The 72,089-nt window shown below is 32.5% G+C and overlaps 5 protein-coding genes across 27 annotated transcripts; 3 read left to right on the top strand and 2 right to left on the bottom strand.

Annotated features, from left to right (window-relative positions):
• Positions 1-15,013: 15,013 nt before the first annotated feature.
• On the bottom strand, positions 15,014-18,733 carry LOC107901046 (probable polygalacturonase). The gene is made up of 5 exons (XM_041095802.1): positions 17,878-18,733; positions 17,473-17,593; positions 16,788-17,036; positions 16,047-16,200; positions 15,014-15,779 (listed from the first exon to the last, which is right to left on the bottom strand). The coding sequence occupies exons 1-5, from the start codon at positions 18,274-18,276 to the stop codon at positions 15,254-15,256; spliced, it is 1,449 nt and encodes a 482-aa protein (XP_040951736.1). The 5' UTR covers positions 18,277-18,733; the 3' UTR covers positions 15,014-15,253.
• Positions 18,734-24,211: 5,478 nt separating this feature from the next.
• On the top strand, positions 24,212-27,060 carry LOC107899945 (EEF1A lysine methyltransferase 1). Of its 21 annotated transcripts, none has more exons than XR_005914810.1 (9): positions 24,213-24,371; positions 24,482-24,548; positions 24,628-24,689; positions 24,832-24,876; positions 25,170-25,257; positions 25,340-25,392; positions 25,987-26,050; positions 26,253-26,334; positions 26,508-27,060. XR_005914810.1 is itself a non-coding variant. In XM_041095798.1 (8 exons), exons 4-8 carry the CDS (start codon positions 24,896-24,898, stop codon positions 26,634-26,636), a joined length of 381 nt encoding a protein of 126 aa, XP_040951732.1. In that variant the 5' UTR covers positions 24,213-24,371; positions 24,482-24,548; positions 24,628-24,689; positions 24,832-24,895; the 3' UTR covers positions 26,637-27,060. The 21 variants fall into 21 exon arrangements, 4 of the variants coding, with proteins under 4 accessions (XP_040951732.1, XP_040951735.1, XP_040951734.1 ...); XR_005914812.1 differs by having other exon boundaries at positions 24,832-24,931; positions 26,519-27,060; XR_005914805.1 differs by having other exon boundaries at positions 24,214-24,371; positions 24,832-24,931.
• Positions 27,061-57,625: 30,565 nt separating this feature from the next.
• Positions 57,626-60,534, top strand: LOC107901047 (ubiquinone biosynthesis protein COQ9-B, mitochondrial). Its single transcript, XM_016826883.2, has 6 exons — positions 57,626-58,152; positions 58,255-58,362; positions 59,415-59,576; positions 59,678-59,849; positions 59,935-60,008; positions 60,085-60,534. Exons 1-6 carry the CDS (start codon positions 57,850-57,852, stop codon positions 60,163-60,165), a joined length of 900 nt encoding a protein of 299 aa, XP_016682372.2. The 5' UTR covers positions 57,626-57,849; the 3' UTR covers positions 60,166-60,534.
• Positions 60,535-62,388: 1,854 nt separating this feature from the next.
• Positions 62,389-64,134, top strand: LOC107901048 (uncharacterized). Of its 2 annotated transcripts, none has more exons than XM_016826885.2 (3): positions 62,389-62,888; positions 63,133-63,254; positions 63,328-64,134. In XM_016826885.2, the coding sequence occupies exons 1-3, from the start codon at positions 62,834-62,836 to the stop codon at positions 63,646-63,648; spliced, it is 498 nt and encodes a 165-aa protein (XP_016682374.1). In that variant the 5' UTR covers positions 62,389-62,833; the 3' UTR covers positions 63,649-64,134. The 2 variants fall into 2 exon arrangements, with proteins under 2 accessions (XP_016682374.1, XP_016682373.1); XM_016826884.2 differs by having other exon boundaries at positions 62,530-62,957.
• Positions 63,946-66,254, bottom strand: LOC107901049 (sm-like protein LSM1B). Of its 2 annotated transcripts, XM_016826886.2 has the most exons (5): positions 66,010-66,254; positions 65,287-65,355; positions 65,047-65,162; positions 64,874-64,936; positions 63,946-64,500 (listed from the first exon to the last, which is right to left on the bottom strand). In XM_016826886.2, the coding sequence occupies exons 1-5, from the start codon at positions 66,068-66,070 to the stop codon at positions 64,423-64,425; spliced, it is 387 nt and encodes a 128-aa protein (XP_016682375.1). In that variant the 5' UTR covers positions 66,071-66,254; the 3' UTR covers positions 63,946-64,422. The 2 variants fall into 2 exon arrangements, with proteins under 2 accessions (XP_016682375.1, XP_016682377.1); XM_016826888.2 differs by lacking the exon at positions 65,287-65,355 and having other exon boundaries at positions 66,010-66,253.
• Between the last annotated feature and the right edge of the window lie 5,835 nt (positions 66,255-72,089).

Genomic DNA, 72,089 nt, shown 5'->3' with positions numbered 1-72,089 from the left:
GCCGACCCATCCTTGCTTTTCGAAAAATGCTCTTTGTAAGGAACAATTACAGGCTATTTCGAAAACAAAGTTTTTGCATTTTTGGAAGTTATGCATACTTTTAATTTTAAATTTTTATAATTTTCAAAAATAGATTATGATTTTTTTTTAGTTTTTTAATCATTTTCAGAGTTTAAAGATTTTTTTGGACTTTTTTTAATTTTTAATGATTTTTTAGTTTTGTTTATATTTTTAAAAAAATTTAATTGAAATTTTTACTTTTCCTTAACACGCAGCAAAATGTCATTGGTTGATTAGAATTTTTTAATGAAACTTTGGGTCAGGGTAATGGGGATTACAAAATGAAAATATAGAGGCCAAACTAATACAAAAAATAAAGTACAAGGGCCAAAACGATAAAAAAATAGTACATGTACCAAAGTGATAATTTAGCTATAATACATGGGCTAAATGATGTATTAAGCCTTAAATTTTTAACATTTTAGTAAGTATTTTCATTAAAAATAGCAATTCAACTCTTTTATAAACTTGAGGGCCAATTTTAGCTAAAAAAAAGGGGTCAAATTGACAAAATAAGTAAATGTTAAGAGTTAATTTTGTTATTATGTCTTTTTTAAACAATATATATTCTCTCCATTAAAATTTAATCATATTTGATTCTTTTTAATTGTAGAATAGCTAAATTAATTTATTAAGTTATAAAGCGACTAATTCAATTCGAGCCCTATAATAAAACATTTTGAAAAAATGTTAAATGTGATTGGTTATATATAGAAAAATTGTGAAATTATTAAAATATCCTTACTTTAAAGGGTAATTAATATTTTTATAAGGGTATTTTCATATTTTCATGCTTTTATATAATCTTAAAAAACAACAATTGAAAGACATTATTTGGGAATCAAACACAATACCAGCAAATTCATATAAAAAATCGTTGTCACTCCACTAATAATCATTTGCCGATATATTTTTATAAATATATTTTTCTTAATATAAAATATTTTTGTTTATCTACATCGTGGGTGTCATAAAATATAGTGTTTTCAAACTACCTCACGTTAATGCAAATCAATAAATTGGAAAATGTAAGAGAAAAATTAATAGTAAAACTGTAACACCCTTAACCTATATCCATTGTTGGAACAGGGTTACGGTGTATTACCGAAGTTTACAGATAAAATACAATTAATTCATATTATTTACTATTCATATCCGAAATCAATTATATTGTCTCTTAAATGGGCCCTCGAGGCCCAAAATATGTATTTAAAATAAGTCGGGACTAAATCGGGAACTTAGAGAATTTTTCGCAAAATTTCAAAATTTTTCCTAGGTGCAGGGGACACACACCCGTGTGGCTAGGTCATGTGGCTCACATGGCCAAATGACACGCATATGTCTCATGCCGTGTGGGTATTCAAAATAGGGGAACACGGCTGTGTCCCAGCCCATGTTCAATTTAGGGTGCTTATTGACTTGGGTCAGACGGCCAAGCCACACGCCCGTGTGCTAGGCCGTGTGATCAATTTAATTTGCATTAATTAGGTGCAGGGGTCACACGGCCAAGAGCCGTGTGTCACACACGCCCAAGTGCTAAGCCGTGTGTCACACACGGCTGAGACACACGCTCGTGTCTCTGCCCGTGTGGACGAAAATAGGTAATTTCCTAGGCTACTTTTCTCACCCAATTTGCCTTCCACCTACAACAACATTTAAGCATATTCACAAGCCAATTCATAACCCTTAAATCAAGCCAAAAACTAAGTCTTATGCATGATATATCATCACATTTATTCAAGTAATCAACTTACCAAATTGACCAAGTACTCATTTAAGCATGTTTATACCTAATATACTAATCCAACCAATCCAAGCACACACATACCAAACATAATATAATCTCATATAACTATACACACCAAAACATGTCATCACTAACCATTCTAATGGCTAATTACAACCAAATATTTATATGCCATCATTTGGCCAATTTAACCTATACATGCCATTATACCCAAAAGAAATTTGTTATTTATACCAAAATGAGCTGAAGGATAGTGTGATGTTGCTCTGACCCACTTCCAACCTTTACGAGCTTCCAAGTAATATAAAATAGAGGAAATAAAATAGAGTAAGCATCTAATGCTTAGTAAGTTTGTATAACGGGAAATTAACTTACCATTCATATTCATTAAAATAAACATATAAAATGCATCCAAGCAATTTGGTTAATAGCCTAAAATGTACAACTTCATCAAATATGTTAGTTATGTATTTCATATGAATAACAAGCACAAGGATGAGCTCATCAAATATCATGTTTCCATGTAAATACGGGTAATAATACATTCAGAATTCATCTTAACTTATATCAGAGTTTCACCCGTTGAATCCTTTGAAATCTCGATGGATACATGGGTAGTACACACAAAGTGTACAATACTGTAATTCCGTCAACTCATATTTAGGAGCACTTATAAAAGCACATAAACGGAAAGCTCATGTGAGCCATGTAACAGGAAGCTTATCCAAGCTATAACAGGAAGCTCATACGAGCCTATAACGAGTAGCTCCGAAGAGTCATTAATCGGGAAGCTATAGATAGCCATGTATTGAGAAGCTCCAGATACCCACGTATCGGGAAGCTTACAAAGAGCCATATATCAGGACGCTCATAAGAGCTAAGGTGTGTCCATAACACATGCAGGATCACAACCTATCGGGATGCTCCAAAGAGCTATAATGGGAAGCACGCAAGAACTATATAACGAGAAGCTTATGAGAGATAATAATGGGACGCTCTTTTGAGCTATGGTGTGTCCGCAACTTATGCAAGACCACAACCAATACTGGAACCCTGTATCCAATCGAATTTCATTTATTCAAACGAGATTTAATATTTTTCGGGCATTGTCGGATATATGATTAATTTCATATATATAAAAATTACACAATTCACATATACAACATTTAATTCAAACATATAAATGTACACAATTTAGTTACACAAACTTACCTCGATAATTGTTCGTGTACGCAAAGTCTACTAATCCGACACTTTTTCTTTTCCACGATCTGACTTCGTATTTGATATATCTGGATTTATACGAATGAATTTAACTCAATTTAATAAAATTCACATTCACATTCACATTCAATTCAATTCAATTTACATATTAGGCAAAATTACCATTTTGCCCCTATACTTTTAATTAATTATGATTTCGTCCCTAGGCTCAAAAAATGAAATTCATGCAATATAATCATTACTCCAAGCCTAACCGATTTTTACATATAACATTTACAACCCATGTATTTCATAAAATTTAGAATTTTTCCATAAATTTTACATGTTTTCAATTTAGTCCCTAAATCACAATTTCATCAAAATTTCCTTTACAAAAGTTGTTTATCTATTAACAACCATTCATTTTCTACCATAAATATCATAATCCATCTATATTCATCCATGGAAAAACCTTAGTACTTTGATAAATTTACAAATTAATCTCCGAGATAGCTAGATTAAGCTATTACGATCTTAAAAATATAAAAATTACTAAAAACGGGACAATAATACTTATCCAATTAAGCCAATTAAGCTTGCTCGAGATCTTTTCTCTTAGCTAGGTTTTCCATGTATTTTGTTTTAGGAAATATGATGAAAATGAAGATATTTTTCTTATTTTATTAATTATCATCTTTTCATCTTTTTATTTCCAATTTAGTCCTTTTTTATTTAATTTTTCATGGATGAATCATTATAATTATCTACTAACTCCATTTAATGGTCTAATTTCCATATAAGGACCTCAAGTTTTGAATTCCATAACTATTTGCTACCTATAGTGACTAGAACTCAACATTTACATTTTATGCAATTTGGTCATTTCCTTCTAATTAAACATGTAACCGGTAAAATTTTCTTAACGAAATTTTCATACATCATTACTATCATAATGCAGACCATGCAATAGTATTAAAATAATTTTTCTTTCAGACTCAAATTTGTGGTCTCGAAACTACTGTTCCAATTTCACTAAAAACAGGTTGTTATAACTCTCCCCCCTTAAAGAATTTTCGTCCTTGAAAATCTTATCAGTAAAGAGGTTTGGATATTGTTTCCTCTGGTTCCCAGGTAGCTTCTTCTAATCCGTGTCATTGCCAAAGAACTTTTACTAAAGCTACCTTTTTATTACTAAGTTCTTTTGTCTCACGTGCCAAAATTTTAATTGGTTCATCACTGTAAGTCATGTCAGGCAGAATCTCAACATCTATCGGGGTGATAATAAGTGAAGGATCTGACCGATACCATTGTAACATAGACACATGAAAGACGTTGTGAATTCTGTCAAGTTCTGGTGGTAATGCCAACCGGTACGCAACAGGTTCGATTCTCTGAATAATCTCATATGGCCCGATGAACCGTGGGCTCACTTTTTCTTTACGGTCAAACCGAAGAACTTTCTTTCAAGGCCATACTTTCAAGAATAACTTGTCGCAACTTGAAATTCTATCTCTTTTTGTTTAAGATTAGCATAAGATTTTTGACGATCAGAGGCTACTTTCAAGCTATCCCGAATCACTTTTACCTTTTCTTCAGTCTTACGGATCAAATCAACTCCGTGTATCTTTTTCTCACTGAGCTTAGTCCAATACAATGGAGTTATACATTTATGATCATATAGAGCCTCATACGGTGTCATCTTAATACTTGACTGATAGCTATTATTATATGCGAATTCAACTATAGGCAGATGCTTTTCCCAGTTACTTTCGAATTCTAGCACACGGCATCGAAGCATATCTTCTAGAATTTGTATCACACGTTCAGATTGGCCATCAGTCTAAGGATGAAATGTAGTACTGAAATGCAATTGAGTACCCAGGGCTTCTTGTAATTTATTCCAAAATAGGGATGTGAACTGAGGACTCTATTAGAGATAATAGAGACCGACACCCCATGTAGTCTGACAATTTCAAAAACATATAATTCTGCTAATTTGTCTAGGGAGAAGTCCATACATACCAGAATAAAGTGTGCAGACTTTGTCAAACGGTCAACGATTACCCAAATTACATCTTTCTTTTTCGGAGATAGGGGTAATCCTGACACAAAATCCATGGTAATTCTTTCCCATTTCCATTCCATATCGTGACTAGTTGTAACAGTCCTGAAGGTACTTGATGTTCAACTTTAACTTGTTGAAATATTAAACATTTAAATACAAATTAAGTAATGCCACGTTTCATTCCCGGCCACTAGTACATCTTTTTCAAATCATTATACATTTTATTACTCTTCGGATGAACAGACATAGTACCACTATGAGCTTTATGTAAAATCTTCTGTATTAGCTCTGAATTCTTTGGAACACATACTCTGCCTTTGAGCTTTATGTAAAATCTTTTGTATTAGCTCTGAATTTTTTGGAACACATACTCTGCTTTTGAATAACAAACAGTCATCAAATCCAATCTGAAATTCTAAATCAGAAGTTGATTCACATTGTTCCCGTTTAACTTGTAATTCACTATCACTTTTCTAAACTTTAAAAATCTGCTGTAGAAATGTCGGCTTAGCTTTTTAACTCAATTATGATTGAACCATCATCAACAATGACAATCGGGAATTCATTGCTCGCAAGGCAAATAGAGACTTTCTGCTCAAAGCATCTGCAACCACATTGGCTTTTCCCGAATGATAATCAATAACTAGATCATAATATTTCAATAATTAATGCCACATGCGCTGTCTCAAGTTTAAGTCTAAAATTCAACAATTAAAAGTAACATAAATTTATAGTTAAAACACAATCCAAGCTTTAGTATGTAATGCTCTAGTAATAAGTCTAAAATTCAAACATATTTTTCTTAATTACAAGCAAATACATCAGTTTAGAGGCCCGAAATATAACTCTTTTCAAGAGTTATCAGTGAACCATCAGAAGACATTACCACTCGCCAAAACATCTTCAGATTGTTCTTTCCTTGAACCTATCAAGGTATACTTTACTTGGAAATCCTGTGGATACCATCTTGGGTTCGATAACTTTTTGGCATTTTAATCGAGATTTCGCAACAGTTGCGAATCCCTTCCTTGATTCCCCTTAATCCACCTTGGGATTCATACCATTTTATCCACTTACTTCAATGAAGTTTTTTTTTACTTAACCTATGCTTGATTCCCTTTTTTTGGATAAGGTTTCCTTTTATCCCTCTATTCTACAAACTTAAGAAATTAGTTAATCGAATGAGTCAGAACTCCCACCTTCTTAGTGGACTCGCATTCGCAATGAGACCTCTTGAATGTTTACTCTCTTAGGTCCAGACTTCTTACGATGCCCCAATTATTTCCAGTCTTTCCAATAGATTTTTTTCATCCAAGTATTCTTGGTAGTCTACCAATGGTAGACCAAAAAGGTCTTACCTCATCATCTTCTTTCTCAGTAGGTCACTGGTGGACTTACTGCTCTAACCATTAGCTTAGGTACTTTTCTATTGTTGTAACTATCATTTTTGAGGTTATATTTACTCATTTAACCACCAACGGGCTACAACTGTCAAATACCCCTTTCCATCGCAAATTGGTGGATTCCATTACTAACAATCTTATTCGTATCATCGGGTACTTCTACTAGCTATTCTCATCTTCATAGTTTGGTGGATTCTCTTACTAGTATGTCTACTTGCATTTTCAAATGCACTATAATTATTCAAATGTGTTGCTCCCCACATTGGCCCTACAACAACCCTTCTTTCTTTGTCTTGTCTGTTTCTCAGTTTATCTTTTTTACTAGCTTTATCTGACGCCATATGCCAGCTATGGTCTTGCACAGTGTACCCCATATTTAATATCCTGGCAGACTACCTCATGGTTACTATCTCGACGAACTATATTAATTTTTATAACCGAGCCATGGTTTACATAGTAAACCTCTTTTGAGGTGCCGCTCCGTAGGACCTTATCACTGTCGCGGTGTCGCTCCGTAGTGCCTGCAGACCACCATCGTGATGTTACTCTAAGGAACCTATAAACCGTTATCACGGTGTTGCCCTAAAGGACTAGTCGATAGCCATCGTCATGGTTTCATTCCATCTCATATCTAACCTTAATGCTCGAACATCGCAGTGTCCTCTTCGCAAGGCCCAAAGTTTTGCATATCATGGTTTGCACCCAAAAATACCGGATTGTGGAATTTAATGGAAATTCCTTTTTGCTATTCATCCGCCAATTCCTCCAATGCGTCAACTATGCCTAACTCTATCTATTCTGTCAAGGTAAATTCCTCTGTACTTATCATATATAATGAACATGGATTTCTCACAAAAATAGACGATATTTGCAAACACACAGTATGCCAAGTATTCAAACACTGTGGGTTAATCATCAGAAAATCAACAAACATTCATACATTCTCATATTGATACAAGGTTATACATCCATAGCATACTCATTCATCACTTTCATACTCAATCATGACCTAGGACTCAACTCAGGACAATATAAAGGTAATTCAACCAAAAACATAGCATCGTTGGTCACCTAAATGAAGAGTACAAAAACTCACCTGAATTCTTTTATCCTCATTAGCTTAGCAGGTCCAAACTATAGAGTCTCCTCCGTCCTAGCAGGTAAGTATGACAACCATTTATCAATTAAACTAAAAGTTGTAAGTCTTTAGAAATTCAAAATCTTTAATTATACCAAAGCCTTTGAGAATTCTTACTCTACTTATTCCTTTAACCCACAAGTACAGAGAGATAAAGAAGCTTACCAGTTTTCTAATTTATCTACTTCTAGACTTCGATTCACACGAAGATTGCAACATGCAAAGCTCTCTTCAACTACGTCCTGTTCTTCTTCAAAGCGGTCGAAGAAGATGGTGCTACAAAGAAAAAAATTGATAAAAAAAATTGAGAAGAATTCTGGGTCCATGCACACTTATATATATATTCCATTGGCACGATTTTCACTGACCAATACAACCACTCATCCTTAATCATTCTGTCCCTCACTATAGTACCAACCGATTCCATCCCAACCAAACCATAATTGGAACTCAACTATTTATTCAACAATTTATAATTTTTCCTAAAATTCCTAACAGAGTCTACCAACTTACCATGTATTCTATTAGGTCCCAAAATTTCTTTTAATTTTGGGTTGTTAAACATATCTGAGTGTGACAATCATTCCTATTATAGCAATGACCAAAAGCGGGCAACGATGAAATTAAAGGCAGACACCACAAAGGAAAAACAAGGAGCAAAGAATAGAGAAAAATAAAAAGGGACAAAAAAGGAGGTCAATTGTGAACTGAGGTTCCCACCGAAGAATTGTCGGTAACCTTTTTGCCAACCTAAGAGGGAGAGGGGTGGAACACATAGAAGAGAAAAAGGTAGGGAGGGGGAAGAATGAGAGAAATAAAAAGAAATGGGAAGAGGGTGGAGAGGAAAGGGGATTGATAACTGATCATAACCATAATGCCGCTGTCGGAGGTTGAAATTAGGCGAAAAAGTCTTCTAGATTACAAAATGCGAAAGAAGAATAGATGACTAGGTGAGAAAAAAAAGATTTCTAAGTTTTTTTTAACAATATTATTATAGGTTCTGATTGATCTGCCACAATTCATTTTAGGATGTTGGATTAAATTCTATACTTAACAAGCTGGTCTTGTAACAAATCAATATAGTTTTTATTAAGTTTCCCTTCTTAGGACCTAGTGAATGAAAGGAACATTCTTATGTGTTTTATGACCTTTTAGGCCAATTTGGGCCTAAGGGAATACTAAGATGTTGATTAAGTGTGCAAGACATAATTTGAGAGCAAACAAATAGAGGACTACTCCCGATGTTACAACATAGAGCTGGAATGTCGCAACACAGCAAACATAATACCCAAGGAGCAGTTTGCTGAGGATGTTGTGACACATGCGAGACGATGTTGCGACACTGCCTTGAAGACATCAAGAATAAAGCAAATTACCTTTGATGTCATGACAGAGGCTTGAAGGTGTCGCGACAAAGCTGCGACGAGGCCAATTTAATGAGCAAGGGTGTTTTCGTCTACACAACCCAAATTAACATGCTTAGTCGTCCCTACTTGACCTAATTAGGTCATAATACTTGTAATCTATAAATAGTAGCTCAGAACAACACATTACGAAGAGGATTCTTAGGTTTTTGTTCTAGTTTTTAACTATTACTTAGTTTACGTTATGTTCTTGTAATCGAAAGATCCTATTCCGAAGAGAGAATTTCGCAAGTAGAGATTATTCCAAAGCCATGCTTTTATCGATAAACCGATGAGTATCTCTTTCCTTTATTTTATTCTTTATATTTTTTTCTTTAACGTTGTTAATTGAATGTTTGTGTAAAGATTATAATCAATTTATACTTCATACATATTTCACATGTTTCAACTATATTAACCTAATTAATCGATTGAAAGGTAAAATTTAATTTGGACCGGTTGGATTTGGTTGAGTGCAATTAAACCCTAAGATTGACAACCCTAGGAAGTCATTTATGTAGGAATTAACCAGAAATCGATATTGCCTACCAAGCATCACTTAGCAGATTACTGGCTAGGGAAAGAAGAACTTAACCCTAGGCTTGACGACCCTAGGAAACCATATAGGTAGGAATTAACCCGAAATTGGTATTGCCTATCCGTGAAAACCTTACCCTGCCTTGGTCTGAACTGTGTCATCGAGAGATGAATAGTTCTTGCCGAGTAGTTAGGTTAGTAGAAGGCTGAGAAGCCCTTCTAGGATAATTAGTAGCCAACTATTTAGAACCCTACATCAATAATTAATCAGGTAAAACAATTGCATATAGGCTAAAGGAACTCGCATAGTTGAAACAAAGGATGAGAGAAGCCGATACATGGACTTAGGAGTAGATTTAAGTTTAGTTCAAGTCATTTAGTTTATTATTACTATTATTATTATCTTTTTCACAGTTTAACACTACTAATTCGTGACTCGAATAGCTTAGTAATTATTTTCGATAATTTACTTAATAGCAGTTTTCCCCAAACTATAATATTTTGGGTAGGTTCCTCGGAGTACTCTCACTACTTAGTTGTAATAACAAACTATATTACAATTTGACCCGTATGCTTGTGGGCACCGCTTAATTTCTTATCTTTTGTAGCAGTATCTTTACTTCCAACATTAGTTCATCGGGAGGCGGTCACTAATCATATTTTCTCTTTTTGACATAATGCCTATAACTACCCATAACCTCTCCCCAACCTATAAATAGGAGAATAATGTACTTCAGCGCACTCGAACCCACATCCTCCTACATTGGCAATAATGCCCATTATATTCAAATTTTACTTTTTTTTGGTAAATAAAACAATATTAAACGATTACAAAAGCAATCAAGAAATAAAAAACCCATAATATCCCTCTGAGCTAGCTCCCGCATAGAATGTGGAGAGTTTTATAAACACATGGATACCTGTGAAACATGTAGCAACATGCTAGGCAATGAAATCCGCAACTGCGTTATGAGCTCTAGGAATATGATGGCAAAATCTCTTATCCCATAATAAACGTAGCTATTCTAATATTGACATTGCTTCAATCCTGAACACTTCGTCATTCCCTAATACCATCGAATAGCCACATAACCAATTTCCATCAGCATATTTAATGACTCCCCCAATTGCAGCTAAGTAAGAGTTAATCGAAACTGCACCATTTGTATTTCCATCATGTTCATATAGTTCAACCGACGATACCCACAACACAGCCTTTTCAGTTGATGCAGGTGCGTATCCTAGCCCTTTTATGTATCCTAGCTCAGAAGCGTCTACTTGAAATTATTTTTTCAAGAGTTACTGTAGCAAAAGTACGTCTACATGGGAGCTTCTTTCAGTACTATTGCTGACAAAGCATCCTACTTAAAGCGTTTTTGACACTTTTTGCTCAGAAACGTCTACTCGAAATTATTTTTTCAGGAGCTATTGTAGCAAAAGCGCATCCACGTGGGAACTTCTTTAAATTAACAAATAATTTAATTAAGTAACCCTAAACCCCAAACCCTAATTTATTTGAGTTTTTACTGAAAAACCCTAAACACTAAACTCTAATCTAATTTTTTAAAAATTTATAATTAATTTACTCAATTAACCTTGAACTCTAATTTATTTGATTTTTTCTTAAAAACCCTTAACTTTAAACCCTAATATGATTTTTAAAATTTTTTAATTAAATTACTTAAGTAACCCTAAATCCTAATTTAATTGATTTTTTCTTAAAAACAATAAACACGAAACCTAATCTAATTTTAAAAAATTTATAATTAATTTAATTGACAAACCCTAAACCCTATTTATTTAATTTTTTTCTTTAAAACCCTAAACCTAAAAACACCAAAACTCTAACCTGAACCCTAAACCCTAATCGCTGGACACACGGGCAAAACGCTTCCTCAAGGATGCATTTTCCTGCTTCGTCACCTGACAACGCGCTGACGTGGACGCGCTTTCGAGGAAATAGGGCCATTCCGGTAAATAATTATTTTCTGGGCCCATTTCGGTAAATTTTTTAAAAATAGGCTTTTATATGTAATTTGCCCAAAATATACATTTAATTTAATTAATATATTTTATTTAATAAATAAATGCATTTAATTAAAATTACTTAATCAACTTTTAATTTTATTTTAAAACCCAAAATATCCTTATGAATTCCATTCACTTTTGTTCTTTCAACATTAAAAAAAGAAGCTGATAGTCCTTTCTGTCTTCTTCAACCGATTTTTAAGGTTGGTTTTAGCAAGACAGCAGAGGGACTGTCGGCTGGGGCTGAAGCTGATGGCCTGATGGGTGTGGAGGGTGGGTCACGGGTAGGTTTAGATTTTTTGTTTTCATTGTTTAATTATTTTTCGTTTATCCTTTTTCTACTTGGGCTGAATTCTTTAAAAAGAAGTTAAGCTTTTGTATTGTTGGGCCTTTTTTTCAGCTCAACCCAACCTCAAGGAGCCCAAAATTTCCAAAAACCAGTCCGATTGGTTTTTTGATTCCTGGTTCAAACAGGCTTTTACTATTGATTGGATCGATTATCCTGGTTTTTAATTCAATCGGCTGATCCAATTTAATTCTCAAAACATCTTGCATATTTATAATTTTAAATTTTTTTGATAATTTTCAAAAATAAATCATGATTTTTTAGTTTTTTAAATAATTTCCTGAATTTAATTTCTTGGTTTTTTTAGTTTTTTTTATATATTTAAAATAATTGAAGTGAAAATTTAATTTTCCTTGACACGTGGTAGCATGTAATTAGTTAGTTTAAAATATTTTAATGAAAATTTAAATTGGGTAACTAAGATTATAAAATAAAAGTGCAGATGCCAAACTAAAAAAGAAAAAGTACAAAGACTAAACCGATAAAAAATAGTATGGACATCAAAATGATAATTAAATTATAATACGAGGGTGAAAGAGGTTGGTTGGTCCAAAAACGTAGAGAATGATTTCACGTTGTATTAAAAACGTTTTCGAAGTTTTGAAATTGTTGAAATTCATTTTGTGGTAATGTTATGTTAATATAGTATCTGTGACGATGGTTTTTTCAATAATATATTTGGCCTTTATATTTTATTAAATTTTTAATGTGGTATTTTTATTTTCAAAAGGTCTATTATAATATCAATGTAATTTTGGACGTATTAATACAAATAACTCATTAAAATGATGATACATGTATGATCCATGTGCTCTAAGCAGTATTGGTAATCAAGAAAATTCTGTATATCACTATTAACTAGATGGCGACTACTATGGTTAAAAAAAACACAATTACCCAGGATTACTTAGTACATTGAACTCCCTTGTAAAGCACCAATTTCATCCCACAGCAGCTTCCTTTTAGCACTATTATTGCTTTTATAAATAACTATCAAAAACAAATGTTGACTGTCATTGGTAGCAGAACAAGTTAGAAGCTGATCAATAAAACCAAATGCATCAATTTGTGAATTACCCCTCCATAGTAAACAAATCCTTCCATTTATAGTATGACAATGATTATGCAAAAACTTCCTTTCTACTTTCACCTCTAGTTTTCAAAAGATAAAGAAGGCTACTTTTAGCTAATTCACCCTCTAAATTATCTTACTTTGCTTTAACGGGTTGTTTAGCCCTTTTGTATTCTAGTCATAAATTTTTGGAAGTAGGACTACCTCTAAGTGCCTTGTACACCTTTCTCTCTTGTTTTCTTTACTACTTGACCTTTCCTTGTTGGTTTGAGTTGGGGCATCAACTTAGCCACTTCCCTTGCTGCATTTCTTTTCTTTCTAGGAGTATCATCTCTATCTATAACCTTATCCACACTTCTTGCTCTTGGGGCACTGTCAGAATTCTAAAGTTACCTACATCTGAAACTTCAATGGGATTATTAACTTCAACCACATTAATTTTCTTTTCCTTAAGCTCTCCTGTTGTAGTGGCTTTTGGGGGGCATTGTTTTACATAGTGGCTAAAAGAAGTGCATTGCATTCACTTTGCAGATATCCAAGTTGCTTGCATTGACACTTTTATCAAATCTCCTTCATTCATTCCAAGCCACCTTAAACCTTACATCACTCACAACATAGATCTTGGCATATTCCAATTGCCATCTAAGAGTAGTATCTTATTATTATACAATTGTTTACCTTGAACACTAGCTAAGTACCTTACGCCTTTTTTGTGTGTAGAGCTCCAATGGAACATGTCCTACCTTAAACCGGACAAGGTTTACTATAGATGATCCAACTTTGGAGGCAAGAGCCTAAGCTCCCATCTATACAAAATAAGAGCCTCATGTTGGATATGCCAAGGTCTAGTCATTGGTTCTCTTGAGTGGGAAACAATATTAACTAGATATTAGACCCTAGGAACTTGATCTCTAGGTTACCCTCTTTTGCCCCCATAACATATGGGCTAGTTTTTGAAACAAGCTATATTTTGGAGATCTTCCTAGGAATTGCCTTAAATCAGTATTTTCCCATTACGCCACGCCACGCCACCTCCTCATCAATCACCTCCTTATGAGGTTGCACAATAAAAGTTCCCATTTCTTTTTACAGGGGAAATTTGTATACCGGTTGAAATAAAGATTTCCAAGTTAAAGAATGATTGCCTATAGCAATAAATTTTATATCAATTGACTTCCCTAACGAAAGCCGCGCCCTAGCAACCTTTTTCAATCCCTCAATGTCTCTGATTTGTAAAGGAGGAAAGTCGAAGCCATGGAAAACAAGGCTCAAGCATCATTCTCCCCAAGAAAAGAAACATGTTCATACTGAATGTCTAAAGACTACAAATGTAGAAGCAAAGGAAACCAATAAAAATGATTGAAAAATTTGGAAAGAAACGACTGTTTCTCTAGGCTCGTGTTAAACCCGCTAACATGCACCAAACAAACCAAAACCTTAGCTCCTAATTAATTAGTTATTCAATGGAAGATATTACCCTTTCCCTCAACAAAATTTTTTTGGTCTACAAAACTTAAAACCCAAAACCTTAAAGCATCTAAGTCCTTATTACTTAACCCAACCTAACATTTGTTCATGGATTCGGGTCAAACTTTTAACATTCATATCCCAAGCCATGGCATCTAAGAAGGTAAGAACAACATAATTGAAAACTACTAGCCTGGTGCATCCAACGTTATCTGAACCGAACCAAATCAATTGGTTGGATTGAACAATTGATTTAGAAAGTAACTTTGAATCGATTAGATCAAGAATGAACTGATTGAATCGATTAAAAAATTAATTGAACCGAAAAGTGAATTGAGATTTTTGAAGATTTTCTAATCGAATCAATTGAATTGATCAGACTAACGAACTAATGATCTGATTGGTTCAATCACCAATCCGATTTAAAAAACATTGGGTGTACCATTAAACCGGTGACCCACCAAATTATCACTAAACTGCTTCCTTTTTTCTTTTTCTTTTTCCTTTCATTAATATTATTGTGCAAAAACCTACGATAAAATCATACTATGAAAATGTATTTCAATGTATAAACTATAAATTTTCTGTACACAACTCTCTGAATCAAACAAGTTATAGAAATAAATGGAGCAAAAGAAAGGGCATGAAATGAAGGGGAATAAAAAGCCCCACTGCTCCAATATGGTATTGCAAAACTTGCCTCATTTCAAGCATATACAGTTTTAAGCCTTCGGATTTTGTTCCCAGAAAGAATGGTTGACAGAGACTGCAATCCACCATCTTCTCATACTCCATAATCTATCTCTGTTACATTCTGGGCCGTTGAGAGCTTTACAGGCCTTTCTTCTTCATCATATATATCAAGGTTTTCACAAGGCGCGGGGAAGATGGTCCCTATTACACGCCCTTGAACAAACGCGCACTGGAATATATGCTTTTTCTTATATGTTATCCCCACGTTCATATCCCTGAACGTCACGTTTCTGACAGGAATCTCCTCGCTACCATGTATACGAACAGGTACACGGACTCCTTGACCATGTATCCCGGTGAAGCTTATGTTTTCGAGTATTGGGAAAGCATTTTTGTCAAAATCCATGTCGGGGTGCTCATTGTAGTCTGTCTTGATAACAATTCCAACTTGGGCATCATCAAATGTCAGATTTCGGTACGTTATATGCCTGACATATCCACCTCTTCCAACAGCAGTCTTGATTCGAACTGCACGCCTAGAACTCCAGACAGTGACATTCTCCACGGTGACATTAGATACCCCGCCAGACATCTCGCTGCCTATTGATACGCCAGCACTACGCATATGTTCAGCCAAGTGTGACAATGTGTACTTACCAAATGAAAATTACAAGTAGGGATAGATAAAAGAATAGGAAAAGCAATATCCTAAATTTTGGATGACCCAAACTGCAGAGCTGTTTGGGACCTTTGTTTTTGCATATGAAGTTCGAAAAATACATGCATGCTATTTGGGACCTTTTGTTTTTTTTTTCTTTGACATGGAAGCTATCGGGCAGTAGAATATTCATGAAGATGGAGGAAATTAATTCAAGAAACTTTACCTGACCATAGAACGGACAATGAGGTTTCGGATGAGAATGTTTCTCGAAGGTCGTCCATAAACGATGCCATATTGATCCCAACCGCTCTTTATTGCAATTGCATCATCGCCAACACATATGTAGCAATCCTCTATCACTACATCCTCACATGAATCTGTTTATGCCACAAATGACTTGTAATAAGTTACATTCAGCGTGAATTAATCTCCCTTTTTTCCCACTGCAAATCAACAAGCAGAAACGTGGTTTATCTAGGTGTATATTTGAGCTGGCTACAGCGTGGTGTGGTGAGCAAATGATATTTGCTCCATTTACAAAGATGCATTTGCCATGTGAAGATTCTTGTATGTGTTAGAGAGGAATGGGGAAAAGAAGAAAAGACAAAATAATGAAAGCAAATTTGTTGCAATTTGCCCACACATTTCATTGAATTCAGCTCAGAATACCATATCCATACATCTTACATCTAAGTTCTCACCTTCCTGCTTCTATACGTTCCAACAAATGCACAGTCGTACTTTAACTAATGTATATAATAGCCTCTGCAAACCTTCTTCAATTATAGTCTTGAATTCATTCTACAGATTTGTCAACCAAGCTTGCTCAATAAGCGAGTTATATATGTACAGTGAGCATTTCTATACAACTACTAGTAGCATGAATGAGAATCGAGTCTAGAGCCTTAGCTACCAAAAATTTTTATAGACAAAAGTTCAAAATTTATAATCAGGGATTACTTACCAGGATCAATTCCATCAGTATTTGGAGCTCCAAATACAGGTGCTAAGATGGTTACATTCCTAACGGTTACATTCTTGCAATCATATGGATGAAAAGTCCAAAACGGAGAATCACGTAAGGTTATATTAGAGATTACAATGTCATTTGACCACATTATCTGCACAAGTGGACCCCTTGTGTGGTTGAGTAGCTTCTGACGATACTTTGTCCACCATGATTGACCCTGACCATTTATGGAACCATTGTGCCCTGTTGATTTGTAAAGATAAACGGTAAAATCAGACTCAGACCAGCATTGAAAGATCCATATAGAACAAAGACCACAATGTTGATTTGTAATGAAAAAATGATAAATCAGACTCAAATCTAGCAGCCAATCGAATTTCCCTATTAATTATCGTTGTTGGAAGTGCTTATTCATCCAAAACCTTGAAAAGGCCGTTTCTTTCCACTTTTCTCCATACGAAAAAAAAGAAGTAGCAAGTACTTTGAATAAGCAGTATGCACAGGGTATAAAGGGTGCAGAAAACAGATTCAGACCAGTCTAAAATTGTATTTTTGAGACATCGACAATTAGGTGCTATGACATAGAATAGGTAAACTGGCTGGCTCTATCAGGTGAGCAACCTTTTCATTCAAACAATTTAATGAGAAACCTATTAGGGGCAGGGGTGAAGTAGCTTACCAGTTATAACAACATCTTTGAGGTTTTGGCCGTGGATCAAACTTCCATACCGAGGTCCACGATGCTCTCTTCCGTACCCGTATGATGGCAATGGAGGCATTAATGGCCATCGCTTCTCGTCCTGTATGATAGCGGGAAAACAGCAAACAACAAGATTGAATCCACCAAAATCCAAAGTTATAAACACAACAGCCGGATAACACAGAGAAATCAGGAACACCGTCATATTTGCATGGAAAGGATCAAAGTTGTCACTAAATATGGTCATGATGTGATTTTTTTTTTCACACTAAATATTGGTCCCCTTTCATCACAAATCACAACCCATAAACGACTAAACATGTTAAATAACGAGGGAGAATATCATTTTTCATTGCCAAAATTCATGAAAATGGAAAAACCAACCTGGATTCCAAGAATCTCAGCATCCTCAGCAAGGAACAAAGTCATATGACTAGTAAGATTAAACGGCGCCGTAAGCCACTTTCCAGGCGGGACATTGAGCTGACCACCACCTCTCTTCCCAAGCTTCGAGATGGCCGAGATAGCCCTCTCAAAAGCCGCCGTGTCATCCGTTACCCCATCGCCAACCCCGCCAAAATCCGTAATATTAAACTCGAAAGGCCGGGACCCGGACATAGACCGACCCGGCCCAGCTTTTCCGAACACAGAGAACCCAGCCCCAACTATATCCCGTTGCCATAGAAAGACAGAACCGAAAGCCGAGATCCAGAGAACAATAAACAGAGTTTTATGCGAAGAAAGGAATGCCGGAAATCCCCCAACCGGCAATGACTCAGCCATATTGGGTTTAGCGAATTTGGTTAAAAGAAACGATTTCTGGCCCTTTTAGTAAAAGGGGTGTAGTGCTTTGTTGGTGAGATGTTGGTGATGAATAGCCGCCAGATTTGGTCGATTGGAAATGGAGTAGATTTCAATTCAAGGGGAGATCGCAATGGTCAATGGAGAACCAAGTCCATAGTTTCTAGCTTTGGGCAGGTCGACGCTCTTGAGTTGAATGAAACTAGATTTTTTTACTGCGGGTATCAAGTTGCCTGCGTGGTTTATTTGAAGGATGTAATTGGATTTCGGATTGTGTGAGGTTTCAGTCACGGCAGCGAGAAGCAATGTCACATCAACATCATCGTCCGGTAGTAGGTGATTAGTTGAAGAGTTGCAATCTGACCATTTTGAAAACAGTAGTTGAGACGTTGACATCAAACACGAAAACTCTTTCGTATAACGAAATTTTCGGGTTGTTGACCTGTGTCAACTAAAACCTGGATCTTTATTTATGTCCCCATCTCACTCCACACTTTACACCCATCTTCCGCTTGGGCCGCGATTTAATGGGCCACTTTCTCGTTTCTTTTCCTTTCATTTTACTCGCCTGAAAATAAATTTTTTTTTTATTTATTGTAGTGAGACAGCAAGTTCGAATTTACCATTGGTTAGGAGGATTCTACAATTGTTAAAGTGAGTTAGGTAGTGTAGAATAAAGCATGGAGAAAAATAGAATTCCGTATTCGTTAACCAAAATGGTTTTTTTAATAAGAAGGAAGATATCTGACCGAGGAACTCATATATATTCAACATGGATAGAAATGGTGTTTATTTGCGTAATTGTTTGCTTATTTTGTCATAATGAAAACCCTAATGGTCCTGCCACATCATATCTGCATATTTTATTTTAATCATTCAATTAATCTGTGTAAAAAATATTAAGAATTAAAGTTAAAAAGTGATAAAAACTAAAATAATGCATTAAAAATTTCTCAAATTGTTTTTGCTTATCCTCTTGCCAAAAGTTCCAAAATTTTCTCTCTTTTTTTTGTAATATTAAAATTTTTAATTTCAAAACATTAAAATCAATTTTATAGATTGTTGGAAAAATTATCTTTTGATTGTGTCAACCAATTTGTTACTTTAAAATTGAAATTAATTAAATTAATTAATTTAATCCCCTTTTAAAATATAATATTTTATTTTATGTTTCTAAGTTATCCTTAACGAACTCAACTCAAACAAAACCCATAATTTTGTTGATTATATGATGTTGAATCTTTCATGCTAATTTAAAAGCAAAAAAAAATAAAAAATCTTGCAATTAATTAAATTAGTTAATTTGATCTTCCATGCCAAACAAAACCTTGAATTTTTTCCATCACTTCTTTACCCATACCAAGAACAAGCAATCGATTTAATTAATTGAAAATAAATTCTTTGCTTTTAGCATAGCATGTGGGATTCAAGATCATATAATCAAAAGAAATGTAAGATTTTTTTATATATTATTAAATATGAGTTACTTGAGTTGATTTCATTAAGGATAATCTGAAAACAAAAAATAAAATTTAAAATTTTAGAAGAATATTAAATTAATTAAATTAATTAATTTCAATATTATAATAACAAAATCGATTCATATTATCAAGGGATAAAATTTTTAACAATTTATTTAATTGATTTTGATATTTTGAAATTTCAAAATTAAAAAAAAAAGAAATTTAGAATTTTCAATAATGAGATAAACAAGTACAATTTGATAATTTTAAATGCATTATTTTATTTTTTATCGCTTTTTCACTTTACCGAAATCAAGACTTAAAGAAAGGAAACTTTTTTTTTTGGGTGATCAAAATGAAAGTGTAAACATGATGTGTAGGGCAAGGGGAAGAGGGCAGGTAAGGGCTTGACCCCACGGTCCCAAATAGAAAATTGTTGTTTTAGTCCCCCAAAATTTATAAAATCTTAAGTTAATATATGATAAAATTATAATTTGGCCCCCAAAAGGCTAGAATTTCGATTTAGTCCTCTTGAAAACCATAAAGATATAAGCCAATACAAGCGTAAAATTGCATTTTAGTTCTCATAAAAATATATAACTTAATCTCGCCCCCCTTAAAAAAATTTATGGCTTCGTCCATAATGATGTGGACATAATTTACCATGTACAGTTTATCAACGTTAAGGATTTAACGATTGAGTAACTAAAATGAAAACCTTTTTCTAATAGAGATGGTGAAATTGAAAGAATTTTTTTTAAGGTGGCCAAAATGAAAGTTCCCTAAAAGTTAGATGACCAACTAGGTTGTGGCACCCCACACCTAACTCGAACGATGGATCTAAATGTGAGATGTCATATTCGTTGTTGTAGCAACTCAGACTATCATTAATCATTTTCCTTGAAATTAAACAAATGAGCATGGCATAATTCATAAATGTCATGTTGTGTACTTCTATGAGGCCAAATGGGCCCACATATAGTAACTCAGGAGTCATATAAGGTTATACACGGAGTTTGAATAAGAATCCTAACTCGAATTGTTTAAATAAAGGGTTGTGTCTCAAGGTAGTGAAGCCATGTGCCGATACATGCCTCCCTTATTGTTAATCTTTTACTTCAAACTATAATGTCTCGAGATAATGACCCTTATTGTAACGATCCAAAATTCAATGGTGTCGAAAAATATAGTTCCAGAACCCGATTTCCATAAATTAAGCCCGTAAATATAAAATAAAAATATATTGAGATTCGATTAAGTAATTTAGCCGAAAAAGTAGTTAATTAAGGCCCATGGATTAAATTGTAAAAATTCAATTGCTTTAAAATTTTAATTGACAAAAGACTTGAGGACTTGAATGTAAATTAGTCAAAGGTTCAAAATGGTAATTAAATCATTTGCTATTAGGAGATAGTGGACATTGATGATGTTGGCCATTTATGTTAATTAATAATGAGATTTACATAATTATGCTTAGTTTAATTAATAAAATTTGATTAATTAAACCTTAATTAGTGTATATAAACATTTACTATACCAAAATAGGCTTTTAGCGGCATTTTTAGCGGCGTTTGGATAAAAAACGCCACTAAAAATCAAGCATTAGCGGCGCTTTTACAAAAACGCCGCTAAAGATCGAGCATTAGCGGCGCATTTTGAAAAACACCACTAAAAATAAGCATTAGCCGCGTTTTCCAAAAAGTGCCGCAAAAAACCTAAGCCCAATGACACCGTTTTTAGAGTTTTTAGGGCATTTAGTGGCGTTTTTGAAAAAGCGCTGCTAATGCTCGGGCCTTTAGCGGCGTTTTTGGAAAAGCGCCGCTAATGCTCGGGCCTTTAGCGGCGTTTTTGAAAAAGCACCGCTAATGCTCGTACCTTTTGCGGCATTTTTGGAAAAGCGCCGCTAATGCTCGTACCTTTAGCAGCGTTTTTGAAAAAGCGCCGCTAATAATAAAATCTAATTATCTCATTCTTTGATATATTCTCAAGTAATGTTTCAATTATATTTTTTTATTATAAGTTGAAAAATTTATTCGTTGTATTTATTATATATTGGTTAAATTTACATTTAAATGATAACAAATAATATTGTTTAATACAAAATGTTTTTATTAAAGAGAAGTCCAAACTCCTAACTATTTTTTATTATTTTTCAATCACAGTTTATTTAAACTACTAATTTACTAGAAAAATATATTAAATTATGAGTAAAATAAAATATCATAAAACTTAAATTGTTGTGTTGTAAATAATAAAAAATAGAATAAATTTTTATAAGAATAATAAATTTTGATAGTTCGACTAAATAAATAATCAAAGAAAGTAATATAAAACACCAAATATCGTGATAAATAATATTATATATTGATAATTTTATTACCAAAAATAATTTTATATTTAGTTAATCAAACATGAACACAACAATGACCTAATAGTACTTACTCAAGAGTAAGAACTGAAAATGAATGAAAAGGGACAAATGAGGTTATTACTTGGTCTAATACCCACTAAAAATTAATACTAGGTTTTTTAGGCTGAGAAAGGGTTATAGGAAAATATTATAAATATTGAAATTCGAATAAAATTTATTAAATATTGAATTTTAGAAAATAATTAAGTGAAGTTGGGATTCAATTTAGCTAGTAGAGTTGGTGGGGTTAGTTGGACGATTTGCTCCCGAAAAGAAAAAGCTGTTTGTTTTTTCTTGATAACAAAAAGTGTTAGCTGGGTCTCGAGTCTAGAGCCGAATGCTGCTTCAGGCGGTATAGTGGTAGTGGTGGACAAGTAGGTCTAATTTATCTGAATAGCCCAATTGCAAAAGAAAGCAAATATCTTATATTTGCAATCATTAATCGAATTACGTTGGGTACTTCGTTAGGGTGGGTCAGTGGCGAGTGCTGAGGTCCAGAGTTGGGAAAACAAAATGAGCAGAGCAGGGTAGGGTTTGCATTTGGATTTGGGTCGGGTTAGTGGATAATGATGAATAAATATCATCATAATGTTTATTATTTTAGGATTACAGTTTTGAGTTTAGGGTTTAGGTTTAGGGCTTGGGGATTGGGGTTTAAGGTTTAGAGTTTACATTTTAGTGTTAATATGAGGTTAGTGTTTATGGCTTATAAGATAATGATCAAATTTACTGTTTTAGGGCTTGATGTTTATGGTTTACGGTTTAGCGTTAATGATTTGACTGTTACAATGCATGGTTTAGAGTTTAAGATTTAGGTGTTACCATTTTAAGGTTTATGGATTAGGTGTTACCAATGCCCAATTTTAAAAACTTTTCCCACTTCAAGCTCGTTTTATCCGAATCACCCATTTCATTGTTTAAAAACAATAAAAAATATAAATCTAAGCATAACCATATTTTGGACTAGATGGGTTGTATGGGTAGTGAACATTTCTAATTATCATTTAAAGAGTAAATAACATATATTTTTCTAAATTTTGAAAGGTTTTATATTTTTCGTGATTTAAAATTTTAAAATGAATTTTAAAATATTTTAAACTTTTATTTTTATAATATTTATATACTTTTAAAGAAAAGACCAAATTAATAAAATTACAAACATTAAAGACTACAAAATTATTTTATCATTTTCTAATTGCTCCATTGATAATTTTAACCGTAAAATTAGATGTTTAAATTAAAAAAATAAAAAATTTAATATCTCAAAATTAAAATGTAGAGATTTCCTTTTAAATTTCAAAAGCGTATATATAGGGTACTGCATTCATTACACCGTAAGTTCTACGATTTTGGGCCGACTTTGTTATACGGGCATATCCATATAAAAATTTTGGGCCGACTTTGTTATACGACCTTATCCATATAAAAATTTTATCCATATAAAACTAAAATCATTCCACTTCGAACATCTAGCAAAATAGTTATATTTTAGTTTGGAAGAAATATCTCTAATAAACTGGAGATTATATCGGAAATGAATAATATAAAATCATGATTAACATCTCAATCTTTAATAGAAATTTGATATGTGAGAGATTAATTGCTTACATTGGATAATTCTAACTTAATAATTAATTACAGCCATTTAATCATTTTTTTCTTATTAAAATATACGATATTTATTTTGAGAGTACTTGATTTTTTTAAAAAAAATTCAATTTATAAAAAATAATAATAAATATTTTATAAAACCACTTAACTAATAAATTTTAACAGATTTAAAATGAAATAATTTTTGCGGCGTTTTTATGAAAAATGCCGCAAAAGGTAAGCAATAGTGGCGTTTTTATAAAAAACGCCACAAAAAATAATTTTACTTTAAAATAATTTTTAGCAGAAAAAATATAAGATTTTCAACATAACAAAACGGCGTCATTTTGTACAAAATAAAATAATTTTTTTGCGGCGTTTTTTAAAAACACCGTAAAAGGAAAAACGCCGCAAAAGGTAAGCAATAGCAGCGCAAAAACACAGCAAAAAGATATTCAAAATCCCGCCCACTCCAAAAAAAAATTTTGGTTACCCGCTCGTTTCTCCCTCTTCTCCTCATCTCCATCGCGCGCCCTAAATACCCCAAATTTTGTACTTAATTCTTTTTCCCTTTTAATCTCAAAATTCCATGAGTTCTTTTGCCCTAACATCTCGTAATACCATTCAAATCCCTAAACCTTTTCTTTTTCTCTCCATGAATTTATATATATATGCATATAACAAATGATTCATTGATTTGGGGTTTTGTTTCTTTCTGAATTAGGACAAATGGGTTTTCCGATCTATACCAAAAGACCACAAGGATTATTCTATGGAATTCCCATTATGAGGTTTACAATTTAGTTTTTAAGCTTTGTGGGGTTCTGTTTGTTGCTGTTCTTTATTCCATTTTTGTTTGTGTTTTTGCAGAGAATGGAAGAAAATTACAGGAGGTTGAAGGAGATAAACAAGAAGTTGAGAAGGGAGGTTAGGTATAATGAAAATTATATCCCTTTCCCATGGTGTATATATATATAAACCAAAGCTAGGGTTTATTTGTCAATGAAAAGAAGGGTTCATGCTTTTTTTTTTGTTGTTGATTAAGGGAACGAGGTTTTATTTATTTATTTGCAGGCAGAGAATGGGTGGAGACTTGAATGAACTTAACATTAATGAACTGTAAGCTCTTGAAGCTAAAATGGATTCTTCTTTGCTAGCTATACGTGAGAGAAAGGTTTGAAATTATTGGAACTCTTTCTTTGTACCAAAAGGGTGTGTATATATATATGTTGTGTGTATGTGTGCATTATTATATATATTGGGTTTTTGTTTCTTGATTGTTAAATATGAAATTAGGCATAGGGTTCAAACTTTGGCGAGGGTACTTTTAGTTGTTTGAAACTTCTTTGGTTTTACTCGACTTGCATTCTTTTTACAGTCATCAATATATTTTTTACATTTCTTCCATGCAGCATGGAGTCACAAGAAGTAATTGATGCAGAACTCTCAGCTCGTGTTCTGCAGTTGATAAATGTCACTGATAGTGGATTCCACAGTCAGGTACACTGAGCATGGTAGCTCGATTTTGATGATATTTATTTTTAATACCTCTAGGAGGATGATGGAAGTGATAGTCTTGCAGTTCAACTAGTAGATGAAAAACACTGGGAAGATCTCTTCATCGTTATTGCTGTGGTGAGTATTTTCTCCAATCCTCATGTTTTACATTTTTCCAACTATAGGTTTATAGTTGCTACCCTGCAGGGAGATAATTTTTCCCCCACAAGAACATGAAATATACTTACGATTAGATTTTGCAAGACTCTGTCTCAATTAATCTGCATCCTTTCTCATGGTTTGGTATTATTGATTGCTAAGTGTTTTAGATCTTGAAAGAATGCAAGCAGCATATGAAAATCAGTAGTCTGACCTGCATTATTTTGATCATTTGAGAATGCTTAATCTCAGATCACTTTCTTCTCATGCTTTGCATCTACAATTTAGTTTCCACTTAGTTTCCACATATTACTTCCAAGCATCTTATTGTTTATCTTGAATATGAGGATGAACTTGCTTGTTTATCTTGATTATAGAGTATATAACCCACTTGCCTATGCTTATTTATCTTGTGCCCATTAATATGAGATTTTCTTTCTGATGAAAACGAAATCAAAGACTTTTAATTTGTAAATACTAGAGATTCTCTACCACTTTACCTTGATATAAAATTCCTCCTGTGCTACGTTTTTAAGTCTGGGAAATCTGTAATCCTACTGATTTGCTTTACAGAGCTATTTTAAATATATTATCGTCGGAGAATGTGAAGATTTTGACATATTTCAATCACAAGATGGTAGGTAAACCACTATTTTGGTCTCATATAGAACATTTAGGGTTAGAGCATCAGTTTCTATTTTTCTCATAATCTCGATTGAGCAGATATTTTATATGGGCACCTATTTCTTAACTTTGCCATGGCTGTACTGGTGTTCACTTGAGTTCATGTTTGGAGGAAATTTTTGACAGTATATTACATATGTTGTGCATTGTTGCAGAGCAAGGAGTGTTTAGAGAAAGTTACTCAAACAATATCTTTTCTTGCTCAACCACGAGAATCTCACTTGCTTTTGCTTACGGGTAAAGCTTTTACTTCCTTTCCAACTGAGCATAACTTGCAATAAATGCTGTGAGTTAGTCATCTTTACTGCCGCATATGGATAACTCCAATATAGTGCAGAATATAAGTATGGATGTCAATGGTTGTTTTAGTGGCTTTTTTTAAAAGTAAAAGCTAAGAGAATGACTTTCAGGAGAGGTGCAGAGGGATAGAGCTGCAGAGCTTTTGGGTTTGCGTGCATGCAATTTTTGGCCACGACACTCAAGAAAACTTGGAAATGAGTTTCGGGTGTTCACAAACTATGACCCTAGGGAGAGATTAGGAGGATGGGAGCAAGAATAATAGGTGCCTTTTTCTTTCCATCGTTTGCAAGGAATATTTTCTCATGGATGAGCTTCATGCAACCTAATTTTTATCCATTATCAAGGCATTTCCAACACTTACCCTTGGAAAAATAAACCAGCTTTTCTACTAATTTTCCCAGAGAAAACATGCAGATGAGAAAACTTCCAAGCAAGTTCATCCTCATATTATGCATTTTGGTCTACTTTTTTAAACTAGTGCAATTTTCCTCACTTGTGTAGATTTCGTAATACATAAAACTATTTAAGGTTGTTTAAAGTTGTACTGACTCATGCCTACTCATTGCCATTTTGAAATGTAATTAGGAAGTTGTTCCAAAACGCACAATATAGATGGAAGAAGCCACACAAGTTTCTCATATGTATTATTTATTTTAGTTTTGATTCTAAATTTTTATTTTTACTTTAATATTTACAACAACTTGAGTTCTAACTTTTGAATTTTAATTGTGTTATTAATTTATTATTTTAAATTTTAAAACTAAATTCATTAATTTTTATATTTAGTTTTAAAGTTAAAATTTTCATATAAAATTTAATTTAAATAATATTTTTTATTTATCCTTAAAAGTATATTTAAATTTCAAATTTAGAAAATAAAACATAATATAATATTTATCATAAAAATAAATATAATTTGATTAAAATAATTTTTTTAAAGGTTATGTTTTTAGCGGCGTTTGTGACAAAAAGTGCCGTTAAAGGTCATGTTTTTAGCGGCGTTTGTGGGAAAAGCGCCGCTAAAGGTCATGGTCTTTAGCGGCCTTTATTTCTAAAAACGCCCCTAAAGTTAGAGCGACGATGTCATTAGCAGCGTTTTTCGTAGTGCTTCTCAAAGCGCCGCAAATACTTTTAAGCGCCGTTAAAGGTTTAAAAAAGCGTCGCTAAAAACCTGTTTTGGTGTAGTGATTGGTTAGTGGGAGGAGAGATGAAACATCTTCATCTTCTTTATTAGCCACCATCCTTCATCAAAGTAAAAAGAAGAAAAACTATTTTGGGTGTTTCAACATTCAGCCACCTAATTTGGTGAGAAATTTAAGTTTTTTTTTCTTGTAATTTTTTTAGATTTATGATAATGAGAGCTTGATTTAGGTAGCCCATGTATCCATTTGGTAAACTATTAAAGTTTTGGAAAGTTTCCATTGTTGATTAATTGATGAATTAGACTGGAAAATGATAAATTAAAGCTTAGATTATGAAAAAGACTAGATTGTAAAGTTAATTTAGCTTGTTTGTTAACATTGTTACATTTAGGGACCAAATTGAATAAATATAAAAAATGTCATGAAATTATGTTCGAAATAAAAAATATATGGTCCCTAATGAGAATATGGGAAACATGATTTGATTCGAAGCTTTATATCAAAAGTTATACTTATCTCGATTTTAAAGACTAAATTGGATAAAATGTAAAATATGTTTGACTTGATGTTTGAACATGAATCGGTGGAAACTGATATTTTTTATTTTACTGTGTTATCGTATGTAGCTAACGTCAACGATGAGACATCAAAAGAGAAAGGAAAAGCGGGAGTTGACGATGAATAACACGAAATCTCGATTTGTACTTTTATGATTCAAGATAGATTTAATTGCTTTTATATACATGTTAATTGCATGATTGAACATCGAAGTGAGTATATAGTTGTCATATGAATTGATTTTTTGTGATTTTTATTGAATATTGTGAAAATGAACTGAATTGAATGAAATGAAAAATTAGTATGGTTTTATGGAAAAGTGATGTGTGTTATGAGAATGAATTGAAACATGTTATATGGTATGAGTTATTTGTGTGTCAATGATTAATTGGGATGATAATTTGGAATTGAATGTGAAGATATATATGTATACAAATTGGTTTGAATTGAAATGAAATAAGCGATTGCTATGTGATTGTACAGTGTACAAGGTATGATAGGTAATTGTAAATGATTATAGAGTAGAAATATATGATTGTGAATAATTACAGGGTGTGAAAATGCAAATGTTACTGATCACAAGGTATAAACATGTGAAACTGGTTGATTATAGGGATGCAAATGAAAATATGTATAGTTGATGCCCGTGTGAAATTAGTAAAATGTTTGGATACAATTGGCATGCTAATAGGGTCATATGCGCGCTTGTACGAGATATGTGATTATATGAAAATTATTACTTGTTTAGCTTGGACTAGTAACTTGATGTGAAATAGGTTTAGCCTAGAAGGTTAGCCTAATATAATTTTAGCTCGGACGAGCAACTTGGTGTGGTGTATTTACCCGTGTATCCGAGTATGTTTTACTAGGGTTTTATCGGGTGAAACATTATAAATGAAATTGGAAGCTTGAAAATGTAATGAAATAGATTGATAATAGAATATGGTAATGAAATGAACTATGTGTGTAACATCCCGAAATTCGGCCTAAAAGTTTTGGCCCTTCAAGTGAGGGTTTGCCAATGTTGCGACAAATAAGGATTTCGCCAGTACTTCAACAAGCTAGGGGGCTTGAAAAAAAGTATCAGCAAGGAGTTCGCGTATGTTTCAACATTATAGTATACGCCAAAAGATGTAGTAAGGGGGTTTGTCAGTCTGTTTGGTGAGGTAATGTATGCCAGTGTGTTTGGTGAACTAGGGTTCATCGAGTAAGTTGCAAACTGGGGGTTCGTCAGTCAAAGATTGAGTCAGTCTTAAATTAGGAAATAGATATATGGTGTATCTAGGAATACTTTTCGTGCAAGTAACATCTTTCCTAAGTCAAGTAGGGTATCTAAGATTTTTAGGACACTTAGGTCTATAAATACGACCTTTATTCCATGAGAATTCTCTCATCGAATATTCTGTCGTTAAGTCTTTATTTCTGAACTAAGTTTGTAGCACCCATGGTAAGTCTCTATCTTGCTAAGGTTTGATTGTCCAGAAAGTTAGGTTCGCTTGCATGTGTGAATTTTGTAAGTTCTGTCTGTTTAAATAATCTGAGTGTTTATATGTTGCAAACCAGCCGAATCATCTACCAGCAAAGATAAATGCAAAACCAAGCTTGTTTAATTCTTAGTTTATCAGTGAGTGGTTAAGAATTGCTTAAGTGTGCTAACTATAATGTTTTTCAGTATGGAAGCTCAAGGTTTGTAACTTTTGTGTGAACTTTTATGATATTTCTTTTAAAACTAAGTTCTAAGAGTAAGTTTTCTACAAATTCTATTTTTAAGCCTCTACTTTAAGTTTTCTACAAATTCTATTTTTAAGCCTCTACTTTCAGGACACGTTTTAAAGTTATTTTTTTGAAGTATTTTTTATGCGAGTTCTTAAGTGAGCTATGTTTTAAAATTATGGTTTTATAAACTGTGATTTTATTTTACGAGCTTTTGTGCGAGCTTTAAGTGATAAGATTCTGTGCGAGCTCTTTTATGAGCTCTTTGTGATAAGTCAATGTGTGTGCTCCTTCTAGAGCCTTATGTTGGATATATTGGTATACCAAAGGATTGTAAGTACTCACCTCTCCGTTTTGTGATTTTGGGCGTTGAGACCCTAAGACATGTGGAAAGATAAGAGAATGTAAAGCTGTGCTCTATTCACTAGGACATATTGGTGTACAATAAAGTGTATTGCTTCATGTTGCACTTATAGGACATGTTATAAGGACTCTATGAGTCATTATGAGGCATTATAAGGATATCCACATATCCAACGAGACTAAGATAAGTGTGTTAAGTACAATAACATATATTATGTTCCTCAACCATTCTGATAAGATAAGTGTGGGAGCATGTTTCATGCTATATAAGATTTGTTTTCAAATACGCACAAGCTAAGCTTTTAAGTATGATTTTCAATAAGTTATGTGAAACTATTTTACAAGCTTATGTTTCTTGACAAATAGAATCTACGAACTAGGTCTCGTAATCTCCTTCACAAACCCAACATGCAAAACAAATTTTAGACTAAGTCTTCTTTCTGTTTTTAACTCTGTATTTTTAAGCATACACTGATGATTCCTGATTATTCACTGAGTTTGCAATCAACACACCCACTCCTTTCTTACTTCGCAGGTAAGTAGGTTGCGGATGATAGTGGCGAGGTAGATGACTTGGTGAGGCTCCTCCTTGATTAGATATTGGCGAACCTGGGAAATAGGCGTGGGGTTTTTAATTATGATAATTCTAGACTTATATTTTTTATTCTGTTATTGAAAGAATTTCCTTAAGTTTAAGTTTATTTTGATCTGTTTAAGTCTTTGTTATTGTGAATTATACTCTAAGATATATGTTTGATAATCTATTTCTTTTTAATAATAAAGTCGATGTTTACTTACTTCCTCATGTATGTATGCCATGTTGATTTCTCTACCTAAGTATGAAATAGTATCATATGAGTGTCTGTTTTACTACGAACTACTATCTTCTGTGATCTAAAAAAATTTCGTGTGTACCCCTGTTAGTGATAGTCTACGAACCTAGGTAAGTAGTGCGAACCCATACATGTATGAAAACTCATGTATTTATGTGAACCCTACTAAAGTATGATAACTGTAACATCCCGATTTTGATCCTAATCAGACATAGTAGTTTCGGGACCACAAATTCGAGTCAAAAAAATATTTTAATATTATTTTCTATGTTTATTATGTGTGAATTTGCTTGTGTGAAAATTTCGTGTTTTAATTTCATCGTTTAAGTGTCCAATTAAATAAAAGTACTTAACCGCGTAAAATAAAAATTTGATGGTTAAATAGGGAAGTGCCTAATTGTTGTTGTCTTTATAAAATGGAGGATTTATGATGCAATAAGGCCAAAAGATAGTTAGTGGGTGGCATTTGGCAAAAACAACCTTGAATAATATGTTATATAATAATATTATTAAAGGTTAATTTAGTAAAACAATAATATGATAATATATGTTATAATTAAAACAAAAAAAAAACAAGCCATTATCATCATCCATTAGTGCTGAAACTAAAGAAAAAAAAATTAAGAAAAAAAAAACAAGCTTCATTCGGCTAGGTTTAGGCTTGATTCAATGTATGTTTTACTTTGGTTTTTGATAATTTTTACGTTTTTGAGATCATTGTTTTGTGTACTACAAGACTCATGGTTGAATTTTTGAAATTGATGATTATTTTGTGTTTTACCATTGATGATAGGTTGTGATTTTTGATGTTTGATGATGAATAATGAAAGATAGATGAAAGGTTAACATGTTTTATCTTGGGATAATTGATGAATTTGAACAATTAGGGCTAAATTGTGAAAATAAATTTTTGAGGGACTAAAATGTGAAATAAATGAAATGTGTGGACTTGTATGAAGCTTATAAACATTCGGCCCTCACATAGTGTGTGCAAATTTGGTGTATTTTGTGTTTTATGTAATAGGGACTAAATTGCAAAAAGTGTAAAATGTCAGGGGCAAAATGGTAATTGGCTCAATTATGTGTTTTTGGACTAAATTGAATGGAGTAATATTTAAACTAGTTCATTTCGAATATATTTAGATCAAGAACCAAAGAAATCGGAGTTGGATTGAGGAAAAATTAAAGTCATCGAGTAATCGCCCGGTTTCAATTTTCACTGTCTGAGGTAAGTCTATTAGCAAAATAATGTTATTAAACTAGAATATATATATGTAAATCTATCATACATTTAATAAGTTGGAATGAACTTTGTTAATTTCATATTGTTAGCCGAATATACAAGTTGAAATTGGTAGGTTGAAATTTTATTGTACAAATACTGTATATGTTAGATAAGGTATGTTTGAGTTTAATAAGATGAAATTAATAGCATAAATTATATAAATATATGATGATGTTCGAATGCATAATACAAATTCTTTGAGTTGAACTTAATGCTATAAATTGTATATATATATGTGGTTCGAATAAATGATGCAATGTCTTTGAATTGAATGTATTGTTATGAAATATATATATATATATAAGAGATTCGAGTGTAAGATACAAGTTTCTTTGAGCTAAACATAATGTTAGTAATTATATATAATTATACATGTTGATCAAAAATAGGATTTGAGTTTCTTGAGTTGAATTTAATGTTATGAATCATGTATATGTGGTTCGAATGTGAGGTTGCTATGAAGAATTGAATATAAAACAATTCTTATTGAGATATAGTTATTGAGAAAGATTTATGTGAATCATAAAGAATTACATGAAAGATTAACTTTGTATTTGAGTTATTCAGGCTCTGTGCCTAGCAGGCTTAATGCCGGTGAAATATTTCAGACTTTACATCTAGCAGGCTTAATGCCGGTAAAATATTTCAGACTTCATGTCTAGCAAGCTTAATGCCAGTGTTCTGAATCAGGCTTCAAGCCTAGTAGGCTACATGCCGGTGAATCATTTTAAATTATGTGTTTAGTTAGTTCTTTTTCAATGTAACAACAAATGGAATATGAAATTATAATAATCAGGTATGTGTTATTTTATATCTTATTTGATATGAGGTAAGTACATTGATTGATTGTAAATAAAATAAAAGATTGATGTATATATATATTCGATGAGTATACATATTCGGTTATGTACAAATGGCAGGTACATATTAGTTAAATGAATATAAGTAATAAGGTAAGTTGATTATTTGAGATGATATATTATAAGTGATTATGGTTTTGAAAGTTATCATGTTTATTCATAGATATAAATCGGTTTTAGTTGTTAATTAAGTTGCCAAGGTGATTGTATATATATATACATGTATGTTAATGTATGTTCAGTTTAATAAAAGGTATAGGTGTAATCAAGAGATGTATATTACATTTATAAAATAAGCTAATTGCTTTTTAATTTATCTAGTTAAATTAATTCTATTCTTTTGACTTACTAAGCTCTCAGTAGCTTACTTTTTGTGTTTGTATTTGTTTACTTTTGTCTTATAGATTTTGAAGCGTTACGAGCTCGGGGATCGTCAGTAAAGTTTATCACACTATTGACTAATTACGGTATTTTAAGCTGAAATTTCCTTGAGACTATGGCATGTATAGACTAGCTGCTTTATTTGAAAGTATATATGTATTAAAGCCATACGAATATGGTTTAGTCAGCTTGTTTTGCTCGGTTTTGGTTAGAATTATAGATTATGTATATTTTAGTTGTGGTTAAGCATTATATGGAAATGAATTATTTTCATATTATATATAGATTAAATGAATGTTCAAATGTTTAAGTGTGTTTTGGATTTGTGTTTGATCATGAATATGCAAATAAGAAGATTAATTCGTGGGGTTGATTTTAATTGATGGTATATATGTATAAAATAGGACATGAAATGTTTATTTTGTAAGGTAATGTAATATAAACTTTTGGAAGTGATTTAGGTATAAATAATTAAGTGTATGCAAATTCGGCTTAGGTATATATATATTTAATAGGCAAATTTTGGTCTTATGGCTTATGACATTTTGGGCTAATATGATGTTTTGATTATGTATATTTTGGGTACAACTTAATGTTATGTATAATTATTCATAGTTTAAGTGTGTAATAATTTGATATATATATATAATGGTGATTTACTAATATGTTCGGCTATAGTGATTAGATGATTAATGATAAATAATAAATCTTGTATGTGAACTTATTTGGCTTGATATTTATATTATATAAGAAAGGCAAAGCTGAATTTTTACGAGTGGTTAATGAAAAGAGAACATTGGATTATTAAGTTTAGAATTTGTGCAGGGGATGATTTCGAATATGACATATGCTAAATAAGTATTTGTATTTATTGTATATAAGTTTTGTTAAATTGATATGGACATGCACATATGTAAATCGCAACTATGAAAACATAAGTTTAATATTAGATGCATATATAAATATATGCCATATCATGATGTTATTTATAAGATTAGATTGATAAGTTGTACTCGTATTATCTTGAATTTGACAAGTATGGAAGATGTTCTATTGTTTAAATGCAAGATGTTTGAATAAGTGAAAAACTTTTATTTAGTGCTGATTTGTATATTATGATTTCATATTTAAATCTATTTGTGAATAGTTAAATTTGTTGAGGTTATAAAAGTAGCATTATTCTTGAGTGATTAAGAATGTTCAATAATTGTATTTAATCGTGCTATGTTCGGTAATGTCTTATAACTCTAATCCGGTGACGGATACGAGTTAGGGGTGTTACAATGCATGTATGTTTCCTAGTTTGTGATGTCTGTTTATTTGCCAAACTATATTGCATGTTGTGAACTTAAGTACTATGCAAACTTAAGTTGCAAACTTTTAAGTTTTACTATTATTAGGCATGCAAATCTTTCATTTGATGTGCGTAAGCTCACATGCTTTACATTTTGTGTTTGAACTATTTCCGTTGTTCTGTTATTATTTAGCACAATAATTGTTGGCCATAAGTGGTGTGTTGGAGGTTAGGTTGGGAGTCAATGAAGAGTCACTTCGGTGGCTAATGTGGCACACTGGATTTGGGTTGAACCTATTCGACCAGGTTTGGGGTGTTGCAATATGAAATTAAAATGAGTTTGTGAATTGATAAGTGTATATGGAACTATATGTGTACATATATGTTATTCGTGATTAAGAGAGTAAACAATAGAGATTATACAAAACGATTGGAAACGAGCCCTAGGTGTCAACTTGAATTCGAATGAGTCGATAGACTCCGGAAATAGATTTGAATAATATATTAATAATTTATTGATGTTTTATGAATATGGAATTGAATGATATAATGTCGAGGTATAACTGTTTGATTCATGAATGATATTAAATGTTTAATGGCTTAAAAATAGGTAATTGACCAATAAATTAAAATGGTTAGATATGTTACAATGTTGAATGGATTGGTATATTATTTTCTATATGTATATTCATATGTGTATGTGATAACGAAATTTCTTGGCATTATAGGATATGTAATAAATGTATAAATTCCTGTATTTGAGTCGTTACTACAAATTAGTCCTGTAAGTTTTGTATCGTTATTTCTATATTATAAATGTATAAATTCCATGTTTATCATAATTATATTTAATGATATACTTAACTATGGACTGATTGGAGAATTCATGAAAAACGAAAATGGCTATTAACTATTAGGCTTTGAGTTAGTGATACAGACCGTAGCGATGGCTGAGATCCTGCATGTGTTGCGGATTCTCTACAGCTTGTGTGAGCAGCATCGTGAGCCGGTGGTTACTTAGCAGGTACTATGTACTGGTGATACAGACCTTAGTGATGTCTTGAGATCCTACATTTGTTGCGGATTTTCTGCAGCTTGTCTGAGTAGCATCTTGTGCCGGTCAAAACTCTAAAATTAACTCGAATGAGTGATACCCTTTGATTACCTGAGTAGATATTTTATTAATATGTTGACAGAGAATATGATGTGAATTAATGCATTGTGTAATGCTCATCTGTTGTGAGCAGTGATTGACAGGAACTACGTTATTTAGTCTTATAATTTGATCTGTTATGTTTAATTTGGTAAGATTTATCATTTAATTTAGTAAACTTACTAAGCTTCGCTTACTCGTGACTTATCATTTGTTTTGTAGATTATATTTTGAGATCGGGAGATCGGATCAACTCGAGGAATCCTTTGGTAGATTTTGTAAACAACTTGGCTTATATGGCACGTAATAGGGAAAATGATTAAGTAGTAATGTTTCATAGCTTTGTGTGGTGTTATAGTATGTTTGATGTTGTGAAATGGTAATCCTATAAGGTATGCTTTAAACTAAAGTAAGCTTGAGTGTTTGACCATGGAATGGTAAGTGCCATGTTTAAGCTTGGGGTGATGTGGTTGAAATAGGTTAGATTGTGTTAGTATGTTTGTTTGAAGGTAGTAGCTATGATAATGTAAGTAGATGTGTCCTATATTGTGTTTAAATGTACGGTGCATTGGTAAAGTCTTAGGTGGTTGGGAATAGGCATGTTTGGTTATTTTTAGGTGTGGTTGTAGTCTTGGGATCATGTGTTACGAATTGTTTTAGGTTCCTATGTAATTAGATGAAAATGAGCATGATTTTGGTCTTTTTTGGGTATACACGGCCTGGGACACTGGTTGTCGCACGACCGTGTGTCACACACGGACATGTGCCTTTAGTATGTTAGCTGCAGAGTTCACACGGGCTGTCGCAGGCCGTGTGACACAAGTCAAAGAGTTACATGGCCCATATACGGGCCTGTGGGATGACCACACAGCCATGTTTGGATACACATGGTTTGGGCCATGTGACTCCTGTTTTGGAAATTTTTCATTTTTGTCCCAAATCTTCTGTTTGCTCTGAATTGATCCCTGATTATTCCTAAACTATTTTTATGGACCCACAAGCTCGATTTAAGATCTGTGAATGTATGTCTTGCTCCATTTTGAATTATTTATGAATATTGTTAATTAATTTGATGAATTGGATGCTATTGTTATGGACTGTTCTAATTGTACAGTAATACCCCGTAACTCTATTCCGGTGACGAAAATGGGTTTTGGGTGTTATAGAGCCAAGGAACGACATGTCTTGAGACTTGACAATTTATGTCTTGAGACATGCTTGAAATGTTTCAAGACCATTGCTTAGAATTGCATGAAATGGTCTAATTTGTTCTTGATGTCTTGAGACACTAATGCAAATATGCAAAATTTTAACATTGAATATCATGTAAAAATATTCTTAGTTGCCCCAAAACAGGACCGACATGACACCAAGTCATGGTGCTCTCAATTGACATACAAAAACAACTTTAGTACACACAAGATCACAACAACCAATATATTATAGCATAACTTACAAAACTATTTTGTTTCATAACATGGAAGCATACATAATGAGATTTAATTAGAAATGAAAGTTCATCCTATAAAGTATTATAAGACCAAAACATACCATCATATATACACATGATGATCATAACATCCTAACTAGCCAAAATTTATTTATAAAGATTCATAACACTTTAAGACTTAGGTACATGCCATTTTCTTATCAATTTCAAAATGAACATTACAGTGGCTTGGATGAACTGAGATATGAGCCTTTGGACGCTAACAAACTTTATGAGCAATACAAAATGTCTACTCAACACCTACGCACAGAAACAAATACATCCACATCTGAGCATGGAAAGCTTAGTGGTGCTAACATAATTTGATTTCTAAGCATAAAAGAATAAAGTAAATAAGCATACTATGTTAGCATTATAATATAACACTAAACCAATTTCCAAATTGTTTGAAAATGATCACATATTCACATAGTATCATATGAATCCACCCTTAGGGTATTTAAACAACATTGTTAATGATCTTGCATGTATATGCATAATTTCCATATCTTATTCTCATTACCAATTTCATACCATAAATGATACAAGCCCGACCCTGTAATATCCTTTTTTTAGTGATGTTAGAAACAGTGATTTCAGGACCACAACCCCGATATGTGAAGTATTTTATTATTAAATTAATGCTTATAAAGTTATATGAGGGTCATATTAAAATATAAGAAATTTCAATGTTTAGATAGTCAATTAAGTAAAAAGGATTAAATCGTAAAAGTCGTGAAAGTTAGTTGTTATTAGTAAATTGAGTTTTATAGCTATAGAAACTTAGTTGTTGGCCTTAAATGGTAATGAAACCATTACTAATTATGTTGGACGGCTAGGGGTAAGAATATTTGATGTTTTATAAGTTTAATTAAAGGGCATTATGGTAATTTAATAAAAATAATAAAAGATACAAAAATATGATAAAACTATCATCTTCTTCAATTGTTTCCTTCCACTACCAAAAACACCATGTTTGTATAAGGGTAGGGTTCGACCAAGCTTTGGAGGCCTGCATGTGAGTAAATTTTATACTGTTTCTTGTAATTTTTATATTTTTTAGATTGTTTCAACTAGGTCCAGCTAACCCGAACCTTCTTTGTTGAAACTGTTAAAGATTTTAATGTTGCCATTGATGAATATTGATGGTTCTTGATGATAATGATGAGTTTGAAGTCTTCCGCCAGTCTGCATTCTTGTACTCTTGGTGGAAGTTAGTTGCAATGTGTCGGATGCAATAAATGGATCTCTATGGAACATCGAGATGCCTAATAGTGGCAATTATTCCCTTTCGTCTATCAGATATGATGCAAATATTATCGTCCCTAACAACATACATCCGCAATTTCATGAGGAAGAATTCCCATGATTCCATGTTCTCCTTGTCCACAATGGCAAACGTTATCGGGAGCATGTTCTTTTTCCCGTCTTTAGCAACCGCAATAAGTAGGATCTGCGTATATTTTTCGTATTGTCAGATCCCATCTACCTTCACTAGCGGCTTGCAGTGGGGAAAGGCCCGCATACATGGATCAAACATCCAAAACATCAGATGGAAAGTTCTTCTTCCTGGTTGTAGTTGGTCATCCGTGTCGTAATAAGGTCGTGCCTCTAACTCAATGACAGTCCCTAGCACATACTCCTGCATAGCGACTATCCATCCCTGTAGTGTTGGAAAAACAGGTTTGGAAAACGCAATGGAAAATAAATCTAAGGAAAAACAAAAGTTTTAATTTTTTTTTCTGAAACAAGATCTTGGTTGTGATATCTAAAGTAATAAATACTTAATCAAAATTGTACGTTTTCGAATCGTCTAGGATGAGCGCTTCAACCAAGTAGTCTTCTTAGCTATCCTTAAGCTCAAGCCTACCGAGGTGGGCTCGCTTCGAATCAGAAAAACTTTTCACAAAAATTACCAGTGGGGTAATTTTTGAATTTCTCTAAACTTTTGGGTCAAGTTGTAAATCAGAAAAATATCTCTAGAAATTTTCTGAAATAATCTCTTCAGAGAATTTTCTCTTTACAACTTTCTATTGAATTCAAGTGTGTGTAACTAACGACCCAATACTCATTATATAAAGAGAGTTTAGAGAGTTCAACTATAACTAAACTTAATCATTTTAATATTAAATTAAAATAATATTTATCAAGATAAATATTAGATTAAATTTAATATTATATCTTATTAAAATAATAAAATGTTTATCTTGTAGATAAATATTAAATTAAATATAATATTAAGATAAGTATTAAATAAAATCTAATATTAAACTATTAAATAATATTATTTTAAAATAATTAATCTGAAATAAATTCTCTAGTAGAGTTCCAGTAGGAGTGTAACTCTTCTACTGCTCAACCACCGACGACCAACCGCCGTCGGCCTCTCGGACACCGCCGTCCCAGCCACCGGTAAGCCGTGTCTAATGATGCAAGCGCAACACCCTTACGACACCCCCGAGTCGGTTCAGTTGCTGCCAATTCGTTCTAAGACAATGACGACCTGGCCGGTCTGGTTTAGCCACCGGTTGGACTCGGTTTCACATACCTAGCCCTATTCGACTAGTTTTAGGGTATTAATCTCGATTTTGGGCTCCCGGGCCCAATTTACAATCTTAGATCCAATTTTCAAGTTCAATTACTCATTGAGCCAAGACTTGAAAACTAATTTCCAAAAATATCATATTAATTTTAATTAATTTGATTAATTTAATTTTACTTGATCAAAATTAATTTTCCAAAAATACTTAGATTTTCCAAATTAATTTTTCAGGAAAATTCTTTAATCAAATTCTCTAGTTGAACAATTCTCACGACCAACTAATTTAATTCCACATCGAATAAATCGGCTCAATTGAATTATTCCCAAAGTCGTAGAATTTTCTTTTAATTGAAATGCAGTCCAATCGAGCTTTTGTTGAGCTAGCAGAGGGATCAATCAGACATATACAACTAGGCTCTAGTGATTGCAAGTATGTCCAAAAGTATCGTTCCGATAATTCGCAATTACTTAATCATTGAGTCAGTCCACAAGAAGTATCATGATTGGAAACTCCTTATTGTATACTCTTTACGAAAGCAATTCATCCAACTGCTTTGTCTAATGACCTCGTCATGTGTGTGTTACTCTCATATGATATCCTTGATTCCGTTCAGTTAAACCCGTTCACTCAATACAATCCTATTTTATCTGATTGTCATCATTGTGTCTTCTTAATGGTTAAAATGTTCACTGTCAACAAATGACTGTGATAAATTGCTTATTCGAGAACAAGCAACCCGTGGCCACGTTCTATATTTATCAATCCACACAATGCCAATGAGAGGATATCATTAACTCTTTAATTGAGTTATGAATTCTATTGTTGCTAGGAAAGTCAGGCCATACACAAGTCATGTACCCAACATATCGGTTATGGGCTCGATCATCTTTAGAGCATAAGCCTCCACTTATAGCATAAGCCTCCATATCGGTTATGGGCTCGATCATCTTCAGTTTGAACTTTAGACAATCAATGAGCTAATATTTGCTTGTCGCAATTTCGCTATGCATGCAAAATATAAAAGATAAAAAATACAAAAGACATTATACTAAAATGTGAAATTAACTTTATTTATTTATTCATCATTCAAATAAATAGAAAATAGTTACATGTTTACTACAATATAGGCACAATTACCAATAGTCTCTTATTTGCCCTAGTGAAGTAAATGTGTCATGTTTCGCATTCTCATATCCTCGACGTGTTTGTTAAAACCTTTAGTTACAAGAGTCTTAGTAAACGTATTCGTGAGGTTATTTTCAGAAGATACTTTCATCACATCTACAATTCCTTCGGCTATTGCCTCTCGTATCAAGTGATACTTCCGATCAATATGTTTCGTCCTCTGGTGACATCTCATTTCCTTGATATTTGCTATTGCAGTGCTGTTATCACAATACAATGTTATAGCTTTTTCCATACCAGGAATAACTTCAAGTTCGGTTAAGAGCTTTCGAAGCCATATTACTTATTTCGTTCCTCAGAAGGAGCCACATACTTGGCATCCATAGTAGAGTTAGTAGTGCAAGTTTTTTTACACTTCTCCATACTATGGCTCCACGACCTAGAACAAATACATTTCCCGACGTCAATTTCTTCGAATATTTACAGGTTTGGAAGCCCGAGTCTGTGTATCCAATAGGAGTAATATTCTCCCCAAAATACACAAGCATATAATCTTTGGTTCTTTTAAGATACCTTAATATATGCTTTACAACTTGCCAATACTTGAGACCTAGATTCGTATGATTTCGACTAACCATTCCTACAGCAAAATAGATATCTAGACGTGTGCAAAGCATTGCATACATAAGACTTCCAACTGTCGAAGCATATGGAACCTTACTCTTATGCTCTCTTTATAACACCCTCAACTCAGATCCCTCGTCGGAACCGGGTTACGAAGCATTACCGGAGTTTACCAATCAAACAGACATTAATTTCAAACATGTCGTATCATATAATATTCATGTCAAAAAAAATCAAACTCATACTTACTGTCCCTAATTCGAGCCCTCGAGGCCCAAAATATGTGTTAGAAATAAATCGGGACTAATTCAGAGACTCAGGGAATTTTTCAAAAAATATTAAAAATTTTCAAAGCTGTAGGGTTCACACAGCCATGTGGCCAAGCTCACACGGCCAAGAGACACGTCTGTTTCTTAGACTATGTGGGCATTTGAAGTAGGGACACACGGTCATGTCCCAACCCATGTCTGTACTCATGTAACTCTTTTACTTGGGTCACACGGTCGAGCCACACACCCATGTGCCATACCGTGTGCCCTTCCAAAATGGACTCACATGCTCGTGTGCTAGTTGTGTGTCTCACACAGCCTAGTCACACGCCCGTGTATCTGGCCTGTAGACTCAAAATGAACACTAAGTAATTCAAAAATCATTCGTTTAACCAGTTCAAAACATAATCAAACACATTAAAATCATGTCGAAACAATCATCCTAGGTGCCTAACCAATGTACCTTCATTGGTACCACATTTATATCATCAAAACATATCATCAAAGTATTATTCAAGTCCAAATTATAAACATACCTAATTTAATCTATTTTGCCTAGTTTCTGAATATTTAAACATCAATTTAACATGCCATAATAAGACTTCAAAAACAAACACATGTTTATATTTATATACCAAACCAATATTAAACTTAAAACCTCATTTATAATCAAACCACAAAATAACTAGTATTTAGACACCCTATGTACATGCCGACACATTTCAAAAGGATAAACATCACCACGTTTGAGTTCGGGATCGTTGTCGGATGCTGGATCGACGATCAAAATTGAAGTACCTAATCTATGTACGGAAAACAAAAATCATACGCTGAGTAAAACTTAGTGGTATTTCTATTAGAGACAAGAGATTACAAATGTATATTTAAAATATAAACACATATTAATATTATTTAAAAATCACAACTACCATATGCCAACTCTTTGAATTCACACATAATAACATATCATATTTCATTTGTTTCACAATTATCCCAATTCTCATACTTGCTATATAAATAGCTTTTCACAATTTGTTTTACATTTCATTTAAACAATAACATTATTCATTCCATATCCAATTCATGAGTACATAATTTATGTATCTCATTTTCATGATTCAATTCACTATTCCATTTTCAATTCACTTACAATATCATCCAATATCAATCATAGTACTGTTTTATTTAATTACCCCTATTAACACGACTTAGACTTGGACGGATACACGGATTCAACCAACACACCAGTTTGGCACCTAGTGCCTCATCGGATAATTCGAAGTAGTAAATTGACACCCAATGTCTCATCGGTTAAACCGAAGTAAATTGGCACCTAGTGCTTCATCGAATAAATTCGAAGTGATGTATACACCCAGTGTCTCATCAACTCGAAGTCGAAGAAGTCCCTGAACTCATCTAATACAATGGCATGCGATCTATATCCGACTCAGCCCAATACAGTTAAAAGGGTTTAATTTCATTTTCCAAATACAACCAAAATTCAATTATCATATTTGCACATATATATATTCATTTCAATTCAATAATCAACACATTCATAATATATATAAATTCAATCCATTCAATCAACTTTAATTCAATTCAATGTCAAAGTGTCAAATACTCACCTTAACACTTACCATATGCATTAAATAAAAATACAACAATTAATAACTAGTTTCGGATTATAGAAATACAAACCAAAAATTCTGAGCTATTTCCCGTTGACTTTATCTTTCCCCTTTTTAGTCGAGGATTCTGGTACGACGTTAGCTACGAAATTAAAACAATTAAAATTCATCAATACAACACAACACAATTCAATTTCATATTGAATATTTTAATTTTTACTCAATATTTTTATAAATTCTAATTTAGTCCCTAAACCGAGACTAACTTTATTTCTTCACATTTAATTCTATATTTTCATTCAATTTCTGCTTTAAACTAAATTTAACTCCCTATTTTCACTTAAATCCCTAAATTTTGAATTTTTACAATTAAATCCCTATTACTCAAAATTTACAATTTATTCTACAATTCAATCCCTTTTCATTTCTAACTTAAAAATATATCAATTTAATCTCTAATTCTAAAATTATCCAACAAGACAACACTTAAAAACTCAACAACTTCTAAAATTTCGACATGGGTCGGGTAGTATTTAACACCGGGATTCCAAAAACATAAAATTTACAAGAAAAAGAAACTAAATTGACTAACCGGTTGAACTTGAAAACTTTGAACCCTAGCCTTGTCTTTCCCTTTTTCTTTTCTTTCATTTTTGTTTCGTTTTAGCTTCTTTCTTTCTCTTTTATATATTTATTTTGTTTTATTATAATTTTATAATATATATTTAATTCTTAAGGTTTTATATTATAATATATATTAACTTAAATTTTATAATAATATTAGACCTTATGCCGCCTCATTTAAAGGACAATGGCATAATTGCTTCTTTAGTCCCTTTAATTTTTCTTTAATATATAATTCAACTTTCACCTTTTATGCAATTTAATCCTTATACCTAATTAATCTTAATTCATGAAAATTCACTTAACCAAAACCAAATTAACTATACAACTAACTTCGTAAATATTTTTAATAAATATTTACGAGTCTGGTTTACGGTAACGGAGTCTCAAAAATGTACTTTCTGACATCCGTGATTATCGGGTCGTTACACTCTTTCTTTCGTTGTCTTAGGACGTTCTAGTACCTTATTGATGTATAAAGCTTGAGATAGAGTTATCGTTTTATTCTTTCGATCCCCAAGGATTCAAATTCCAAGAATACAACTAGCTTCACCCAAGTCCTTCATACTAAACTGTTGAGCTAACCACAGTTTAACCGATAACAATTCTCATACATTGTTTCCGGTAAGTAGAATATCATCAACATACAAAATGAGAAAGCCCAAATTTTTTTCCTTTATATGCTTATAAACACAAGGTTCATCAGCATTTTGCTCAACTCCAAAAGTCTTGATCGTTTGAACAAATCTTTTATTACATGAGCGGGAAGCCTACTTAAGTCCATAAATGGATCTTAGCAGTTTGCAAACTTTCTGCTCCTTTTTTTTATAACATAGCTAGTGGGTTGAGCCATGTAAATGGTCTCATCAAGATAGCCATTCAATAATGCTGTCTTGACATCCATTTGCCAAATCTCATAATCGAGAGCAGTGGTAATGGATAAGAATATGCGAATAGACTTGAGCATGACTACCGGAGAAAATGTCTCATCGTAATCAATGCATTCTTTCTATGTGTAGCCTTTCCCTACAAGTCTAGCTTTGTGTGTTTCCACTTTCCCTTCTGCATTTCTCTTCTTCTTGTAGATCCACTTACGCCCTATAAGTTTAATCCCAATTGGCAAGTCTACAAGTTCTCATACCGTATTAGATCTCAAAGAATCCATCTCGACATCAATGTCCTATTTCCAGAGCTTGGAATCAATGTCCTGCATAGCCTCCTCGTAAGTGAGTGGATCATCATCCTTATGATTGGATCCCGTATTATAAATATTACCATCATAGATGAAGAAGTCTAGTTTCTCAGAAACTTTCCCACTACGACGAATTCCCCTATGCTGTTTATTGTTTGCAGGTCTTTCTACAACTTCCTTGAGAATTGAACTCGGTAATTGTTTTACCAATCCCAAAAGTTCCTCGAGTACCACTTTACTTCGAGACTTAAAGTTATCCATATAGCTTTCCTCGAGGAAAGTAGCATGAGTAGAAACTTTAATCGTATTATATTTCAGATTGTAGAATAATCCTCCTTTTGTTTATTTTGGATATCCTACAAATATGCACAAGTCTGTCCATGCATCCTACTTCTTTGTATCCTTATCAGAACGTGTGCTGGACAACCCATATTTTAAAGTGATTTAGAGTGGGTATCTTTCTATGCCACAATTTATAAGGTGTCTTACGAGCAGACTTAGTTGGCATACCATTCAGAATATAGCAAGCCATTTGTATTGCATATCCCTAAAAGGAAGTAGGAAGTTGTGAATAGCTTAACATTGAATGAACCATGTCAAGTAAGGTTCTATTCCTTCTCTTAACTATGCCATTCTACTGTGAAGTGCACGGTGTAGTCAATTGGGATAAAATCTCATTCTCTATGAGGTATCCTAAGAACTCATTTGACAAATATTCCCCAGTTTGGTCAGATCGAAGATTCTTTATGGATAAACCTAATTGTTTTTCCACTTCTGCACGAAACTTTCAAATTTATAAAAGGTTTCGCTTTTGCAGTGCATTAGATACACATATCCATATCAAGAATACTTATTGATAAAAGTCACCTAATAATCGTAACTTCCTCAAGCACTGATGCTCTTGGGACCACATACATTAGTGTGCACAAGTTCTAAAAGTTGGTTGGCCCTTGTACCTTTCACATTAAAAGACCTTTTAGTCCTTTTACCTTCCAAGCAAGATTCACATTTTGGAAAACTAACTTCCTTAAGCATACTGAAAGGACAATCTTTCATGAGTCTAGTGATTCTTTCTTGGTTAATATGACCAAGTCTTAAGTTCCATAGGTACCCCTCATTAAAGTGAGAAGTTTTAAGCTTTTTATTCACTATTTGAAGTATCGAGTAGTTATTTGTTTTGATAAATTAGAGATTGTTTTCCATCCATCCATTAAATACTAAAGAACGATTTCTGTGAATAGCAATCCCTTTATTGAATGTCATAGTATAACTGTCATAAAATAAACATGCTACAGAAATTAAATTCCTCTTAAAATGAGGTACATAAAACACGTTCTTTAAAACAATCTTTCTAAAATTATCAAAGTGTAAAATAACTTCTCCCACTGTTTCGGCTGAAACATAGCTCCCATATCTGGTCTGCGACAAGAGGCTCCTATCACGTAGACTTTTCGTTTCACTGAACCCTTATAGAGAAACAAACACATAATTAGTGTCTCCAGAATCAATAACCTAGTTGTTAATTGATTCTTCCACTAAGTAAGCTTCAACCAAAAAGAGTTCCATACCATTGCCCTTTTTGGCTAGGTAATCGAAATACTCATTGCAGTTTAATTTGAAATTCCCTTTTTCGTTGCAGAAGAAAATTTTGATCTTTTTATGATCTTCTGAATTCTTAGCCTTCTTCCTATCCACATGAGGTGGAACTGAAGACTTAGTTGGTTTCTTCTTTCCCTTAGCTTTTTATTTCCCTTTAGAGGACAAGGGGCCCACAGCTAAGTTTGCCTTAGGTTTCTCCTGAACCGGCTTACCACCATTCAACATTAACTCATAGGATTTTAATTTCTTCATGAGCTGAGTCAAGGTAAGCACCTTGTTCCCTAAGTTGTAAGCAGGCCTAAAACTAGCAAACTCCTTGGTTAAGAATTTGAACACTATTTCAATTTGCGTGTTCACGTCTAGTTCAACCTCATTGTCCTCCGTTTCCACAAAGAATCTCATTAGCTTAAGCATATGTTCTTTGACCGGAGTGTTGGTTTTCTATTGAGAATTCATCAAATTTGTAATAGCGGATTGTCTAGCCAATGCGACTTGGCCTCCGAGCAAACTCTCGAAATTTGTCATGATCTATTTGGCAGTACGAAAATCCTCGTGTTGCTTTTGCAACACACTACTCATGCTCGCTAACATATAACATTGAGCAATCAAGTCGGAATCTCTTCAATGATTTCTCGCTTTGGGCTGAGCTTCAGGAGGGCACGTTTCGTTAAGAATGAATTTGTGTTTCTCACAACTGAGAAATATAAGCAAGTTTCGTTTCCATTCTCGAAAGTTATCCACATTTAATTTATTCTCAGTTAGAATGCTAATAAGAGGAATAAGAGACATATTTGAAATTAAAAAAAAATAAATATTTCACTAAATACTATTTTTGTATTAAGCAAATATTTTTAATTTCAGTAACATATCAATAATGCAGTATGATGCACGCGTCTTGTATTAAAACTTTGAAAAAAAATTTTGTTGCTACGATCATTATCAGACCTATCAACCATGTCGCCTTAAGGTCTCATGATTAACTAGCAAGAACATGGATTACATCTAATCAGTTTGTGAATCTTAATTCTTAAGACTCTACACGAACTAATGACCGTTTAACGTTTCACCATCATTTCTAGCTTAAATATCATTTCTTGGGAAACTATTTAATAAGAGATAATCTTGAGTGTGTAACCATTGACTCAACACCCATCATGAACATGCTTTCATTTGTGAGTCATGTTGGGACAATCTCTTTGAAAGTCATGCATGACTAGTTGTCCTTAAAAGGAAATCTCATCTAGTGAACCCACATGACAAAGTTTACATTGGGGTGCGACCAGGGTAGGAATCGGCTCAAAACTATATCATGCTATCACTTAGGGACCGCCAATGGAGGTCGTAGGTCTTGTTCAAGAACCTTCTCCCACTCAATATTTTAAAAACATGAAAGGTTTTTTTATCCCAAATTTCAAGAATGATCATACAATAGTTCTAGTGGCATTCTTACCTAATCTAAATGACATGCTTCCAGTATATGCATGGCATGCTATGAAAATTTTATAATATCCATTAATAAGAATCAATCAATTTTAAAACAAATAATTTTAATTATCCACAATTTTTCTTTTAAGGGAAAAATCGAAGAAGTGAATGAGAACCGTGCACCAAGTAGGGTCCAAGGAAAGGGAGGTGAGTCAAATTTTCCCGCTCAAAAACTAAGTCTTTCCTAGCTAGAGCCAATCCTAGACATGCATATTCTCATTACCACACTTCTCGCAGTTATCGAATAACCTAAAGAAGTGAATAGAATAATACAACACATGTATTTTCTCATTACCACACTTTTTATTTTTAATCGATCAAATGTGGATCATCTCATATATATATCACAATCATAACATTAGATAATATAAATATTATAAATAATTATAAAATAGATATACAATGAGATAGGTAATTAAAATAAAATTGCCAACCAAGGTTTTCATGGTTCTATTTTTAGAAAATAAATGGAAAAAAATTACACAATTTTTCACCACAAGACATTCCTTGGGTCTTCAATCGCCGTCGTATCTTGTACTCATCATGAGCTCTGTTTGGAAAAATTACATTTAAGTCCTATGTCTATTTCTGGCTCATAAGAATTTTATAAATTTTTTTTAAAAAAATAGCCCTACGTGGATATGGTAGCCCACAGTCTATTTCCTAAGAACCACAACCTCGACAAAAAACAATTATATAACAAATATATAATATCACATCCATTCCCATATATAACTCAAAACATGCATAAGATCTAAAGAATGACACTTTCTATGTAATCAAATTATTCAAGAAGAAGAGAAATTTATTTTGGATTACTTGTTTATACTTATAGATAGAACAGAACCTGGCTCATGATACCAATTGTTGGAAAAATGAGTCTGGAAAACGCAACGAAAAATAAATTTAGAGAGAAACCAGAGTTTTAAATTTTTTTTCCAAAACAAGATCTTGGTTGTGATATCTAAAGTAATAAACACTTAATCAAAATTGTACGTTTTCAATTTGTCTAGGATGAGTGCTTCGACCAAGTAGTCTTCTCAACTATCCTCAAGCTCACGTCTGCCGAGTGTGGGCTCGCTTTGAATTAAATTTTTTTTTCACAAAAATTACCAGTAGGGTAATTCTTGAATTTCTCTAAACTTTTGGGTCAAGTTGTAAATCAGAAAAATATCTCTAGAAATTTTCTAGAATAATCTCTTTAAAGAATTTACTCTCTACAACTTTCTATTGAATTCAAGTGTGTGTAAATAATGACCCAAGGCTCTTTTTATATAAAGAGAGTTTAGAGAGTTCAACTATGACTAAACTTAATCATTTTAATATTAAATTAATATAATATTTATTATTATATTATAATTTAATATGAAATCTTATTAAATAATAGAATGTTTATCTTGTAGATAAACAATAAATTAAACTTAATATTAAGATAATCACTTTAATATTAAATTAATACAATACTATTAAGATAATTATTAAATTAAATTTAAATTAAACTATTAAAATAATATTATTTTTTGAATAATTAATCTGAAATCAAATTATCTGCTAGAGTCCCAGTAGGAGTGTAACTCTTCCACTGCTCAACCATCGACGACCAACTGGCCTTGGCCACAGGGATGCCGCTGTCTCAGCCACCAACACCGCCATGTCCAATGATACAGGTGCGACACCCTTACGACACCCCGAGCCGGTTCGACTACTGTCGATTTGGTCCAGGTCAATGACGACCCGACTAGTCCAGTCTAGCCACCGGTTGGACCGTCGACCCGGTTGCACATACCTAGCCTGGTTCGACCAGTTTTTGGGTCTTAATCTCGATTTTGGGTTCCCGGGCCCAATTTATGATATTAGATCCAATTTTCAAGTTCAATTACCCATTGGGCCAATTTTCCAACTTGAAAATTAATTTCCAATAATATCATATTAATTTTAATTAATATGATTAATTTAATTTTACTTGATCAAAATTAATATTTCCAAAAAATACTTAGATTTTCAAAATTAATTTTTCAGGAAAATTATTTAATCAAATTCTCTAATTAAACAATTCTCACGACCACTTAATTTAATTCCATATCAAATAAATTGACTCAATTAAATTAACAATTTAATTCCATCGAATAAATTGACTCAATTAAATTATTCCCAAATTTGTAGAATTTTCTTCTGATTGAAATGCAGTCCGATCGAGCTTTTGTTGAGCTAGCGGAGGGATCAGTCAGATATATACGATTAGGCTCTAGTGCTTGCAATTATGTCTAGAAGCATTGTTTCGATAATTCGCAATAACTTAATCATGGAGTCAGTCCACAAGAAGTACCACGATTGGAAACTCCTTAATGTATACTCTTTATGAAAGCAATTCATCCAACTGCTTTGTCCAATGACCTCGTCATGTGTGTGTTACCCTCATATGATATCCTTGATTTCGTTCAGTTAAATCCGTTCACTCAATACAATCCTATTTTATCTGATTGTCATCATTGTGTCTTCTTAATGATTAATATGATCACTGTCAACAAATGACTGTGATAAATTGCTTATTCGAGAACAAGCAACCCGTGGCCACGTTCTATATTTATCAATCCACACAATGCCAATGAGAGGATATCATTAACTCTTTAATTGAGCTATGAATTCCATTGTTGCTAGGAAAGTCAGGCCATACACAAGTCATGTACCCAACATATCGGCTATGGGCTCGATCATCTTTAGAGCATAAGCCTCCACTTATATCAAAGCACATGAGCTGTATACGCATGGTCAGTGATTAACTCAGGATTTAGGTAAATCACACCGTCAACATTACAAGTGAATTAAGTCACAAACATATTCAGAATTAATTCATCTTGGGTCTAGTCCAATGTATCATTCTACCAATGAATTCATATATGCATTTACTCGTGGAGTCAACTGCTCTGATAACCAAGACTAGCCATCTCTCTAATTGGAATCGTAGACGACAAAATAATCCTTCTTAGTATTTGAATCAAATGCTCACTTTGATCCTTTTACGAGATTACGAGCTCATTTAGATTATCTACTGAAGTAAGTTGTCTTTCTCACAATGTAAACATTATTTACAATGCTAGTTATCTTCAGTTTGAACTTTAGGCAATCAATGGGCTAATATTTACCTGTCACGATTTTGCTATGCATGCAAAATATAAAAGACAGAAAATACAAAAGACATTATACTGAAATGTGAAATTAACTTTATTTATTTATTTATCGTTCAAATAAATAGAAAAAAAATTACATGTTTACTACAATATGGGCACAATTCCCAACATGTAGCTTATTGTATGATGCATCCCTATCTCCGTACAATTGCTCCATTGCCATCTATTTAACTATCCATGTTTCTAGTATGATATTCAATACCAGAATCGTGATTGCATTCCGACAATCAGTACCAAAATAGGAATGGTCTGCATGTCATTCACCATTTGGCATGATGCAGGTGCAGATAGTTTTTGAATCAAGTTTCTTTTGATATTGTGTCATACGTGTTGAAGTGCATGTGTGAGGCCTAACAAATTCTTGGATCTCCAACATTTGCGACTTCTAGATAAATGTTGCTCGTACTCGCCAATTGAAGCCTTTTGTCGACCTTCAACACTCCCGAATATACAATGTTGGTTTAGACACGGCGACTTTGTAGTCCACCACACATTCATGCTATACCGCTTAATGACAAATACACACTCTTCCTTGGTTGCAAATTTTTGGCCAACGAACAACCCCTCAGGTTCGAAGTCTATGGCCAGTCAGTAAGCAGTTAGTATGTAACACCCCAAACCCGTATCTGTCGCCAGATTAGGGTTACGAGGTATTACCGAACAAAACATAGTTCTTCACGATCATTTATTATAATTCATGCACAAAATTATAATGACTTCTTACAATAGTTATCAAATTCAAATAGCAACCATTCACCCATTTATAAAAGTCAAATTCATATATATAAAGCCTATAACCAATTAATTCAAACATGCATTATTAATCACATTACAAATACGAACCACGCTTCAAATTCAATCATATCAATATCCTCTATTCAATCAAATTACTAACCAACCAACAATCATCAAAATCATAGTGCATGTGCTTCATAAATACAAAGTTCGAGCTATGTGACCATCAATTACATGGTATTTGAATACCTAAACATAATTAAACATAATTCACCTCATATACTGAGCATACATTAAGACATCCTTTAGTACAATTTCATGCCTTTAACTAAATACTAACATACCATTTTCATATGCTAAGCATCATGCCAAAATTTCATATTCACAACCAATTCATTTATCATTTATTCGGCTAGCAAATTAGCCTGAAAATACATACCAATTCCACCATTCAAAATTAAGCTAAACATAATATTTCATAACCTAATACAAACATCAACATGTCACTTATAACTATATATATAACCAATGAAACGAACCTAAAACATAGTCATTATTCACCATATAGAATCGTACCAAAATAACCAATACTCAATCAATATATATATTCATCATTTACCTCATTACTAAAACCAAAACATATAACCATGAAACATACTTCCCAAGATGAACTTTTATACACAAACATTAGCATCATTATCAAGCCATTTTTGCATGGCTACAAATATATAGATCAAAACGAACCATATCGAAACTAGCATATACATCATTTACAAGCCAACTCACATGGCTAATTTCATATCTTAAAACGTATCCTATTGACACTAGCCTATACATGCCATATACCATATATACAAAGCTTTAAAAGTACCGACTAAAATATCCGATAGTGTGATTGAGTCGCTAACGATCCCCAGATCCGAGCTAGCTTGATTTCACTACAAGGCACACACACAGAAAACACAGAGTAAGATTTATAGCTTAGTAAGTTCGTATACAATTAAACTTAATTTATCAATTGGATATACAATAAATTCAATAAGCATTTCATGATAATTTGCATATCAATACACAAACTTTCCATTTCATTTCATATGATCATTACTCATTTATATATATTCCATCAAACCTCATACACATAGTATCAACAACCACATAGGTTATGTACGTACCTGTACTATCTTGTATTTATTTATCACATTCTCACCTCTTCGCTCAATATGTTAAACCATCCCAAAACCTTTCAATGCTTAAAGATCTCGCACACTTAGTGCTATATGATTAACTGAAACTATAATGATGTCGCACTCTTAGTTCCATCACATTAAACAGAAGCTCTCTTGGTATCGCACACTTAGTGTCATTTATTCAGTCGAAGCTATCTTAAATTCGCATACTTAGTGCCATATACTTTCGAATCATCATCGAATGCTATTATAGCCTCACATTCACATTTTAATTCATTTCAAAACATAAAAAAATTGATAAAATAGTACGTATTACATACGAACTTACCTTGGACTTAAAAATGAAGAAACTAGTCGATTAGTTGAGTACTTTGTTCTTGCATCGATCTAAGTTCGGGTTCCTCTTTCCTTACTCTATATTATAACAAATTAAACTTATTTAATCACATAACCTCTCAATTTAGTCCATAAAACACATTTGGGTATATTTACACTTTAGCCTCTAGACTTTCACATTTATCACAATTTAGTCCTTGTTACAAACAATCACAATTCATTCAATTTAATACAAATTCATGCTGGCCGAATATTACCCATTCTCATATCAGCCCATATTTTCATCTATTTTAAAATTCAACCACTAAATTTTCATATTTCACAATTTAATCCAAAATTGACATTTTTACCAAAATTCACTTTACAAAACTTGTACATCTAACAACAATAATTTATTTTCCATCATCAACTAAAAAAATTCTCATGCATTTAATAATGACAACATTCAAATACTTTAACAGTTTTGAAATCAAAGACACGGGCTAACTAGTACTAGTTGTAACGATCATAAAAACATAAAAATCAACAAAAATCGAGTCAAAATGGACTTACAATTGAAACATGCATGAACCGAATGCTCAAAGCTCCTAAAATCATCTTTTTCTTTTGATATTTGGCTATAGAGAAAGATGATAGCATAAAAATGGTTTTTTTTAATTAAACATTATTTAACATTTTACTAATTTGCCATTAAAATAAATTCATATTTACACAAATGCCAAACCAAATATCATCCACTAACTCAAAATTGGGCTAATTATCACATAAGGACCTTTAATTTAATATTCTATAGCTATTTGACACCTTTAGCTTATAGAACACAACTTTTAGCTTTATGTGATTTAGTCCTTTTAACTAAATTAAACATTTAAACGATAAAATTTCTTTACGAAAATTTCACACCATCATATATTCATGCTGTAAACAATAAAATAATAGTAAAATAATAATTTCAACTTCGGATTTGTGGTCCTAAAATCACTGTTCTGATTTGACCCAAAAACGGGCTTTTACATAGTATATCAAGATACTTTGAGAAGTCGACTGCATGCACCGCATCGGGATCTATAAGTGACATATGTGCCCCAGGATCATTGCATATCATAATGTGTCGAATCAGGTTCCCTACTGAAGACGTGTTAACATTTCTATCATTATTCGCACCTTCATCGTCGATATCATTCGTGACCTCATCCAGATCGGGATCACTATAATCTACGATCTCATGATCACAAGGATCACTATTATCATATTCATCATCACCATCCACATCAGTCTCAAACACCACTAGATGTATTTGTAAACGGGGGCCCATGTTAAGGTTCTCAGACGCAAGTGCAACATTAAGATCAATGTCGATCTCGTGTATGGTCGATCGACTATCAACGTATGCTATCGGAATCATCGTACACGGATCATGAACTCCATGTTCTTCACCTAATGGAGTGGAATCTTCAATTGGCTCAACATCAGCTAACTTAGCAAATAACTGTATCAGTGCATTTTGGTGTCTTCGATTTACACAATAAAGAACGACCATTGTCTCCACGTTATCATCGTCTACAAGTTCCATCTTAGTGAATTTGATGAGATTTATCGAAACTGGAAACTTGTAAAATAGTTTCGAGATCCTTTTCCCACTACATCTAACAATTTTTACACTAATCCTTTCCTTCATATCATCAACCGAGACATTTCTATTAAATCTCATTGCTATTTATTGACAACATTCAAATATTCATCCAACTGCTATTGTCAAAATTATTCCATTGAAATCAACGCATACGAAAAATTGATTATCCATCTTCAATACTAAATCTGTTAAAAAAATATTAAAAATTCTCAATATAATCTAAAAAAAATACTATAAAAAAATTAAATCATATCTACTAACATTGTGAACTTTTTTACAAAAAAAAATTTCAGAATTTTTTTTATTTTTGCTATTCTTGAATCTTCTAAATTTTTTTTCACAAAACATTGGCTAAATACTGGTATGGCCATTGGTGTCGCCTCTAAGACGAGCTTCACTGGTGTCGCCTTTGGCGTGCCTTCAACCAGTGCCTTCTCTGGCGTGCCCTTAATCAGTGTCGCCTGTCAAGAAGGCACCACGAAACCATACCATTTGGCCGACCTAAACTCGTATTTAACCTGTATAAATAACTCATTTTGGTGCCGCCAATCAACAAGCCTCCACCACTATAAAATTATTATTATTTTTGTTTAACGATTGTTGACAGGTGTTGGAAAAGAAGGGTGGTGCCGCCTTTCCACCACCCTAAACATACCATTCCCGTATTTAATGGTGGTGGGATACTATTTTAGACATTTATTATTTATTTTATATTATATGGGTAAAAAACTCCACAAATCAAAATTATCACTCTCCGCTCACCTTCTCCTCTCCTTTTTCTTTCAAGACTACGTCTTTAACTTTGTAGAGAAGCTTATTACAATGGATGTTGGAAGCATGCAATTTTCTCTCTTCTCTATGTTTCCTTCACGGTTTGGAGAAAAAGAAATGAAATCAACTATTTCATTCAACTCTCCACTAAGGGCCTTGTTAAACTGCACATTAAGGGCTTTGCTTAAACTTGCATCTAATCTCCTTAATCTTTGCTACTTCTACAATTTAATTTTTATGTTTAAGTTACTAGGTTTTCAAATAACTTATTAATTCCCTTAATATGTCACTTAATAGTTTTCCTTTTCATTTTCGTTCTTGCTTTGGAAACCATTCGATCTAACATTCTGGAATAACTTGATTTAAGAAATTCGACTTCGAAATTGAATTTACTGTCACCAGTAAAAATCAGGCCGTTACAATGATAGTTTACCCTATTTTTTTAAAGAGTTTTACATGTCTCATTGTAGATACAAACAAAAGTGCTTATGGGCTGCGCTTGGGTTTATATTTTTCTACTCGACATGGCATGATCCATTGTATTGTTTTTAAATAATAAAAATATAAAAAATTATATTAATATTAATCTTAATATTTTTAATAATTAAATTTAAATAAGTAAAATAGGTCTTTTGGGCTACCTTATCTCGAGCTAGGATTTTTTTTGAAACTGAAGCTCGACTTGACCTGACCTATTAACAACTTTAGATGCGAATCATAAGTATAAATAACAAAAATATATACGTTTAATAAATTAGAATTAGAATCATTTCGTACGATGCATAACGAATTGAAAATCAAAATATATTCAAACCTAAATCATAATAAATTTAAATAAAACTCACATATGATAAAATTCAAACTCTGAATAATTTAAAGAGAATTCACGCATAATATTTACACGTGATAATACTTAAATCTAAATACTTGACACTACTTATGCCTCATTGGTGGAAGTTCATGTATTTGATAATTACATTATTAAATAATTTAATAGATGAAAGAGAAGTTATTATAATATCTATTTTTAAGGTTAACGATCATTCATATGTAAATAAATTTTAAATATAAAAAATATTAGTTAAAATTTTAATAAATTTTAGTTGTTAATTGTGGGTTAAATGCAAAATGGGATAGAAAAGGAGTATTATGAAAATTATGAACACGTGCGTTGATATAATATATTAAATATTATATCAACTTTATTTGTAATTTGATCCGAAATCTTGTAAAATAGGAGCATTCCTTGAAACTCGACTCAACAAGAGGGGTGTTGGCTGTCTTGGTTTATTTTGGTGGAAAGGGTCCATGACACGTTGGGAACTTTTAATTCATCCACGTGCTACTAAAAGTTCCTCTTCAACCCCAACTTAATTAATAATACTAAGAAAAATCAATCTCGGAGCCGCAACTTAAAGGCGACGAACGACGGAGCGTAAATGTATCGAACGGTGGTGAATCGCATCCTTCTAACCAAAAACACCGGCGGAGGCCGCCGCTGCCTCCTCCGATTCCCTGATCTTAGAACTGCCGTTTCCTCTTCTCGTTTCTCCACTACAACGGAACCTCAAACGTTCCCTAATCGTCCCCTTAATCCAGCTGATTCTTCCACGTCATCTTCATCGACGAGTTTCCAAACATCATCTGCGGCTGGCGATATTCCGCGTCAGGAGAGAAAGAATCCGCGAGCTGAGTACCAGGGGGAGCAAGCTCGGGTTCTTCAAGCCTCACTACGACACGTCGTCCGTACACTATGTTTTTACTATTTTGAAACTATATTCTTATTTTTATGATTTCCTCAAGAGTTAAAAATTGATTTTTTTTTTGGTTCATTTTAAATACAGTTAAGATTGGGATGGAGTGAAGAAGCGATGATAGCAGGAGCAAAGGAAGTTGGGATTTCTCCTTCCATTGTTGGATCTTTCCCCCGAAAAGAAGCTGCACTTGTCGAGGTACTTTTGGGGTTAAACAAAGTTTCAATCTTTATAACCTCTGGTTTTACTCCTTTATTCATTTACTTTTTCAAATTTATTCTTTGATTGCGATGGTTATCGGTTCTGATTCGGAAATTTTAGTTAGGGAATTGCAGTTTAAGGACAATCTAATTGTATTTCTTATGATATAAAGCTACTTTCCTCATCATTATCTTATTGCATGCTGTCATGTTTCTTTTTTTTTTCTCCCGTTTAAGGGCCATGGTTTGATCAAATCCAATCTAAAAAACATTTTGGAGGCTGTTTTTCTAGCAAGGGTTTATATCTTTGTTTTATGTTACTAGAACTCTGGTGTGAGCGATGAATAGGGAATGTATCTGGTACGGGTATGGTTAGATTTTTCTATGTTTGTCTTTGTATTAGGAGGATCCTTAGAGGTTATGTCGGCATTTCCATGTGTCTGACATGAGTATTGGACACGAGCCCTTCAAGAAAAATGAAGGGCTTGACCAACATAGTTTTTGTTGCTTCTTTGTAGCATTCTTGATTTGGTTCTATTACTTTGTTTATTGTTCAAGGTTGGTCTATAACACTAGGTTTAGTAGGAAGGAAGAAAAATAGAGGGAAGGGAAAAGGCGAAGAAAGGAATTTTTTTCCGTTCCATTGCAATTGGCATGATTTATGGGTAATAGAGGGAAAGAAAGAGACTATGGGTAAAGCTGTAAACAAATTTGTTGATTAAGTTGAATTAGTGTTTTCTTTCCACATGTGGAAGTATTGGGTTTGGAGAGAAAGGAATACTTCAAATCCACTCATTTTGCTGCCCTCTACGGAACCAAGAAAGTGGTGGAAAGGAATTAAATTTTCCTTCCACCTCTTCCCTCCTTTAGACATAGTGCAAGAAACCGGTGGATGCTGGTTTCCTATTATTCTACGCATTTGATATTTGTATCTATAAATATCTTACTGTCTGATGCATACTCAGCTTTGCTAATTTCAGCTCGTGCAATGTGTTCTCTTTCTTTGTCCAACAATGACTTGAAGTAAACATTTTTTTCCCTTCTCTGCAGTTTTTCATGGATGACTGCTTACAAAGGCTTATTGATAGAATTGACTCTGGCGAGGAATTACAAGACTTGATTCCTAGCCAGTGCATCTACAAGCTTGTAAGGTTTCGCCTTGAAATGCAAGCACCTTACATATCAAAATGGCCTCAAGCTCTCAGCATCCAAGTATTGATTCTTATACCTTTTTCTTTTTTCTTGTTTATAGACTAGTTTATTTAGTTGAAGCCATCATCTTTTAATACAAATGTTTCCTCAATTCTTTGTAGGCACATCCATTGAATGTTTCAACAAGTTTTAAGCAGCGGGCAATGCTTGTCGATGAAATCTGGCATGCGGCTGGTGATGAAGCCTCTGATTTAGATTGGTACGTGAAGCGCACTGTCCTTGGAGGGATATACTCAACAACAGAGATTTACATGCTGACAGACAGTTCCTCAGGTTCATCTTTGTTCTATCAGTGACCTTGTTGTGGAGATGCAATGTTTTAGATAGCATTTCGTTTACTAGTCATTTTTGTTCACAGAGTTTCGTGATACATGGCTGTTCTTGGATAATCGTGTGAAAGATGCATTTGATTTGAAGAAGACAATTCAGGAGGTATTCTCTCCCTCCATTCCTTTTCCTCTTTTTTTTTGAGGGGGATTGGACTCAATAAAGTGAGAGATGATTGCAGGCAACGTATTTGGCAGAAGCTGTAGGTGCTGGAATGGGGAGCTCTTTGCAAGGCTTTGTTGGCAAGGTGATTCAGAGATAAAAGGTTAAGTGAAGAGAGTATGTATGATCAGCTTCAGACTCAAAAACATTTTCTCTTTGAGGAGCTATGGAAACTTTTAGTAGGTCAGACTTAGTGTTGATAACATGGCACAAAGCCATTGAGGTTTAGGTTCTGCAATAAGAAGATTTCAGAGCAGGTGCCCTAATTCATGTCCTTGGCAGTTTGATTGAGTTAAAATAGTAATCATTTGTTTACAGGATAAAGTTGCTTCATAATTTATATGATAATATTTTGGCTTAATAATATAAATATCTTCGGGTTGGTTGTAGGCTTATAAAAGCCTATTCAACTTGGTTGTAAAACTTATTTTATACTCTAAAATAAGGGATAAAGCAAGTCGAGTCTCAACTTTAGAACTTTTCTGTGAACTTTTTCTATTTTGTTCAGATTAGTTCATGAATTTGAATTCTGTTAAACAATTTAAATTTTTTCTTTCATTTGTTTTTTTTAAAGTTATATAAAATTTTAATAAGGATCTAAATATATGTAATTATAAATTTATGAAAATTATAAATTTATAAAGACTACAAATTATAAAAATATTATAAATAATTGAAAATATAAAAAACAATTTATAATTTTCTTAAACTATAAAAATAAAAATAAAAATCTATAAAATTTATAAATTCAATGTTGATTTGATATCTGTGTATCAAATTTCTTTAAAAACACTGTAGTGTTGAATTCTAAAGATATAATTTATAAATTATAAAAAAAATATTTTAATAATTTTTGATAAATTTATAAATTGTTAATAATTTTATAATTTGATAAATTTTTATAATTATATACATTGAATTTTTTTTATTTTAAAAAAAATTATATATTTAAAAATATTTAAGTGATAATGTAATGCAATCTTAAAGTGACATATCATCACTATAAAAAAAGGATTAAACTAGACAGAATTCAAGTTTAAATACTCTGGAGGGTTTTTTTTTATGGAGAGAGAAAGTGTTGCAAATAAGTGAACGGGATGTACTTAAAAGAAGGCGGAGAGGAAGACTGGAGTAGATCTAGTAACATTGAGTGCAACGATAGGTGGTGATTGATAAGGTAAAGAAAGAGAAATGTGGTTGATGGTAAGGTTAAACAAATAAAATAAGTTAGAGAGATCTTTGAAAGTTCGAATTTTAAAGTATTAAAAGTTCTTTTAACCTGTTGTGAAAGGTTATTTTTTATAATGTCTCAAAAAATTGAGAGTTACAAAGTTGGTAATTAATAGGAATAATAGAATAATTTTCACTTACAATGACATTAATGGTTAAGATGAGGTGATGAAGAGTTTTTGTTGGTGATGGTAATGGTGAATAGCAAAGAAGAATTCACTATATTTCTTAAAGGAGAGAAAAAATACTCAGCGCTAGAAAATGTTAAGAATAAACTCTTAACTACCTCCTTATTTGTTCTACTAAGCCAAGTTCTCCGAAATATTTTAAAAGTGAAGATAGCCTAAGAACTTTATTGTATTTTGGGGTTGCTTCCACTTCTACTTCGATAAATTAGCACTATGTGAAACATCTTTTGCGGAACATATCTTGAAATGCAAGACGACGATTATTTTTAGATGAGAGTTGTTTTTGAATAAATAGTTATTTTGACTTGTTTCAAAAGTGGGTTGTTCTTAATGTAGAAGTTGTTCCTTAATAATGGCTCTTCCGGAAAAACACAATTGTTCTAAATATAAGTTGTTCTAAATAATGGTTGTGCTAAACAAAACTATTCTTGAAAAATGTCATTATTCTAAACAGGAGTTATTTCGAACTTTAGTTGTTTTTAACAGGAGTTGTTCTAAAATAACTAAACTAGACGACAGTTGTTCTAACAGAAACCGTTTCTAGACATAGCTATTCTTGAACAATAGTTGCTTTGAACAACAACAATTCTAAATAAGAATTGTTGCTTTGGAAGAGATATGCATGGTAGCACAATTTCCTGAAATATAATATTCTTTTATATTAAAACTTAAAATTTGAAACTAATAATAATAACGCATGTAATATATTCGAATTTGAAATAAAAAATTAGTTTAAATTCTAAAAAAAAAGAAATTTAAATAGATAAATACATCAAATTAAGAACATTAAATTCACTCCAAATATTTATCATAGTATTGTCATTTTTTTAAGTTGATATTGAATTGACTCGTGATATCAACTCAATTAACAGTGTTATCAATATATATACAAACAATGCGAGTGAAAAAAATGTGTAATAATATTAAAATGTATAAACATATCAAAATAAAGTTTTAATTGAAGTGATAAAAAAATTACAAAATAGTGAAGAAATGAGTTCAAATCTTATTATATACTAAATTTTTATTAATTTTATTAAAAATATAGAGAGACAAAAGTAGCATTACAATAACATAATGTATTTTGATACATAGAAAAATATTTCTGTAATTGACATATAAATATTTAGTTTCAAGTAATTTTTAGAAAGAATCCTACTTTTAGGTTTTAGGTGGGGCTTGACTTTGCTAAATTCCTGAATTTAATTTGATGATGCAATGTAAACATAAGGAGTGACGTTATAACCATAGGGAGCAGCTAAATTCACCCCCAAGAAAAAGACAGGTTTCTTACTGGTGTCTGAAACCCTAAAGCAGCAAAGTCCCAGTATCTAAGATTAAGGGCAAAGCATGGCTTCTGCATCAGAGATTGCAGCCAAGTTGAATCTGGTGCCCAACCCTGAAGGTGGTCTCTATACCGAAACTTTCAGAGATATCTCCATCTTCCTCTCCAAATCTCAACTTCCTCCTCACTGTAATAACCAAATGCCTTCTTTCTCTCTCTCTTTTCTTCCCTCCTTTAATTCTGATGTTACATATTCTGTACACCATGTTTTTATTTATTTACGTGATAAAACAAACTGTGGATGTCAAACTCCAACATATTTTGTCTGAACAACAAAATTTTACCAGTTAATTGTGTACCGCAGACAAAGTTGATCGTCCTGTTAGCACATGTATTTACTTCATGCTACAATCCGGGAATGTGTCTCGCCTTCATCGAATACCATGTGCAGAGACCTGGCATTTTTATTTAGGAGAACCTCTTACGGTAATAATGGCTTAAACATCGCAGATGAACTTGATTGGATTCTAGATTGAGTAACTAAGCGTATTTGATACAGATTGTAGAGCTGGATGAGAAAGATGGGAAGCTGAAACTAACATGTCTCGGACCTGACCTGGGAGATAATCAGCAGTTGCAATATACGGTACCTCCATATGTTTGGTTTGGTGCATTTCCAACCAAGGATTTTCATATTTCCAGTGACGGCAGAGCGGCCAAAGCTGAACCAAGGGATGCTGAGTGTCACTATTCCCTCGTTGGATGCACCTGCGCACCTGCCTTTCAATTTCAAGACTTTGAGCTCGGAAAACATTCCGAGCTTGTTTCCACATTTCCTAATTATGAGCCTATCATTTCTTTTCTCACCAATACTGATTGACTTGCCTTCTGATTTCTCCTGTTCTCAGCTCATTGGTGCCAACAAGTTTTCATGTTTTTGATCCCTAGATTGCTACTTCTGTAATTTACAGTTTTTCCACAGCTGAAAAAAGCATTAAGCTTTGTATCAAATGCTGTTTTCCTTGCACCAAGATATTGTTCGATAAATTCATGCCGTGAAAAATTTGCTAATGATCTATTATCGAGCAGCAAAACTAAGAAGGCAAGTTAAGAGTAAGAGAAATTGAAGAAACTTCTGCATCAAATGATCATCAAACATAGCTAAAAGGGGTACATATAAAATGAACGTGAAACTGCCATTAGAAAACGTGGCACAAAGCAACAAACCATGGAAACTTTGAGCAACTTCCAAACAAATGAACTGTAGAAGCCTAGGAAGGAAGTAAAGAGAAACTAAACCAAAGGGAGCAAAGAAAGTTTTGGGTATAAACATCCAATGTTCAAAATCCTTTAACTGATTGGAGAACCTAATGTAGCTAGCTAATGCACTTAAGAGTTATTGCCTGTTCTATGGAGGTATCCGGAAATCATCTTCATTGCTACTTAAGAACGTAAAAGAATAAACTTCCTATCCTCAACCTCTTAGCTGAGACGCTCTTCCGAAGTGGTTAAGTTTCCTCCTTATTCCAACTTCCTCCAACAACAGAAATGAAGTATGAACTTTCATGCCTATCCCCACCCTCGTTTAAAACTTGGGTCAGAGTTGCACTAATATTTGCGATGGCATGAAACACTAACAAAATGACAGGATCTATTAATCAAAATCAAGGAACTCCATTCTTTTCCTCATGGAGCCCTTCAGATCTGTTGCTTCCCGTTCAGCTTTCTGAGCCTGGAAAAGGGTAGAGAGATAAATTTATTCATGTTCAAAGAACATCAACAGGAGGAATTTATATTTTATATATTTACTAAACCTAGATACATGATCTATTTTGTTGACGTCTGACAAAGCCTCATGTTGTGTTTTATTTGACAAATTACAAAAAATAATTACACTTCAATAGTTCTGCATGTGATTTTTTATGTAATTTTAGCAGCCAAAATCAGACGAAAAATGAGGCATATGTGGCAGGAAAGAAACATAAGAAACCAAACCCCTTGTAAGTGGAATAATCAACCTAGCGTTCCATAAGATGGGTTCTCTCAAATAGATATGGCAAACAGGAAAAATATGCAACAAATGAGAATTCAAACAAGTCACTTACCCTTTTAATCTCGGCTTCCGATACAGGATTCATACGTGAGGGAAGCTCCTCCTTTTCCAAGTCCTGTGTAGCAAATAGCAATTTATAATGAAAAAGAATAACATTGTAGGACAACAATTCCACATGACAACCAAAGAAAAAAGGGTTAAAGAAGATGGCATAAAACGGCATACCAGCTCTCCTATTAAGACAACATTCTCCCCACGGATTACATATAGACCTAAGGGGATGTCACAGTACAAATCTCCAACGATAACTCGCTCACAAGCTCCTTCTAGAATAACATTAGCTGTAAATATAGAAGGGTAGACATCACTGATTATAATCGGAAGAAAAAGGAAGAAAGAAAATGTAAAGGAAACAAAGAAAGCAGATAAGAACTTATCAAAACGAATAAGATCAGGACAAGCTACCAAATTGATCGAAAGAACGCAATAATCCCAAAAGCTTTGGGCCATCTCTGAGCAGGACAAGGAGTTTCTCTATAAAAATAGATAGATCTCTTGAGGCATGTTTTACAACCATTAAAGATCTCAAGCACAGATAAGTTACTAAACAATTCTTGCAATGTAAAACCAAAACATTCAAGGGCATGATGGGAATAGGTGCATAGTTTATGCTGTCAAAATCTCACTGTGAAACACCTTGTGCAAGAGAATTATCATGTCTCAATCACAAAAATTTGATTAGGAACAAATGCCAAATTGCAACCTAGAATTTTGAGAAGTCAACCAAGTACCCAAGATGGCAATTTTCATTTTAGGAAATTCCAAAAGACCAAAAGTTCAAAGTTCGTGACTTTAAACACAAAGGGAGTCTTTCTCAAAAAGCAAATGTGAAGTATACAAAGCCTTTTTACTTGAACAAATTCCTTAAAGAAACTCAAGTTAAAAAAAAATAAAATTCCAAGGACATGAAAGAACAGAACTTCACAAATGGAAATAACCCATTACAGTAAAGTACACAAAACAGGGAATAAACTGAATCAAACAGTGTTATCAAACAAACCCAAAGCTCACTTCGAAAAAAAGGGAAAAAATAAATAAATACATACAGCACATAATTTAAAAAAATCAAATAATTCAACAGCATTGGCTTATTAGTACATATAAAGCAGAGAAAAAGAGAGAGATTACTGTCAAGATAGGTGGCAAGAGAAGTGGAGAGAAAGATATCATCAGGGCCAGCCCAAGACATGGAAATCAGTCTTCTCTAATACTTCAATCCCAAATTCCCAAACAAATAGCATTGGCCAGAAGAGATTACCTCGAAATCTGTAAAACAAAACCCTAGGTTTTTTTTTTTTTTATACAGAAAGCTTTTTATTAAGAGGACAAAAGAATAAAAAGAGGAAAGCCTTTGTTTTGTTTTCGTGGATCTATCATTCTTTCCTTTATATATTTGTATTTCATAATTTACCAGAGACAGAGTAAAAACAAAGTGAAAAAGTAACGTTGTACAATCAGAAAGAGTTAAAACTCAACACCCTTTGACCTTGGAAAGCTAAACAATTTTATTCTAGTGATTTGTTACTTTAATTATTGGCTCTGAACCGTTGGGTTAGCATATCATGTCATGGCCTGCCAATTTATATTCTATTGCATATATTTTAATTTTATTAAGGTAAAATTGGTATCGGATAAATTACACTTAATGTCATTAAATTATTAGTAAATTCATATTTTGGTCATTGAATTTTAAAAAGTTATAAATTTATCACTAAACTATTCAAAAATTTTATTTCAAGTCATTGGGTTATTAAAATTGCTTTTAGCTTTCTCTGTTCGCATTGATTCCACTAATTGAAAGCTTTCATTTCTCTTCTCTTCTACAGTTCAATTTTTTTAAAATAACTTTGAATGTCATGAATCTGCAAACCAAAATTTAAACAACTTTCTTCTTCGATTTTCGGCACCGACCATTAGATCGATTTGGATCCAATGTACATTCTTCTACTAGTCAATAGGTATTGATGCACCGTACGGATTGTTGAATAGTAACTTGGAGCTCACTAATCAGACTTTCTAAAAAACACCCTTAATAGCTCAATGACTTAAATAAAAACTTTCAAATAGTTCAGTAACTTAAATGAAAACTTTCGAATAGTTCAATTACCAGTTTGTAACTTTTTGGAGTTGAGTGACCAAAACGTACACTTACTAGTAGTTTAGTGACCTTGAGTGTAGTTGATAACTCTAACATATAGAGTTATCTTTAGCACTTTTAAACTAGTAATTCATGTAAATTTTGAGTGTTTGATAACAAATTTTGGAGTTTTTGTTATAATTTTGTCCTATTAGTTGATACTAAGATGAATTTGCTATTTGATCATTTTATCCACTAAAACACATGATTTTTGCAGTTTTTGAAACTCACCTTTTGATGCTCAATGTTGTAACATTTCTACCGCATAAGCCATGTAGAAAAGGACTGATATATAGTTATCTTTAGACGCCCAATTAAAAGCTTATTGGACTTTGGAAATTCTCTTGACCCAACTCAAGAATTGTGTCAGCAAAAATGGATAGACAGCTAAGGAAATAGGAGCCCAAACCGTCCACTAAGGAGGAGAAGGCCCAACTGTCCATTGAGGTGCCCAAATTAGCCACCTAAGACTGAAAATCAACCACAAAATTCATGTGACTGTCCAACTCCCTTCCTCATTTCAAGGTTTCTCTCCCATGAATCAAGCAAAAATTTCAAAGTCATCCACTCACTTTCCTTAAAATAAGGGTCGGCCATATGAGAAGAGATTTTAGAGGCTCTCATTTGCTAAAAATAGCCAACCTCTACAAGTATAAATAGCCCGTAGCTATTCACTCGTTTCACTCATCCCTCACTAACTATCTCTTCTCTTATTCTTCACCCTTTCACCTCCCATTTGAGAGAGCAACACAAGAAATGAGAGAAGCATTTCATAAGTTCTTTGAGTAGCAAAAATTCAGCATTTTGAAGGCAATTGTGCGAAGGAGCAAAGAAGGAAGGATAAACAGAACACAAGATGAGCTACAGAGAAACACTGGATTTGTCTTCTAGTTTCTTTCCCTTTTAACTTTTCTATTTTGTTTTGAATTGATGAACAAGATTGCTAAATATTTTTCTGCTTTTAATTTAATTAAAATGTCTTAATTTCGTTGTTTTTAGATTGATTGTATTTTTTTAACTTAGATTATTAAAATGCTATTAATGATGTTATGTGCCTTGGTTGCTTATTCATTTAGATAACATCATGAAAATGCTACTCATGCCTTAAAAATGTAGGGATTCAATTGAATTAATTATTTAATCGGAACTAGATTGTAATTAATTTACACAATATCTGGATGGTGCATGTTTGATTTGTTTAATAGATTAGGTCAAATTAGTAATAATATCAGAAAAAAATTATTACCTTCCATAATTTTAGAATTAATGCGATTAAATTATTTTAGTATAGAAATATCACTGTTACCTTACATAATATGATGTCTGCTTATAATAATTTAATAAGTGTGATTTCATGGGTTAATAAATAGTCGAGTTGCCATGAATTTCTTCCATAACATCATCCACACTGTTTTAATAATTATAAGTTAGAAAAGACAATTAATTTAACTCTTTTATGTCATAATAATTAAACTTGTGAATTGTTGCTTACTATTCTATGTTTACATTTTTCATTCATTTTTAGCATACTTAGTTTTTAGTTAAGTTAATTAGTTAATTCAATCTACCCCTAATTATTTCCATCACCAACTTGCTAATTATTTAATTTCACAATTTTTGCCTTGCATATACAATCCCCGTGGAGATGAAAACTTTATACTTACTACTTTATTACTTGTTGACGACTGTGTTCACTTGCACATCATTTGAATATATCACGGCAATAGTTGACCCAAACTTTTCTTCCTTAAACCATTCACATAGTTTTAGTTAAAAAAAGAAGAAGCTTAATTCATGATTTGGCTCCTGAAATATACATGTTTTTCCATTTAGTACCTAAACTTTTTTGCATAATTTGGTACCTAAAGTATACATTTCTTATTTTAATCCATTTTGTAATCAACGTTAATAAAAAAACTATTAAACAGATTTGGCCAATGGAAAAAGGCAACAAAAAATTACAATAATTTTTTTATTTAATTTTAAAAATATATTAATTATTTTAATTTCATGTAGAGTTAAAAAATATTTCCATTTATATAATGTTTATAATTTATATATTTGTTAGATTTTGTATATATTTTTCTAAATTTTTAAATATTTATTTCTATTTTTATTATTTTTAAGGTTTATATATTTAATAAAAAATATATATTTTCTAAGAGAATGCCACACAACATTTTCCTTTAGTCAAAACACACCATGTGACACATTTGCATTGACCAAAGCTGTCTAATAGTTTTCTTACTCATGTCTGCTACAAAATGGTTTTAAAACATAAGAAATGCATACTTTAGGTACTAAATTGGAAAAAAAGGTTTAGATACCAAAGTGAGAAAACATATATACTCCAAGGGCCAAATCGTGAATTGAGACTTAAAAAAAAGAGTTAATATATTTTTTGGTATTTGAGTTTTTTCTCAATTAAGTACCTAAGTTTGACATTGATGTTCAATTTGATACTTGAGTGTGTTCTTTTTCTCGATTAAGCACCTATGTTTTTGTACTATAACACACATGTCAAATATTCATTGGGCCACATAATACTAGTTGGTATGGATACCAAATTGAACATGAAGACAAACTCAGGAAGCAAATTAAATAATAAAGCCAAACTCAAGTATCAAATGATAAATTAACCCTAAAAGTTTTTTCTTTTTGGTATTCTCATGTTGGTTTTAAAATTGCATTTTTCCTTAGAAATACTTGTTGGTAAAAAGTAAATAAAAAAATAAAAATATGCAAATACAATTTCAATAAATTTGGTTTCATTGTAATGTAGTTTGCTATTTTATTTACAAATTATGATTCTTTATACGTTTGTTAATAAGTTGGTATCATGACTTGAAAAAGAATCAATTTAGTCAGTAAATATATATATATATATAAAATTAGATTGTGACACACTTATGATGTGGTTGTAAAATTTTATATTACAAATTTATAATATTGAGGTAAGTTTTTGAAGTGGCTTGCTAAGTGCTTGTAACGACCCATTTTCTAATGGTGTCGGGAAATATAGTTTTGGAACCTTTTTTCCATAAACCAAGTTCATGAATATTAAATAAGGATGTTTATGGAGTTAGTGTATACATGAATTGAAATTTGGATTAGTAATTTAATTAAAATTGTGAGTAATAATGGCTCAGGGACTAAATTGTAAAAAAAATCACTATATATTTTTAATTAGATTAAGGCTTGAAGACTTAAATAGAAATTATCCAAAGTATTAAAATGGAAAATAAATCTATTTTAAATAGACAATAGTGAGATGTGTTGTTAAATGTCATTAGTTTAAGTTAATTAAAAATTAAAGCTTAATTAAACATGATTAAACTAATGAATTAAGTTTAATTAAAATTAAACCTACTATATGAATAATGAGATAGTGGAAAAATATGAAACATATTATTCTTCATCTTTCACCACCATCCACCATTGAAGGGTTTGAGAAGCTTGATTTTTAACATTTGTCCCTTAATTTCAAGTAAGTCCTTAGTTCTTTTTCTTTAATTTTTTTAATAAAGTTTAGGTCTTGGGAGCTTGAATTAGCTAACCCATGTACTAATTGTAAAACTATTAAAATTTTGAAATTTTTTAGTTTTGAGAATTGAATGAAATTTGTGTGAAATTGTTAGAAATTAAGCTTAGTATATAAAAAGGACTAAATTGTAAAGCTTAATTGTTAGTTTCGTACATTAGAGACTGAATTGAGTAAAATGAAAAACTATCATGAATTATTTTTAGGGATATAAAATAGAGGGTCCCTAGTGAGTTTTAGTGAAATCAGATTTTTAATTGAGGTCTTAAATTGAAAGTTATGCTTGTTTCAATTTTAGGGACTAAATTGAATAAATTAAAAAATATGTAAAAATTGGTATTTTATCCTAATTTGGCTGGAACTTGATAATGTGATATGTTTTACAATTATTTGTAGCTAACGACAACATCAAATCGTTGAGAGGGAAATGAGAAGTGAAAATCGTTGATGAGTGACGCGTGAAAACTCAGTTTGTACATTTATGATTTAAGGTTGTTTAAATTGATTACAATTTCATGTTATTTGCATATGTGAGTATCAATGTAAGTATTCATTGATAAATTTAACTTTTAGATTGAGTTTGAATATGAATAGCTGAAATGGAGGACTAAAGTGAATAAATGTAAATTAGCATGAATTGTTTGAAATATGATATTTATTATGGAATTGGGTGAAAATATGTATTGAATTATATGAATTATGCATGATATGTTAATGAATTGAATTATGATAATGAGTATGATTAAAAAATGTCATGTGTACTAAATTGTAAATGGAGTTGGTCATTGATACCCTATTAACTAGTCGGGATGATTCAGATATAGTTGCCATGCCATAAGATAGGATTGGCTATGCACCAAGATGCATCTCATGTGCCAGGATGCACTTTGTGTGCAAAATATGCGCTTTGTGCGCTAGGATGCGCTTCGAGCACTAGTAAGCACTTATGTGCTAGTTTACCCTATTTCAGTTTATCCGGTGATGCACTTCGGTGCCAGTTTGGTGTGTTGATTAGATGATTTGAGTATCTGTTCAAGTTTGAGTCAGGTTAATAGGGGTTACAAATCATAAGTTAGTAAATAATCTAGACATGGTAATATTTAATGCTTTTGGGTAAAAAAAATGTAATTATGTGAATTGAATTAAAGAAGATATATGATTATATTGTGACTTAGTTTAAAATGAGCCCTAAGGACTGAAATGAATACGAATGAGTCATCAGACTCTAGAATCGATTCGAATGGTATAAAAACCAAAGCAAAAGAGATGAATGTTTTGGTAAATTCATGATATGTTACTATTGGTGTCTTGTATAAATACATAAACGAGTGATTGATCATGGAATGATATGAAATTGGTATAAATTTAATGTTTGTTAAAATTTAATTAAGTTGAAGATAGATATATATGTTGAAATATTGGTAAGTTTGTTTTGGACTTATTATAAATATGTTACATATGTAAATTCATTGTTGAAACTTGTCATCTTGAAACATGAATTGGTTGATTACTATGTGCATATAAGTATGT

This window comes from Gossypium hirsutum, chromosome D06, assembly GCF_007990345.1.
Source record: "Gossypium hirsutum isolate 1008001.06 chromosome D06, Gossypium_hirsutum_v2.1, whole genome shotgun sequence".
NCBI lineage: Eukaryota > Viridiplantae > Streptophyta > Magnoliopsida > Malvales > Malvaceae > Gossypium > Gossypium hirsutum.
This window is presented reverse-complemented; position numbering and strand designations above follow the sequence as displayed.

Excerpts from the sequence above, each read along its gene's own strand:
- LOC107901046 (XM_041095802.1), bottom strand. The coding sequence starts at position 18,276 with ATGGCTGAGTCATTGCCGGTTGGGGGATTTCCGGCATTCCTTTCTTCG. Across the intron at positions 17,594-17,877 it reads CTGAGATTCTTGGAATCCAG|GACGAGAAGCGATGGCCATT; the intron begins GTTGGTTTTTCC and ends GCTATCATACAG. Across the intron at positions 16,201-16,787 it reads TACTGATGGAATTGATCCTG|ATTCATGTGAGGATGTAGTG; the intron begins GTAAGTAATCCC and ends TGGCATAAACAG.
- LOC107899945 (XM_041095798.1), top strand. The coding sequence starts at position 24,896 with ATGGATTCTTCTTTGCTAGCTATACGTGAGAGAAAG. Across the intron at positions 24,932-25,311 it reads TAGCTATACGTGAGAGAAAG|GAGGATGATGGAAGTGATAG; the intron begins GTTTGAAATTAT and ends TAATACCTCTAG. Across the intron at positions 26,051-26,252 it reads CATATTTCAATCACAAGATG|AGCAAGGAGTGTTTAGAGAA; the intron begins GTAGGTAAACCA and ends GCATTGTTGCAG.
- LOC107901047 (XM_016826883.2), top strand. The coding sequence starts at position 57,850 with ATGTATCGAACGGTGGTGAATCGCATCCTTCTAACCAAAAACACCGGC. Across the intron at positions 59,577-59,677 it reads CTCAAGCTCTCAGCATCCAA|GCACATCCATTGAATGTTTC; the intron begins GTATTGATTCTT and ends AATTCTTTGTAG. Across the intron at positions 59,850-59,934 it reads GCTGACAGACAGTTCCTCAG|AGTTTCGTGATACATGGCTG; the intron begins GTTCATCTTTGT and ends TTTTGTTCACAG.
- LOC107901048 (XM_016826884.2), top strand. The coding sequence starts at position 62,834 with ATGGCTTCTGCATCAGAGATTGCAGCCAAGTTGAATCTGGTGCCCAAC. Across the intron at positions 62,958-63,132 it reads ATCTCAACTTCCTCCTCACT|ACAAAGTTGATCGTCCTGTT; the intron begins GTAATAACCAAA and ends TGTGTACCGCAG. Across the intron at positions 63,255-63,327 it reads ATTTAGGAGAACCTCTTACG|ATTGTAGAGCTGGATGAGAA; the intron begins GTAATAATGGCT and ends TATTTGATACAG.
- LOC107901049 (XM_016826886.2), bottom strand. The coding sequence starts at position 66,070 with ATGTCTTGGGCTGGCCCTGATGATATCTTTCTCTCCACTTCTCTTGCC. Across the intron at positions 65,163-65,286 it reads GCGTTCTTTCGATCAATTTG|CTAATGTTATTCTAGAAGGA; the intron begins GTAGCTTGTCCT and ends CTATATTTACAG. Across the intron at positions 64,501-64,873 it reads CGGAAGCCGAGATTAAAAGG|GCTCAGAAAGCTGAACGGGA; the intron begins GTAAGTGACTTG and ends ACCCTTTTCCAG.